This window comes from Sciurus vulgaris (genome assembly GCF_902686455.1).
Source record: "Sciurus vulgaris genome assembly, chromosome: 1".
Classification (NCBI taxonomy): domain Eukaryota; kingdom Metazoa; phylum Chordata; class Mammalia; order Rodentia; family Sciuridae; genus Sciurus; species Sciurus vulgaris.
The window spans coordinates 134,726,019-134,798,107 of record NC_136461.1 but is presented as its reverse complement, the minus strand read 5'-3'; the positions used below and the strand labels follow the sequence as shown (position 1 = coordinate 134,798,107).

The 72,089-nt window shown below is 37.4% G+C and overlaps 1 long non-coding RNA gene across 2 annotated transcripts; it reads right to left on the bottom strand.

Annotated features, from left to right (window-relative positions):
- Positions 1-17,444: 17,444 nt before the first annotated feature.
- On the bottom strand, positions 17,445-51,956 carry LOC306648047. Of its 2 annotated transcripts, XR_013760257.1 has the most exons (7): positions 51,128-51,956; positions 46,834-46,911; positions 45,225-45,375; positions 42,772-42,850; positions 40,911-41,059; positions 23,748-23,800; positions 17,445-19,256 (listed from the first exon to the last, which is right to left on the bottom strand). It is a non-coding gene; the product is annotated as an uncharacterized lncRNA (long non-coding RNA). The 2 variants fall into 2 exon arrangements; XR_013760258.1 differs by lacking the exons at positions 45,225-45,375; positions 46,834-46,911; positions 51,128-51,956 and having other exon boundaries at positions 42,772-42,863.
- Between the last annotated feature and the right edge of the window lie 20,133 nt (positions 51,957-72,089).

Below are 72,089 nucleotides of genomic sequence, written 5' to 3'. Positions count from 1 at the left end.
CTATATTTATGTATAATCTATCAAAATGTACAAATGCATTCTGCTGTCATGTACAACTAATTAGAACATATACAATAAAAAAATTAAGAAAAAAAAAAAAACCAGTACTGCATCTGTGTGCTTCACTCAGAGCAACTTGGACAGTTTTAGCACAGGTTGATGTCTAACTGAGTCCACAATTGTGCTCCAAAGCAAAATCTACGAAAGTTTGGATTATCCAATGCCCTGTCGAACCCTAGAAGATGGATGATGGTATACAGTGTTTAGAAAAGGTGGTAACAAATTTTGCTTGGAGTATGACAGATTGAGGAAAATGGTACTTCTCAAGGAAGTTCATTATTTCCCAGGGAAATTAAAAAAACATGTGAACCTCTCCTTTTGGAAAGAACCAAGAACTCTGTGTTCATGAGATTACTAGCCTGCCTGTTTGTGTGTGTGTGTGTGTGTGTGTGTGTGTGTGTGTGTGTGTGTGTGTGAGAGAGAGAGAGAGAGAGAGAGAGAGAGAGAGAGAGAGAGAGAGATAAAGGAGAAGGAGTTCTACCAGGGACACTCAAGGATACTCAAAGCTTAAACTAACTATAGAATGACCTAGGGCAAGTCCTGACTGCGTGCATTTCAAAGAGCCCAACAAGCTGTGTGCATGGTGTTGCATGCCTATGGTCCCAGTGGCTAGGGAGGCTAAGGCAGGAGGTTCAAGTTCAAAGTCAGCCTCAGTAACTTAGCAAGGTCCTAAGAGACTTATCGAGACCCTGCCTCAAAATAAAAAAAATAAATAAAAAGGGCTGGGGTTATGTCTCAGTGGCTAAGCACCCCTGTGTTTCAATCCCTGGTACCAAAATATATATATCAAAGGGTCAAACAGATTTTAACCCCTTTCCCGCATGTCAGTTTCTAAACTAGTGGAGATATTGGAGTCCAGGAGATAGAGTATAAGCTGTGTGAGTTCAATCACCTTGTTTAAATGAAGGCAGTAGTTTGAGGATGTACCCAGAGCTAGCTTCCAGATACATTCAGTTAATTTACCAGCTCAGGCAAATATAGAGCAGGACAGAGCACTAACCCCTATATGAAGAGAAGGGAAGGCACAAATGAGCTGTACATGCCCAGATCCTTTCTCCTAACACCTTATTCCAAGAATAAGAGATAAGGCAAGAGATTGGGAAAGTTCCTCATCATGGAAACTAAATGAGTGTGAAAAAATTGTTTCCCTCCAATATTTTACTTGCTAAATAAAAGGAAGTTCCTGGGAAATGAATGAGTCATTAATCAGGTTAAAGAAAATGTAGCACAAACACATACACTCCCTTGTGTATACTCTGTATGTTATTTAAACTGTGTTAATGTGACAGAGTGGTAGACTGGCCACCTGTCCAGAGTCAGCACCATTCTAAGCAGGTGCAAACTTATTTTCCCATCTCAAGTAAACCAGGCAGAAGAGGAGGAATGTCCTGAACCTTGGGTATTTGAAATCAAATTCTTTATTTGTGTATTTGATTACTCATTTGCAACCTGATCCCATCTGCAGAGGAAAAGCTATATGGGTGCAGGGACTCTTTGGTACTAAATCCCATTGCCTGGAACTGAGCCTGGTGGATATGGGTGCTCTGCAAATATTTATTGACTACACAGATACCAGGGCAACAGTCATGCCTCAAAAGAGCACTTCATTTACAAAATCTTGCCCTATATCATCAATAAATCTTTGATACAAAAACAATTCTTTCATTTAATTTTTAACAACCAAACTCCACCAGTATCACTCTTGACCTTATATGCTATCTGGTACCTAGTAAATATGCAACATGCCAACTTTTATTGTTTCCTTATTCTCTGAAATTTGGGGGAGGGGATTGTGGACCAGAGCTCATGAGGCCTCACTGCTCTGTCTACATTAGAATCATAATATCCGTCCTGGAGAATTTGACTAGCCTACCCTTTGAAGCAGAATGCTGACAACTAAGTCTTAACACATTTTTAAGGCAACAGATATCCACTTTTTGTACTGATAATGGAGACATTCAACACAGGTCCTGATTCCCAATATTTAAACTTACCTGTTAGGTCACCTTTAGAGCTTAAAATTTCAATATTTTTTCTTATACTCCATTTCCTAATAAAGTGTAAAATAATAGAGAAAGAAAATTTTAAAATTTTAAATTACAAAGTAAAAGGATGGCTAATCTTTTTAAAATGCTGCAATGTCATGTAATTTATTTACAAAGCAATGCTGACATTTTAAAAAGAGATAAAATTCAATAAACTCATTTTACTGTGTTATCTCTTAATATTTCCTGAGTTATTCATATTTCAAATGCCAAACACATTGGGTAAATTTCCCCAAAACAGGAGCTAATGCTCTTTTAACCTACCGAGGACTAGGTTTACATATTTTTCTTATTTTTGAGCAAATATTAACATTGCTTATTATTCCTTTGGTTTCACTCAAAGTTAGGTTGAAGTCAATAGTCTATTACATTCACAACATCTTTGCACACAGAAAAATTGTGCATATTCTGCAGACACAAAAGGTAATAATGACAGGCATAGGTGGAGTAAAATATATAACTTTTACAATCTCGTATTAGGAAAAAACATGGTTGCTGGTTTTCTAAATGATAATTCTTAATTTTTATGACATGGTAGAAACCTAGGGTAAAAGCAAGAAGAGACATCAACAAATATTCTTGTCTTCCTTTTTATACTGTTGTCAACAGTCCTCACCACACTGTGCCTAATGGGACCTGTCTGTCCAGGCACCTGTCAGTCATGGCATCTATCTTGTTCATTAGCTACCTTCCCTTGCCCCACAGGAGCAGACCCAGCACACTTGCACTCTCTCTGGAGAAGATTCTCCCATTTCCTCAGTTCACTGGGTGAGCAAGGAGTCGAGACTTGCCCCTCCTTAGTTAACAGAGCTGTTTTCATCCTGGTTCCACTTCTGTCTCTTATGACCCTTTCCCCTTTGATACTGCATTCACTTAAATCTCTTCATCTCATCTGCCTAAGACCTAACTCTCAGGGAAGATCAAGGCTAAGGCAAGATGTGATGGCTAACTCAGAAAGACAAACCCTCCTCAAGGGAGACCTCTTGGATAAGCACAGGGATAAGTCAGAGAAGCATATACAAATATTTTCTTTTCAGCATCAAATTCAAATTTAGTTAATAAATAAATTTGGGTTTTACCATTGATTCTTAAGAAGCAACACTTTAGAATCTGTAAGCACCATATATCATATATAGGCAAGTGATATTTTACCAAATTTTCTATTCTATTTCTCATTCCCTCTCTTTTTTTGCAATACTGGGGATTAAACCCAGAGGTAGGCAAGCACTCTACCTCTGAGCTATATTGCCAACCCTTTTTATTTTTTTCTTTTGTTTTCAGTCAGGGTCTCTCTGGGTTGCCTAGACTGAGCTTGAACTTTCAATCCTTATGCTTCATCCTTCCAAGTAGCTGGAAGTACAGGTATGTGCCACCATGCATGACTAAAACTCTCTCTAAATAATTGTTGAATTCATCTTTCTTAGACAAATGCTGATTTCTTTTATAACAATTTTAATGACAGAGAGATGACTCAACCACTCTAATATTTGAAGGGAAAAATGATCACAATGAGGTTAGCAAATTATAGGAGCATATTCACAATCTGCTAAAGATTTTTTTCTGTTATTCTTGTCTCTTTCAAAAATAAAAGAAAGCAAAAAGCAATATTATGTGCCAAAGGATCATTTTTCCACCTCCAACTATGTCATAGGGTGGAAATTCAGCAAACAGTATAAATAAGTAGTAACATCTGTCAAAGTGAGCATTATACACAAAGCAACATTGTCATGTACACTGCATGTAGTAAGAAAATCTGAGATGTTACTAGCTTTAAAGGATGTTATAATTCAGTTATATTTCAAAAACCCATTCACATATATAAAACAAGAAATAATGTGTTTCATTGCATGCTTAGTGACTTCTGTTATCAGCTTTAAAAAAAATACTAGTTCATTGATCTTCAGTGATGACATCTTAATTCAAATCAATTTAAATTTTACCACCAAAAATAAGTGACCTGTTGGCCATGATGATTTATACTTATGAATCATTTTTTCCTTACTCCAATTCCCATTCTTTACATTTTTTGTATAAATATATCTGCTGCTTTTTGAAAGAAAAAAGGTTATAATGATCAAAGGACTTGTGTTTATTAAAGAACCTTCACTCATCCATATGTAAGCTCTCACCAGATGATTTTATGCTTCTCAAGACCAGTTCTGGATTGGGGATGTAGCAGGGTGGTAGAGTGCTTACCTCACATGCGTAAGGCCCTAGGTTCAATCCCCAGCACAGCAAAACAGAACAGTTCTGTTTGTCCCCAAGTCTATTTATAAGTTACACTTATAATAACTAGGTACATAAATAATACATCAATAGTTCAAGGATTCTGAGAGTGAAAAGATAGATATTTCTAATGAAACTATGAATGCACTGGACAGACTAAACAAATTAAAGACACTGTAAACAATTTGGTGTGGAGAAAACCTTCTTGAAGTTTGGAGGGAAAAGATCATAAAAGAAACAAAAAAAATTCTCTTCTAAATTCAGCTTGTTTGCAAAAGTATATAAGTGATTATTCATCTTTAAAAATTGAAATTGAATGGAGATTCTTGTCACCCTGATTTGATTATTGCAAACACATCTATACATGTATTCATTCTATATGTGCATAAAACATACAAATACATTCTATACAGGTAAACCGTATACATGAATTGCCATAGCGTATCCCATAAAGATGTATAAATACATGTCTCAATAAAAAATGATAAAATTGAAATTGAGTGCTATAGAACCCTAAGTCTCTGCAAAAAGATCAGAAACTAAAACCATGAGTTTTTACCCTAAATATTGGCTTGACCATATATTCAAAGATTGGAAATAAGTTCCCTTTCTTTGTATAAAATTTAAATAAAATGTTAGAGATACATGTGTGCTTATTCTGTACAGGTCTTATTCTGTGAAAACAAAAAAGGACATCTCAGAGGGAGGGTTACAACATGTGCAGAAACAAGATGTGTGTAATGTCCTTAGATAAATGTGGATAGTAAAATATGGTATTGAATACTAAGGTAAAAGTTTTAGGAGCAGGAGTTCTATCAGAGAATACCACCTAAATTATGTAGAATTTGAATGTTTGCCTGAGGATATTTTTTGTTGTAAAAAAGAAAAAAAAAATTAAAGCAGCTAAAGCCAGACATGGTGGTGCACACCTGTAATGCCAGCAATTTTGGAGGCTGAGGCAGGAGGATCTTAAGGCTGAGGCAGGAAGATCTTAAGTTTAAGGCCACTCTCAGCAATTTAGCGAGATCCTCGACAACTTAGTGAGACCCTATCTCAAAATAAGAAATTTAAAAAAGGTAATGGGGATGTGACTCAGTGTTAAAACACTCCTGGGTTCAGCTCTCAGGTTTTTTTGTTTTTTAAGCAACTAAATAGTTTTAATAGTTTTGATATTTGTGGGGGAAAGGCTAGTGAAAGGGGAGAGAGGAGAGGCATCAGGAAATAAGAACAGAAAAGTTCTCATTGGCTAAGTAGCAATCATTGGAAGGAATGGAAAGAACAAGATAAAGTTAAAAGGTACATGGAAAAAAGACAAGGTTTACTGAATTGCTGAATATTAAAAGTTTGAGGATTAAAAAAAACATCATGTCTTCACTTTTAGAGAATGAATGTAGAACAAGTTAGGCTGTCAGATGTTGAAGTTGAATGCTGAGAGATTGAGTAACATGGGGACTAAAAATTGACCTCAGCATTCAGCAACATGAAAATATTGAAAAGTCCATGGAACCACAGGAAATAGAAGGAGCAGATGTCAACAATTCACTTGAGAAGCTCATCCATGAAGAACGTGGAGAGATACAACGGTAAGGAAAGAGGGATGCGGGGCCCTGGGAGAATGTTGTGTCACATCAGGGCGAGCTTGGTTCTCTATGAGAAGCTCAAGTTGAAAGTAGAAACTAAGATGCAAACTAGAGAGGATTGAAGATGACATGGGGGTCTGTGGAATGAAACCCAAAGCTTCTCAGAAGGACATTTTCTGCGTTGTGTCAGGAGAGGAAAAGGAGAAAATGAGAACAAGGAAGACTTTTGATCCTGTGTGGAATGCCATCTGAAAGCTTTGGTTTTCTCAGTAAAGTAAAGGACACTGTTGTCCTGGGAGAGTAGGGGGGAGAAGTATTGTAGGTTTGGAGAAAGTTAAGGAGCTGCATATATAAAAATCTAGACTTACAGGAATGGGGTCTCAACCAATGCTAGCAAATACTAGTTTATGTTACTAACAGCATGATTGGAGGATTTCCTCCAGCAACCAGCTGCTGCTTCTATACAGATGGATGGGTGCGGCCAGGTTCATTCAACATTAGAGTTTTACAGGTGGATAAGGGAGGGAAAGTGAAGCAAACAAGGTGGAAATATTTACAAGAAGGAGTTCATAAGAGTAGATTGCACAATGTAAGCTAGACAAAGAAGAATGCTAAGAGGAGGACTAATGGATAGAAAGTTGTGAAATTAAGGGATAGAATTAGTAATGAAGTTGAAAGGTTGTTGTTGTATCAGTATTTAATATGTGACTGGAAATGATAAGAAGCTTTGATCAGGATGATTCATGATTTCAGAGAGGGATTCTTTATAGTGATGACACAGCCTAAGACATGACTCCAGGAGGCTGGTAGACATAGTACAGGTCATTCAAAATGAGAAAGTCTAGAAAATGAGAATCTAGAGTGTGAAGGTGCCTTCATGGATTTTGAAATCCTCTGAGACGGTAGCAAGCAATTGAGTGGAAAAGAAGGGAAAAGACGGTTGAATTAATGAAGAAATGTGAACAGGATTTTGATTGTTACAAGGGAAAGGAAGCTTATGAAAATGAATGTGTGAACCTCAAAGAGACAGAATTCTCATAACTTAAATTATTTTCCAAGAGAAAAGGAATGTTTAATATCTGGAAATGACTCGGGGGTGGGACCGGAGCTGAGAGACAGTGTAAGGGAGGTAGGGGAACATCTAAGCACCCAGGATATAAGAAAAGAACAAAACAGCTCATCTTGAAAAGGTTTTAGGAGAAATGTTAGCAGAAAAGAGCTGATTTGCATGGGAAGGTACAGAGAGGACTAAGACAATGCTGGAACTCTTAAAGATGTAGAGACATTTGATGATGGAGGAGTGAAAGTTATTTATCCAAGACTATATAGCTAGTGAGTGTCTCTACCAAAATTCAAATCCAAGTGTGTCTGCTCCCAGAGCTGAGTCATACTGCTTATGAGAGAGAAAATTCATCCAAATCAGTGAATTGAAAGTTGGATGGGAGGAAACACATTTCCAAAATTCTTTCATTTATCTCCTTTATTCTTGACAATTTCAAGGGCATTAGGATTGTTATGGTGGCATTATATCCGAAAATGTAACAGAAAGAAAATAGCTATGCACTCCAAGAAAATGCAGTCTTTAAAAGCTCCACTTAACTTCAGAAACTCAGTGTGAACGTAACAATTCAGGTGAATCTTTTGGAACTGGCAGAGATGTTATATCAATTGAGGATGCAATGTTATTTTACAGCTTATGAGGCACTTTTTATAAACTGTGTTGTTGCACTAAAATGCCTCCCACAAGAAGCTATTTAGAATGAAAATGACAATGGGGAAGATCAAATTCTCATCAAAGTTGATTATTCTGGCTGAAAGAGTATGCAAAATATCTTGAAGGCATGTGCACTATGCTTAATGCATATCATTCAGTATTCATTATCTTAAATATTGCATATAATTGATGAAACACTTCCTGCATTGGAACATTCTATCCCTAAACTCCTCTGAACAAAATATCATTTCAGATCTAAAATTCCACCCAAATTTATACCTCTTCACTATGCAAAATGATACAGCACAAGGTCTAGGAATCTAAGAACTGGATACTGACTATAACTCTTTAAATCTTGGACCATAAAAATAACCTAAAAGTATTGAGGAATGAATCTTATATCCAGTGTAACCTGGTCAATTACAGAATGAAAAATTCTTATAGCATGAAAAGATTGGGCAGTTCTTAGAGCAATGGGCCACTGCAACTCTTCTTTTCCCCAATCTATTTTAGAAAAAAAAAAAAAGTGTAGTGATTATTCTTTCTGCCAGCATATATATATATATATATATATATATATATATATATATTTCTGATCCATAATCTACTTTTCCCAGTGATTCACATTACCTTTATTCCTCTAAACTTACATTCAAGAAAAATTATTTTCCCTGACCTTTTGTTTTATCTGCCCACCACTTTCATGACTTTTTTTAAAGCTCCACTTCTCCCTTGCACTTAAAGGAACAGTGCAAAGAAGAAAAAATCACATGTCCAAGTGATTACGGACATGATTGGTCAAGGGCTTGACATCTGACCTAAATCAGACCAATCAGTGCTCTAGGAATTTCTAGATCTGCTTGGGTGCTGGACTATATAAAACTTAAATCCTTTCATTATCGTATTTCCTGCTGGGGGAACTGAAGAAATGATGGAAGGTGATCTTTAAGGCAGGAATGTAGAATAAACCTTCATAAATGTGTTTTCAATTATGCTGTTGCTTAGGAAGCAGAGAGAAAGATGTCTTTATGCACCAATTATTCTTAAAATCCATCTCTATTCCTGTCCAAGATATTTGTGAGACACCCCGGTATGTTTGCATATGCCTTTCCTATTTTTCCAAAGCTCAGAGAAGTCACATGGGATGGATGGAGATCTACTACTTAGGTCCACCTTCAAGGAAAGACTCATCTTAGTTTTGGAGAGTGCTTTTCAACAGACAGTCTTCATCTGTTAGGCACATTAGGGACAGCCTCAGGTGTGTAGAGGATATTTTCCCTGAAGTTACACACCTCTAATTTTATAGCCTGTATCCAATGACTGAGTGACAGATATAAAGGTTCAACATGGGAAATCTGCAGAAACATTCCAATTCCATAACCTCTAATATGGTCTGTTGAAGTTAGAAGGTATACCTTTCTGCTCAGTTTCTCTGCTGTCCAACCCTTCTTCCTTTGTTTCCCTTCCACAGCTGTTTATCCCAATGGTTCTCCCTAGTAAAGACCTAAACCCTAACATCTGTCTCAGAGTCTGCATCCTAGGAAATTAAGCTGCAGCTTCAGTTGACTATTTTAAGTTCATCTAATCATCAAGGACAGTACTATAGCATATAAAGTCTCCCTGATCTCAAGTAAATGTACTTTTATTGTGTGCTTGCCATGGTATATATAATGCATCCCTACAAAATATTATTGTGATACCATAGTCATAACTATTTAGTTCAATAGTTTCATTGGCAGGGGATACAAAATCTTTTTAAAAATTATTCCATAGGTAGGAGTTCTTGAAATTTGTTAAAGAGAAAAAAAAAAAAAGAAAGAAAGAAAAGAAAAACCAAAATTGTTCTTTCCTTACTGTGAATACCTCTATAAATATATAAAATTCAAAATTAAAAAGTGAAAGATTAGTTCAGTAATAATTCCAATGGACTGCAAAGACAGAGTTATTCAATTTTGAAAATAAATGTTCTACATTTCCATTATTGCTGCAAAATACACTAATGGATGATATAATACAGTTTAATCTCAATTCCAAATAAAAAATTTTATAGTTTGTGATATTGCTTTATTAATGCAAAAAAATTCAGACGCTAAACTTGATTGGAAAAATAAAGCAGCAAAGCAGGTAAAAATTTCAGAATTTCCCACTTATAATCTTGATTATTTTCCTCTTCATAGGAAATTATTGTTCAGCTTTATAGAGCAAATAAATTCACAAACCACTCACTCAACCCATCTTCAGTCTTTAGGGGTTACTTAGAAAAGTTCTTTCTCTGTGTACAAAGATTATAGAAAGTCCTTCCTAATAATTTAACCCAGCTGGAAAACAAAATAAAATTGTTCAAAGACTCATTTGAGATTTTGACCACAAAGTGATGAACATTAAAGAGTTAATGGGTAGGCGGCTATTAATGAATCCCATTTCTTATTCCCTGAAGGACCTGGAGGGAACTAAGAGCTGGCACAAGAACAAAGGTGAATAAACACTGCTCTGAGTAATGGACCCCCTCCCCCCCCGCCTCCACTCTGGGGGCGGCCAGCTGGGAAGATTTTATCCCAATTAGGAAAATGTTTTTCTTCCGTAGTATGGATTAGACCATATCGCCCCTGAGAAGTACTGCTTGTTCTTAGATGCATGTGAGTTGTTTAATGTGATACTTACATCCTGGGTGACCCTGAAGGATGAGGCGACAAGCCTCCTTCAAAGGAGGCTGAACTGGATTGCAAAGGTCTAACCTGGAGCTATGTGCTAACTTGACCCTGTGTTGCTTCAGTCCCTCAGAAGCTTCCTGCTGAATGAACTCACTGACCTGCTCACCACCCAGCACCCACTGTGTTCTCTCATTCCTTTTTCTCCCCACACTGACTCCCAAGTGTCATCTCGTCAGAATGGTTCAGACCTCAGGATATCTAAGGCTGAGTGACAACCTACCTTTGTTGCTGAGGGATAGGGAGATGCAAAGGAAATGAAACTTAGGGAAGAAAGCACGAGACTTCCTGGAATAGGAGCCACGCTGGAGAAGGGGGATGGCTGAGATGGGAACAGATGGGACAGCAATGCCACCCCCTGGAGTAAAGCCGACTTTCTTATTATGTTTTCTCTTTGAAATGTGAAAGTATTTACATGACTATGTAGTTTTTAAAAAGAAGAAACTTTTCTAAATTCTAAATCCCTTTAGTTAACTTCTTGTCTCCTGTACAACTGGACATCACGGGGCTTTTGGTAGTGACAACGTGGAGGGCCTAGACAGAGAGGACAGAAGTGTGGGAGGCCGGCCTCCCACTGTCCCAGGCCACTGTCTCTGAAAATTAGCAGCATGCTCTTCAGGTTGCTCATCTCCAGGAGTTCTGGGTCATGGTTTCTGGGGAAAAAAAATGAGGACAGGATGAGAAGAAAAGTATCCAGGCAACATCTTAAAAACATTTCTGAGATAATCTTTCTTTTGCAAATAGATAACAAGAAGATGATCCTTCAAGGTTTGGGCAGTGAGCTGCTTCTCAGGGCTTCTTATTGTGGGGAACAGTTCAGCATATCAGCAAACATATCAAATGTTAAATTGTAGTATTTGATTTAGTGACTGTATCAGTGTGCTTTGTGGCCTGTTTTTATATTTAAAGTTTTTAATTTGTTGCTGACATTTAAAAATCAGATTTCAATAAAAATGCAATTTTCTAGCTTCTCTAAATCTAGCAACATCAAGTCCAAATTTTAGAATACCATAACCCAGTCAGACATGAAGAGCTATTTTGTCTGTAGAGGGAAAATCACTACAGTCCTACATGGTTTCTCTTTCATTGTGTGTGCCTTCCTAAACCAGGCGAAGTGCATGAGGGCGACATAAGGGAGAAGTTGAGTAATCTATACAAACTCTTTTATTTTTGCATTTTGCTTATTCATTTCTGTGATTTAAAGAAATGGACATTTGATTTGCCGTTTAGACCATAGATTTTAAATATTTGCTAAAAGAAAGAAAGAAAGAAAGAAAGAAAGAAAGAAAGAAAGAAAGAAAGAAAGAAAGAAAGAAAGAAAGAGAAAAGAAGAGAGAAAAATAAGCAAGGAGACACATTTTTTTACAATATAAACTAATGCAACTTTGAGTTGCAAAATTGGCAATATCAGTAAGAACTTCCATGGGAAAGCAATTTCTAACACATTGAAACAGCATCAGAATCCAAAGACTTTGAGGTAAATATCTTAAAGCCTTACCACTCAAGCCACAAATGTTCTTATTTATAAATATGGAAAGAGGAAAAAAAACTATTCCCCCAAATTTTTCTCCTATATATTGCTTTTCTGGTTGAGGCAAGATATCAGTAAGTTAAGTTATACAATCCAGAGCAGACCCATTTCATTCTACTAAACTTATCTCTCCCAGAACATTTAGATTGTACACAGTAACAAATTGAAATAAAATAATATTGCACATGTCCCTACTAACTGCAATTTAAAATACCCAAACCTACAGTTAATATGAATAAATTTTGATGATACATCTATAAACATATTTTAGAAAAGTGTCTTCATAGAGTATATTTTCTGCATAATTTCTTTAAATGCCTGCAAAAGGGAATTTATTCTGATTTTGGTTTACTTGGCAAATACATGAAATGCATTGCATTTTAATTATGTCAGTCTTTCCCATGAAATTATAAAACTATTTCCCAGACATCTTCCCAAGTTTGGTCTCCCCAGCAGTTCATAATAGAAAAAGTAGTTATTAACAGAGTAGCCAACCATAAATAAATCATTCTTATTTGAGGAAATCTGCATAACAAAAATGATCACATACATCCTATCTTAGTATCTGAGTATAATTATATCATAGTATAGGGACTTCTTAAGAAATTTCCTTACCTAGTTCAATTCTCAGATTCTAGAAGCTTAACAAACAAATTCTGAAAGGATGGATGACTCAAGCGGTGGTGCACGACTGTAATCCCAGTCGCTCCGGACGCTAAGGTAGGATGGAGAGTTCAAAGTCATTGCAAGTTCAAAGCCAGCCTCAGCAATGGCAAGGCGCTAAGCAACTCAGTGAGACCCTGTCTCTAAATAAAATACAAAATAGGGCTCGGGATGTGGTTTAGTGGTCAAATGCACCTGAGTTCAATCCCCAGTACGAAAACAAAACAAAACAAACATACAAACAAAAAAAGAAAACTAATGGATTAACTGAGCTTCATATTCCAGTTCGGTCATCGTGAGGATGCTGCTAGCATTGCACATAATTAAAAACAAAAAGTCTAACCTCAACAAGAACTGAGATGCATGCTGAAGAGACACTTGGCAAACCTGCCCACCCACATGCTACCCTTCACCCACTGCACACTCCCAGCTGGACCATTCTTCTCATTACTTCACCTTCTACTCTTTGGAGAATGCAATGGGCACATCTCTCACTGGTCTATGTGTTTTATACACCTGCCACTTGTTTTATGACTTTGACTCCTTTATTTTCCTAGTCTTCCATTTATCTGTCTTCAGTGAAAACTATTAATCCTGCAGTATTTTTCTGAGAATTCATTTATTCACCCAACACATATTATTGAGTCCATACTGAGTGCCAGAAATATGGCAGAGGATAAAAACAGTACACGTTCCTATGTTTATGTTGCTTATTTTCTAGGAAGAAAAGATAAGTAACATAATATGACATAATGCAATATAATGTTGTCATTTACTAAATATTATATAAGGCAGAAATAACTAACATTAAAAACATAAAGCAAAGTAAAAGGATAAAGAATAACAAACCAGTAGTCTATTTGCCATATTTTTATTAGTGCATTATAGCTATACATAATAGTGGCCAAGACCTTAAATCTAAGGGCAAAATTAGGATAGATCCTTACTAGTAAATCTTAAAAAATGTTTACACATAAACAAAGTTGTATGCTAGTATTTTTGAAAACTTTTATTCAGAAATAATTATGGACCTAAAGAAAAGTGGCAAACATGGCATAAGAGATTCCACACACACTTTATCCTCCTTCCTCTAATGCTATTGATCTTACATGATCACAGTGCAATTACCAATCCACAAAATCAACATCAGACAATACAAATAACTAAGCTTAAAACCAGACCTTGTTAAGACTTCACTATTTTCCCACAAATGTACGTTTCTATTACAGAATTCAATCCAAGAACACGGAATGCATTAAATGAGATCGTTTTAGTCTCCTTCAGTAGGAAAACAACTTTCTCCAATGCTCATTCTTTCTTTGAGTTTTATGCCAACACTTCTTTTGGTAAGTACTGGTCAGTTACTTTGTAGAATGTTCTTCAGTTTAAGTTCACCTGATGCTTCCTTACGATTAGATTGAGGACATGCATTTTATGTGAAGATGATACAGAAGCAATATTAGGCCATACTAATTGTATCATATCAATAATATATGATCTTGGTATGTCTTATTACTTGTCCTCATAAGCTTGATCAGTTGGTTAGTAGTGTGCACAGAGTTCCTTTATTGTTGAGTTACTATTTTCATTTATGATTAATTTCTATGAGAAATATTTTGGGGTTACATATGCTTTTTCTCCTAAAACACTAATTTTAGTATTCATTGGTCAATCTTTCCTATAGCAATTACCAATATGGTATTTGCCTAGTAATAATTTATTTCACTCATATTTTCTACACTTATTAATTAGAATTTCTGTGAAGAAAAGCTTGTATTTACACCCAAGTATTTATTTATTCAATTATTTATTTATATCAACAGAGATTCATGGACACCTGTCATATTCTATTAGTTATAATTCACACTAACATTATTTTGTTGCTCAACCTACACTTTGGTTTAGGTCCTGCATGGATCCTTCCAACAAACTCTCCTGCCCCTTTTTCTTTTAGAGCATATTCTTAATTTCACTACACCAAGGAACTATGATTCTTTTTAATGAATAATATGTACAGTGATTTAACACTGTTTGGAGGAATTAACAAAATACAGAGTTTCTACAATGTACTGTCCATAACATGTATAATAGATTAAAAAATTATTAGACTTGTAAGCAAGAACAGTATGATCCACAATCAAGAGAGAAAGAGAAAAAGAAGTTACTAGAAATAGTCTCATAAACAACCAGATATTTAAATTACTTAACAAAGATTTCATTTTAAAAACTTAAAAACATGTTAAAAAATCTAGGAAAAGAATGTTATAAGGTTAAAGAGATGGAAATTTCTAAGAGACATGAAAACTGAACTGAAAAATATCATATCTAAAAATATAAATGAGTTGTGAACCAGCATCTAGAAAATTTAATACATTTTGACATTTTTGCCATATTAGCTTTAAGTTTATATTAGAAATCTGTAAAAGTTTAATGATGCATTTTATTATGATTTAGATATGAGGTGTCCCCCAAAGCTCATGTGTGAGAAATGCAAGAATGTACAGAGATGAAATAATTGGGTTATGAGTGGTCTAACCTATCAATGACTTGATTCACTGATTGGCTTAACTGGGCAGTAACTGTAGGTAGGTGAGATATACCTAAAGGAGGGGGTCACTAGAGGCATGCCTTTGGGGATTTTGGGCCCTGGTGAATGGAGCTCTCTCTCTGCTTCCTGTTTGCCATATCCTGAGCTACTATCCTCAACCATGCCCTTCCACCATGATGTTTTGCCTAACCTTCAACCCAGAGCAATGAAGTTAGCGGACTATGGACTGAACCTCTGAAACTGTCAGCACCAAATAAACTTCCTCCTCTAAAATTTTTCTTGTTGGGTTTTTTTGGTCACAGTGGTGAAAAGGTTGACTAAAACACATTTCAGTGCTTCTCTACATTTTTCTTTGATCTGATTCCCATTCTTCCCCTCTGGAGCTTATCATCATCATTATGAATTTGGAATTTATCCTTAACATAGTGATTTTACATTATTCTACAAATGTATGTATATATAGACAGTATATAATAGCATATACTTTTAAGAAATGTGTTCTTCTAAAATTTGAATGTTTAAATTTAATGTCCTCTTTTTTTAATTTACCCATGTTGGTATTTATATTTCATGAATGTTTGTATAGTATTTCATTTCTGAATGAACCACAGTTCAGTTATGTATTATCTTTTGGTGTACATATTGTTTCCAGCTGTTAATATTAATACATAATGCTGCCACAAACATTCTTGGGTATTTCTATGTGAGCACATATGAGAGACTTTCTCTGTAATATATTCCTACAATTGAATTTCTGTATTTATGGTTTGGGTATTTTAAACCTAACATTATGTAGTTAAATTTTGCTCCAATGTGGTTGCCTGTATTTATGTGATCAAAATATTGTACGAGTGCTCATTTGTCTACATACTTACCAAAACTTGGCATTATTTACCTTTTGAAGTGTTGAGATGATGAGTGTCTGATTGTTCATGTTTTGATTTGCATTCACTTGGTGAGTGGTGAGATTGTTACAAAGTATTGCTGATTTAAAACACGTTTCCCTCTGTTAGTTACCTATTTACCACCTCTGCCCATTTTCTACTGGGTAATTTTTCTGTGTATAATTTCCATGTAAAATTCTTTATAATTTTTAAATTATAATATCTTAGCCAGTTATGAACTTTCCATCTATATTAAATTTTATCAAATATTTTCTTCTAGAATATTTGAGTCTTTAATACATCTTCAACTTACTTTTGTACCTAGAGCTCTGATTTCCTATATGTATGTGTTAGCTCACTTTTTATCATGGTGACAAAATATCCAGTATAAACTACTTAAAGAAGGAAAGATTTATTTCTGCTACCAGTTTTAGAGGTTTCAGTCCATGATTGGCTTCGTTGTAGGGACATCATGGTGGAAGGGTGTGGTAGAACAAAACTGCTCATCTCCTGGTGACCAGAAAACAGAGAGAGAGGAAGAGGCCAGAGATAAGGTAAAGACCCCAAGGGCACGTACCAAGGAACTACTCCCTCCAGTAGGTTCTACCTCCTACAATTTTCATGACCCCTCCAAAAGCCCAGATTATAACTTAATTAATGGATTAATCCACTGATGAGGTTAGCAACCTCATGATCCAATCACTTTCCCAAAACCCCAACTTTAAGCAATGCTGGACTGAAAAACAAGCCTTTGACATACTTTTAGGGACATTCCAGATACAAACCATAAGAATTGGTAAACAATCATTACACAACCATTGATCAAATATTTCTTCCTTTCCCCACCAATTCTTTTTTTTTTAATTGGCAAATTGTAATTTTACATAATGGTCAGATTCATTGTTGCATATTTGTACATACACAAAATATAACAATATAATTTGGTCAGTTTCATTTCCAGTACCTCCCATTTGCCTCCCCTACCCTCTCCTCCTGGTCTCCTGCCTTTTCTGGTCTCCTTTCTATTTTAGTAACACATTGTTTTTTCCACCCACATTATTTTTTCCTTTTATCTCTCTAGTTTCCACATATGAGTGAAAACATACAAACACAGAAAAACACAATGTTTGGTTTATTCTGCTTAATGCAATGCTCTCAAGTTCCATCCGTTTTTCTGCAAATTACATAAGTTTTTTCTTCTTCATGGCTCAATAAGACTCCGTTGTGTATATATACTACATTTTTTATCCATTGAACTGTTGATGGACACCTAGGATGATTCCATAATTTGGCTATTGTGAATTATGCTTCTATAAACATGAGTATGCACATATCACTATTGTATACTGACATTAATTCTTTAAGATAAATACCAAGGAGTGGTATAACTCCCACAATGATTATTTTATGTGTGTGTGTGTGTGTGTGTGTGTATATATATATTTAGTTGTAGATGGACACAATTTCTTTCTTTCTTTATTTTTTTGTGGTGCTTAGGATTGGATTCAATGCCTCACATGTGCAAGGCAAGCACCCTACCACTGAGCTACAGTCCCAACACCCTACATTGATTCTTAATGACACTGTGTTTTCACATAGCATGAGTCTGTTTCTGAACTCTTTCTGTTGTTTACCTATCTCCCTATTTGTCCCTATAGCTAATTGCTATAACTTTACAAATTAGTCTTATCTAAAATCTCTCTTAATTTGTTCTCCCATCTTAAAAATACTTTATTGATGTAAAATTGACATAAAAATATGTTAAAAAAAAAATACCTGGGCTAGAATTGTAGCTCAGTGGTAGAGTGCTTGCCTAGCATGTGTGAGGCTCTGGGTTTTATCCTCAGCACCACATAACAATAAAAATAAATAAATAAAATAAAGGTCCACTGACAACTAAAACATGTTTAAAAAATATGAACAAACTTAATGTATAAATCTCAATAAATTTAGGGTTAAGTATGCATTATACCCACTTTAGGTCTTGACTATATTCTTCTATGTGACTTTTAGTATCAACTTTTCAATTTTCACAAAAGAAATTTTATAAGACTTTTTAAAATAAATTTGCCTTGAGTTTATAAATTAATTTGGGAAAATCATTATTTTTGTTAGAGTCTTCTTAGCCACGAACATGTTATATTTCATCATTTATTCAAATTTCCTTTTATTTCCTTCTGTAATACTTTAATTTTTGATAGAGTTCTTATAAACCTTTTTATTAGACTGATTTCTAGAAACCATATGGCTTCTGCTGCTATTGAGGATATTATAATTTTTATTATATTTTTTAATTTGTTGTTACTTGTGTTATGCTATTGCTTTTTATGTGCTGTTGTAGAAATCTCTTAGCTCTCAGGGTTTGTTCTGACACTGATTTGGAATATAATAAGTACATGGATGGGTAAGCATATTCAATCAGACTCACATTCAGTGGGTGCATGAAATGGAGTATTAAGCACTTTCCTTGTAGCCATGCTTTTGCTGAGAAATTTGTCTGTACAGTTTAGAGATCTCTGGCCTACCTGCTGCCATTTTGGAAAGATTTAAATGGAAATAGTTTATGAACCATAAACAAGCTAGATCTGAGTGACTGGTTTGATTGGCAAGCCCTTTCTCTGACTTTGCATATAATTCAGGTTGTATTTGTCACCTGACCTTTTCATTAATAGATGACTTACTGACCTTGAAACACGGTGAATGCAAATTCAGGCATGGTATAATTGTGGTTAGACCCCAGATTCAACCCAGGATGAACTGCCACTCATGCTTTTCATGGAGGGACCTCATGAGGATAAATAAGCTAATCAGAAAGGAAATCAGGTCACTGTTTAGTTTTAGTTGTTGTTTTAATATGAAAGGAACTAGTAGTTAATTGGCACACAAGATCACTTAATTTTTGCACTTACATGATTTATAATTGCTACATTTTATAGATAAGAAAAATTTAGGATTTAAACAACCTTCAATGGAGGGCATGATATAAATTTTTTCTACTTAATTTCAATAACTCTGCTTCTCCCACTACCCCCAGTTAAGTATCATCATTGGTGTTTATTTGTATCAGTATTATATTTGCATTGTATTGCATTTTTATACCTAAAGATGAATTTTGTTATGAAAAAAACATTTGAGTGGCTCTGTTAATCAGTGATTTAATTGCTCCATGTCTGAGACCATTCCTCAGGGAGATGGGTGGGTGGAAAGTCTAGGAGTCCCATTGAATGACAGTGATAGATTTCAACACTGAGAAACCTTCACTGCACAGCTTCTCACTATGGCAATCAGCATTAATCCCTAAAGAAATGGAGTGGGAAGACTCTTAGTAAGGATGAGGAAGGAAAACCATCACATCTAACCAACAGCGACAAGAACCATCTAAGTTGTTATGCTAAAAACATCAACAAGTTCCCAGGAATCTTTTATGTGACCACAACAAAAGTAAATGCAAAAAATGTTTCTGAAAAGATATTGTGAGGAAGACATGAGAACTTACATTTGAAACCGTCAGTATTTGAAATTATACGCAGCAAAACTAACAATGTTAGCAATGAAGAATATAGCATTTTTGCGCTTATATGAGTTGACTAGACATTTTTACTCTTCATTTACTCCTTCTTCCCCTACAAAATCCGTTTTTGCATCTATTATCTGTAAAATGTAGAAGAAAAGAAGAATATATTGCCCAAATAATTTGGGGAAATATTTCTTTGCTAAAATATACCTTGTTAAAGGAATCATTAGATGATGACAACATCAAACTTAATTTTTGGTAATTTAAAAATTAAATACAGATTGGGGTTGTGGCTCAGTGGTAGAGCACTCACCTAGCATGTGTGAGGCACTGGGTTCAATCCTCAGCACCATATAAAAATAAATAAAATAAAGCTATTTTAAAGTCATTTAATTTAAAGAAATTAAATGTATCCATTGCAAATCTTCTATAGTGACAAAGAGGATAAACTTAAAACTTGCTCCTGGAACTTCCATTACAATTGTGATTTGGGTTATCTTTCTTTAAAAAGGACAATCATGTAAGAGAATCACAAATGTTTTCTTTCCCTCCAAATCCTCTTCAGTTTATAGAAAAAGAGATATGCTGCTTTCCTTGGCCCTTTGCATGAGATCTTCAGGGAACTGCAAATGTAATGGAAGTCTGATTGGAGATCATTTATGCTTTGTGTTCAATCTCAACACAGGACTCGAGAGACAAAAATTTCTATAGCAATTTCTCTCTCCCTCCCTTCCCTCCCCTCCCCTCCCCTCCCCTCCCCTTCCCTCTTCCTCCTCTTCCCCTCCCCCCTCCCCCTCTCTCTTTCTCACACACACACACACACACAAACCCAGCACCTAAACCAAAAGATCTCAGTCACGTGCAGTAATCACAGAAATACTTAGGAATGTCACTGTCTGCTGTGTTAAAATGTGAGCTAAGGGAAGGGAGGAAAAAAGCCCAACCATGAATACTGTTGTAGTACTCGGTTCAAATAGTTGTTCATACTCTGCATCCAGAGTAGCAACAGTTATACACCTGTAATTCTACCCAGTTGTCCCGGACAAATAAACCACTGCTAGGTCAGGATGAAAGTATTATATAAAACACTATTTAAAATCCTAACAATAAAATAATAAGTGCTACCATCTTTAAGGGTTCTCTTTGTACTGGGCATTGTTCTAATTTTTTAAAATTAATTCATTTCTTTTAATTATCACCAAATAAAGTATAATAATGAATGCTAACGTATCACGTAGTCTCCAGTGTGTGCCAACTGCAATCCTTTGTTATCATATTTTCATTGTCACAAGCATGTTCTATGAAGGCACTATCAATATTTCTGTCTTTAAAATTAGGAAAGTGAAGCAAATAGAGAGTAAGCGAAGGAGCAGTCTTTGACCTCAAACTTGAACTAGAGCCCATATCCTCAAGCATGATGTCACCTGCCTCTACATCCAGTTCCATAAGGCAGATTCATAAACCTGCATCTTACTGAAGCCCAGAGAGAGTGACTTACACGAGACCCCGCAGTGGAGGGGCAGCACTCTGAGCCCAGTGTTGAGAGCCAGGTTGCTGTTGGGAAAACACCCATCAGAGCCTCAGTGCTCTATCTGGAGGTGTCCCTGTAGGGCTGTCCAGAGTCCACAGCTTGTCGTGCAAACAGAAAGATCTGTTCTCTAATATTGTGCAGCATATGGTTAAAGACCACTGTGATCTGGCAGAAGGAGAAGGCTGGTGTGGAATGCACGATGCTGCTCTCTTCCTTCTGTTCAGAGCAGATGGATTGGTGAAGGTGACGGTCGTTCACATGAAGGGTGAATGGACACTGAGGGGAAGCAGGGCATGTTTAGGGTCTGGGCTCATGCTGATGGTTTTTTTTTTTTTTTTTTTTTTTTTTTTCCTCTAATTTAGCTCAACATGTGCAAATGTGAGAGATGAATTGATCTGTTGAAGGATAATTCAGTTGCCATAGCAAAAGGGAAGAGAATGTCATTGTGGGCATTTATGAATTGTATGCATTATGCCAAGTTTTTGAATCCAAATCCAAGCTTCCCTGAATTTATTGCCCTATTATAGTCCAAGTGATATAATTAAAAGCTATGGTTGGCACATAATTACTAATTACATGGTAACTACTGTTCTTCTTCTGGGTTTAATATTTAGTCATAATTTCCTCCACTAAATCAAATTAACCAACTTACATGGCTTTAGGCTAATTTTGTTGTTATTTTTGTTCTATAAGTAGACTTATTACATTCCACCTGCCAAAAGATGTTTGAAGAAAGAACTGACTCAGTCATGCTCATTTTGTACTTAATTAAATATGACACACGCAACTCTGGGGTAAATATTAAGTACCTAGATATAACAAGATTTTTAAAACTAGCACAGCATTTTAAGTTCAATAAATCATAGATTGATGAAGATTTATATATTCTTCATATAGTCTAAACTAGTGAGTGAGTTTGGTGAAATTTTTCTCGAATCAGTTGGAAAAAAGAGCAATAGAGACAGAGATGGCAGTTACTTAGAGATCTATGTTGATGGCCTTCTTCTACAAGATACTGAATTTCTCAAAGGTAAGGTTCTGCCTCACTTACTAATCTTCATGGACCAAGCACAGTACCTCAGATGTAGGGTATGCTTAATAAGTGTTTATTGGATCCATGAATGAATGAATGAATAAGGAGTTCATGGAGCAGAAGTGTCAAATTGGGTTATTAATTAGCTAAACGTGTTATCGGTTAGGGGAGGCATACTTAGACAACCAAATGTCTTTTAAGGGATATTCTGAAAAAAACTTTACGGAACATATGCAATTTTCACTAAACATTGACTTCCACATCTGTATCTATAGCTATCCATATTTGATATATTTTCTCACATTCATTTACATGTAACAACCTACAAGTAGCATTCAGTGAGGTTTCAGTGTTGACTTGCAATATCTCCTCATAAAAGGTGGGGATCCTTTGCCAATTGTGACCCTTCTTTGTGTTCTACCTGGACCTGCATCATTCTGTGTATTTACTGGTTTTCTGCTATCCCCTCTGCTACTCCAAGCTATGCCATCGTTATTTGAAAGAATGTTGACATTTTGCAATTATACTAATTGAAAGACATCTCAAAAGTTATGTTGCAAATTGAACCAGGCTCAATCTTACCTTCCTGGCTGTATTTTTCTAGCTCTAGTTAATTTGTTACTTCACAGAGATGTCTTTACTTTTTTAAACTATGCTTTGCAAAATATTACCAGCTACTTTCTTTCTTTCTTTCTCCTTAATGAAAACATTCTTTTGCTTGGATGGTGAGAAAGGATTATATAGGCTTTATTGGATTTTTAGCAGGTACAAAGTAATTCTCCAGAACAAGTCTATTCCACTGCATAGAAGCATTGAGTTTATGAAACTTATTTTGTTTTTATTTAAACTTCCTATCCAGTGTAATAATCTGTGCTTTTACTGCTCTTTAACACTTTCCCATTCACAAAGGAAAGGCAAAATACACACAAAACCAAAAACATTAGAGCAAAAACTATCATTCATTCATGTAGCTCTTCAAAATAAAAATTATTTCTGATTAGTTGCCTTATTTGCTTCCCTACAATATCTAGTTTAAAAACTAAGGCCAGGATTTTTTTCTGTAACCTACCTTGGATTACTTTATGAGTAAGTGGCAGGGCTTACTAACTCTTGAGTTGGGACTCTGTTTTATTATTCTATAGTCTTTGTGAAATATTTGAAAAGACTTCACTCAGTTTACCACCAGCACCTGCTGAATTGAGGTGATTTCATCAAATAACTACTCTTCAGGGCTTGAATTTCGTACTCTTAGCCTGTGTCTCTTGCAAACACGGTGACCTTCAGCAGTCATTTGGGACCTTTTTCTCCCTTTGCAGAAGAGTGCAGAGGAGGTATAAAGCATCATTGTTCCTGAAGCCTGTGCCTGGAGTCATTTCTGTTGCTCTCCATTGCACCCTTTCAATCTTTGAAATGTCTTTCTACAAAGAAGTGATCAGCATATCATCACCCAAGTTTTAAAATGGTTCTGAAGATTGATTGCTTATTTGCTATATAGAGTCATTATTTGCTCTTTTCTATTTCATTCCAGTCAACTTTGAATGATCCCTGGGCTGCTCACAGAGTTAGTGCATTATCCAGCCCATTTGCTTTGCCCCTTTTCCATGGGAAATACCTTGCCATTTCAGTGTGGGTGACTTTGTTTGCCAGTGTTCCAGAGCAGAATGCAAACAAGAAAATAAAATGAGCCCAGTTTGCTACTTGTGCACAGACCTGTGTATAGTTTATTTAATTTCTTGTTTCCTTGGTTTTGTGTTGTTGGAGTTCTGTAGGGTGAAGAAGGCGGGGGAGAGAAATTTAAAATATTGATTAAAATAGTTTCACTACTTTGTGATATTTTAAATTATTTATGTTCATTGTAATTCCGTACAAGGAAAGTCTAATCTCCCTTAGGATAATTGTTTCAGTTCTTTTCAGTTCTCTGCTAAGAATTATGGGTTCTTTTAAGATCCCATAATTAGAATATTGACATTATTAGCCATATGATAATGTTACAATTTTCTGTGCTAAATTCCATTAGTTACTACTTACCAAGAATATCCAATGAACTGAACTGACTGCCCCTAGCAATTTTGCATTTTATTAATAAGCTGAGAATTAAAGCACAGTCCAAGGACTTTCCTAGACATGTACATGGCTCCATCATAAATCTGGGCATGTGTGCCCGGGTTTATTTCTAGCCCAGAATAGAGGGTTAATGGGGAGAAGCCTCTTATCTGTAAAGACCAAAGCAGATGAGGAACAAAATGTATGTGACAGCTTTTGAGTCCTGGAAAACTGGCATTTACTCCTATAGTTTTCTTTGAATGACAGATTAATTTTAAACTAACAAACTACAAAATATTGTTTTTAAAATAATAGTGTCAAAATTTTATAAGCAAAATAATTTAATGTGAGCAGAAATATAAATTGGAACACCTTCTGGTTTACCAAGTCTTTGAAGAAATTTCAGAATGCTACCACATTTTGATCCATGACCCCACTTTTAAAACTATACTGGAAAAAAAAAATCCGAGACGATACAAAATCTAAGATGACATGGAGAGTGTTGTTTACAATAGCCAAAAGGTTAAAACCTAAATAATAAATAAGAAAAAAAATCTGTTGTGGTTAAAGGAATTTACACAGTGGACTACTAAACACTATTTTAACAATGTTTTTGAAGAACTATTAGTGTTGTGGGAACTTAAAAGCAGAACTGAATAAGGAGAAAAATAAAACTGTGTGAAAAGTATAATAACAATCATATCTACCACATATTAAATATATGCATACAGAGAATAGTTAGAAAAGTTATTGAGAGTATGACAACATATTGAACAGTGCTATGGTTTATTTTCACTTTCCTCTGTGTACTTTTCTACAATTTAAAATATGTTCAAACATAAGTGTACTAATTTCAGTATGAGAAAATATCATATGTAATTTTAAATGTGCATTTTAGTCAATAATGGCTTAAAACAAAGGCTATTGTCAGAAGTACTTGAGTTTGTGTCCTAGCACTACCACTCTAAAATAGGATCATTACTAAATCTCTTTAAAACTCAGAAAACAGGTTGAGTTAATAATTTTGCCACCTCCCACAAAGAAAAGCCAAGAACCAGGTAGCTTTTCTGGAAAACTATGCAACTATTTAAAGGAGAGTTAATGTCAGTTTTTCACAAATTATTCCAAAATGTAGACCTGAAGGAAACACTCTCTAACTCATTCTACAAGGCCAGCATTATCTTGATACCAAAACCTAAAGCATCACAAGAAAGCTAAAGACCAATATCCCTTATTATAAAGGCATTAAAAACCTCCAAAAATACTAACAAAGTCGATAGCATATAAAAAAGATTTTAGATTGCAACCAAGTAGGATTTATCCCAGGAATGCAACATTGTTTCAGCCTACAAAAATCAATCAATGTGACATATATTACATTAATAAAATAAAGGGAAATCCTACATGGTCATTTCAATAAAGAAAATTGTCAAAATCCAACGTCTTTTCATAGCAAAGAAAGAAGGAAAGAAAGAAACAAAAGAAAGAGGAAAGAAGAATATACAGGAACTTCCCCCAACATGATAAATAGTATTTTTGACAAATTAATAACTAAAATTATATTTAATAGTGAAAAGAAAGTTTCTTTCCTCCTAGAAACAGAAATAAGAATGCCCAATTTTGCTGGTTCTTTTCAACATTGTAGTGAAGAGTCTATTCAGGCAACTCGGCAAGAAAAGCAAATAAAAGACAAGAAGACTGGAGAATAAGGAGTAAAAACATCTTCATATGCCAATGACATGACCTTCTATGTGAAATATGCTAAAGAAATGCACACACATACACACACACACGCTGGAGATAATAAGCAAATTCACTAAGTTTGTGAAATACGAATTAATATACAAAAGTCCATTATATTTCTCCACACCAGAAACAACAATCTGAAAAATAATTTTTTTAAGGAAACAATTCTGCTTATAATAGAATAACAAGCAATAAAATACTCAGGAATAAATGCAGCCAAAATGGTGCAAGGGTTGTATATTGCAAATGAAAAAACTCTGGTGAAAGAAATGAAAGAAAATCTAAATAAATGGAAAGTCACACTGCTCATGGATTGTTGTTAGGGTGGTAATATTCACAAAAGTGAGGTACAGATTCAATACAAATCCTAAAACAATTTCAACTGCCTTATTTACAAAAATAATAAAACATTATATAGTTCACGTGAATTGCAAGGAACTCAGAATAGTAAAAATAATCTTGAGAAAAAATAAAGTTGGAAGATACACTTTCTAATTTCAAAACTACATTAGAAAATAAAATGTGGCAAGGGCATGAGGATAGACATGTAGGTCAATGACCCATACATCTGTAGTAAGTTAATCTTCATCAAGGATGTCAAGACCATTTGATGGAAAAATAATGGTCCTTTCAACAGGGTGCTGGGAGAACTGGATGTCCAGATTCAAAGGGATGAATTTTGGATCTCATTTCCACTCCACATAATGAAATTGCCTCTATGTTTGGAAGAAAAATAGGAATAAGTCTTTATAATCTTGCATTAAGAAGTAATTTCTTAGACATGACATCAAAATCACAAAGAAAATAGATTGATCATCCTTCATTAGAAGTAAAATTTGTAAGTGTCAAAGGACATTGTCAAGAAGATGAAGACATAGTTCACATAAATGAAGAATATATTAGATACTAAGACTCTTATCAGACATTTGATATATATGAAGAAAACTTAGGACAAATAACCAAAAATTTTAAGAACATATATAACTAAGAAGATACACAAAAGGTCACTATGCACATGAAAAATGTTCAGAACCATTATTCATTAGGAAAATGCACATCAAAACCACAATGAGATTGTGGAACCAACCTAGATGTCCTTCAATTGATGAAGGGATAGAGAAACTGTGGTATATATATATATATATATATATATATATATATATATACACACACACACACACACACAATGGAATATTACTCAGTTATAAATAATAACAAAATTATGGCATTTGCAGGCAAATGGATGAAATTGGAGAATATCATGCTAAGTGAGATAAGCCAATCTCAAAAAACCAAAGGACGAATGATCTTGCTGATAAGTGGATGATGACACATAAAGGGGAAGAGGAAGGAGGGACTGTATAGAGGGAAAAGAGGGGTGGGAGGGGTGGGGGGGAAGGAAAAAATAACAGAATGAATCAAACACCATTACCCTATGTAAATGTATGATTATGCAAATAGTATGCTGTTACTCCATGTACAAACAGAAACAACATGTATCCCATTTGTTTACAATAAAAATAAATTTTAAAAAAAGATTTAGAAAAAAAAAAAGAATTATTATAATGATTTTTACTAAGTTGCCTGGAATTGGGATAGGAATTAATGTCACAGTTAAACTACATTCAGAGTCATTGAATTGTAAGGTTTTCACTAAATAAAAATCATTTTACCCCCCCCCCAAAAAAAAACCCACAATGAGATACCACTGTATACCCTCAAGAAGGGCTATAATCAAAAACACAAAAAATAACCACTGTTGGTGAAGATGCAGAGCTAACGGAACCTTCCTACACTGCTGGTGGAACTCTAAAATGTTATAGACCCTGTGGAAAACAGCTTGACAGTTCATCAAAAATGTTATCTATAGATCCTCAAAAATGTTACCTAGAGAGCTACCATATGGTCCAGCAACATACTCTTAGTATGTATTCAAAAGAATTGAAAACGTGTACTTTGAAAAAACTCATACATCATTTTAATAATTTACCCATAATATCCAAAATTAGAAGTAATTCGACTCTCAATTCAACGGTTAAAAGTCTAAATGAAAATGTGGTATACTCCATCTATGACCATTTTGTATCATTATAACAGAATATCACTGACCAGGTTAATTTATAAAGAGGGGAAAAGTTCTAGGAGTTGGGAATTCCAGAATCCAGGGATAACATCTGTTGAAGGCCTTCGCAGTCATCATTCTACGGAAAAAGGCAAGTAGCAAATGGGTGTGTGGTAATGGCATTCACCCCTCATGAGAACCCTTGTGACCTAATCACCTCTCATAGGCCCCACCTCTCAACATACTGCATCGGAGATTAAGTTTCCAACACATGAGGTTTGGGAGACATGTCCATAGCATCAATACAATGAAATATTATTCAGTCTTTAAAAAAATGAAGCATTCATACACATAACATGGAAGAATCCCGAAAATATTATGCTAAGTGAAAGAAGCACATCATAGAATGTTTGATATGCATGAATGTTCATAACAACATTACTTTAAAAATTTACTTAGACTAACCAAAAACTGGAAGCAAGTCGACAGTCCCATAATTAATGAATGTCTAAACAAAACATGGTATACTCTGTCTTCATCAATTTTGTGTCGCTACAACAGAATATCACTGACAGGGCAATTTATAAAGAGAAAAATTTCTCACAGTTCACATTCCTATTGATTTTGTATGATTCCATTTATATGAAATATTAAAAACAGGCAAACCTGTAGAGGAAGAAAGTAGATTCTCGGTTGCCACCAAATGGGGTGAGGAGGTAATGAAGAAAGGTTGCTCATGGGCATAGGGTTTCTTTACCAGGTGATTAAAATGCTCTGGAATTAGACAGTGAAGATGGTTTCACAATCTTGGAAATATACTAAGAAGCACTAAACTTTGCACATTAAAAAAGATATATTTTATGGTATGTGAATGACATCTCAATTTTTAGCAAGTATTTTTTAAAGCATTTCTCAAGTCCACAGAGTTTTAACTGCTCCAAGGCCAGAGCAGAATCCATCTAAGCCAAACCCTCTTTTTTCCCTTGCCACTTTCTACCCCTGAAGGGGCCAGCAGTTGCTTTGGCTTGATGGGGGAGGGAGTACAGAAGCAGGAAGTGGGAAATGAGAAAGGACTCTGACCACATGGTGTTCAAATTGCAACAGGATCCAGCAGTGGGAGGGAGAAGACTCAATTTTAAATCAAGATTAAAATTTGACTCTTACTTGAGCTGGGCATTTAATTACCTAATTAAAACTGTGTTTATGACTTGAGATTTTTGTTATTTAGTATAGAAAAGTTCTGTTCTCTGCGGGACTTCCCACATAAGGACAAGGAAAGAGCCACGGAGTATTTAAGGTGCAAGTCACAGCGGGATAACAGTAGGTGTGAGGGGTGGTGGCAACATAAAGAACCACTGAGGTAAGGCTAGAGAGCAGGGACAACAATTACTGAAACAACCTACCCGAGGATCCAGGGCTTCACCTTTGAGAATATATCCTTCTCCATGAGGAGCTTGCATTTCACAACTGGAGATTTACTGTTCCAGGGGGAACCAGGCCCCCCTGAAAATACCAAGAGCTGAGAAATGGTGTGGTATTTACATATAACATACACACAGTCACCTGTAAACTTTAAATCCTCTTTGGATAATTTACAATGCCTAAAAACAATGCCACTACTATGTAAACAGTTGTTATACTATATTGTTTAGGAAATAATAACTAGGAAAAAATCTATACGTGATTATTATACATGCAATTTTTTTCTGAATATTTTTGGTTCATGGTTAGTCAAATCCATGGATGGAGAACCCTCACATATGGAGGGCTAGTGTATGTGTGTTTATATTCAGCATGTAAAGTGTTGAGAACAGGGTTGAAAGGGAAAAACTGAAATGTATGTCACCTCTCTCCTGGGTGTGACCCCAAAGGTCATTAAAGATATTTGTACTTCTCCTTGAGTTTGGATTCAAACTCAGGATCCTTCTCAACACAACTCTCCTCCAGGCAGTTGTGAACAAATGAACAAAATTGCGGTTGTGAGATGAAAACAATTTTTCCATTCCATGCCTTATATTAGTTAAGATAACATGAATACCTGAAAAAAAATGAAAAATGGAAGAATTACATGTCCATTTGGGTAATACACACTAGCTTTTGCTTCTTGGAGAAGGTCAAACTAACCCAGCCAGAGCAGGGGAGTAGCTGTGTTGGAAAGGATGCCACAGCTCTCCGTGGATTTTGAGGAGACCAAGATGCAGGGAGAAGAAACAGCCTTTAGCACAAATGACTGGAACTGAGATGGAGCTGAACTTGGGGATTCATTAAAAAACTGTCTCTAAAAGGAGGGAATGCATTCAGGATCTTTGTCCCCTTGCTGTAGTCAGTGACTCCGTGGTAGATGTGGAGACCAGCCCTAGGTTTCTATTCAAAGGATTTGCTGTAGCAACTTTACAGCTCAGCAGTGGAGAGCAGCCTTAGCCCAGGTCAGACTAAGGTCAAACAAAGGTCCAACTGCTTCAATCCAACAAGGGACACTGGACAGATCATGGTCTTTCCAGAGCTCCCCTCTGGGCTAGCATCTGCTCTTGATCTTTTCCCTCTGTCCAATTCTGCTTGCTCTTCTTCCACTCACAGTCATTCATGCTAACAAACATTTTGCTCCCTAAACTGTCTCAGCACCTGTGTCTGAAGAATCAGCTTACAATCCCCATATCCCATTCATACCAAATGTGAAATGCACCAAGACAATGACAAGGAGATCTCTGTTGCACCATCTAAACCAGGAACTGAATAACCAAGTCCCTTCATTTTGACATTTGCTATAAGTTTTTGCAATGTGAGGGAATATTTGCAGCATTATTGTTATGAGAGAATTTTATATTTTATTCTGGGCCAAATTTCTTTTTAACTAAAAAAAAAAAATTAGTTCTTGGACATATTGCATTTTCATTGAGCTACTGAAACTAGACTAGCAGGGTATTAAAACTTAAAAAAAGGTAGGGGAGCCATTGAGCGTCGACCAGAGGAAAGCAGTATCCCTACATTATTCATGTACTACTTTAAAAAAAACAATTCAACTGCAGCTGCCACTTCTGAGAAGCAGCAGCAGATCTTTGAAATTAGATATTCTGATGCAGTCAACATACAGAAGTATTCTGTGCACAGATTCCGTGAAGACCACCTGTCTGTGTGTAATGTCTGAGCTCAGAAGACTGCCAGATCTGCAGCAAATACTTCAAGCAGTAGTATGTGAAAGGGTTTCAGGCTACAGTTACCACTCTTGGTCACGAGGGGTCAGCCTTTGCACCTACTGAAATCAAATAAAAACCCAAGGGGGGGAAAAAATGAACCGTCCAGTACATATTTAAGAAAATGATTTTACTACAGTATTATTTGTCAAATAAAGATTAATCATGTTTTAATATAAAATAATTAATTCCCATATTCTCCAAAAACTAGTTTACTCTTCTTGAAATCAAATCATGGGTTCTGGTTAGAACTACAAGAGATTTTAGAGATTTGAAAAGTACATACTATCTTTGATGGACTATCTCTGTACTGAATACAAAAGGAACCAATCAATGGAGCACCTCAGTAATCCTCCCCACCACTATCTGAGTCAGGTGGTATCACCCTGTATCCCAGGGCAGGCAACTGAAGCTCAGGGAAACATTAATTCCCTTCAGTATGTATTAATTGAGCACAACAGAACTGATAGGGTCAGTGGGTAGGACAGCTTTATACTTAAGACTTCTGTCTGTATTTTGTCTTTAACAGGATTCTCTAATTCCTTTTCCATGGATGAGGAAATAGCATCAGAGAGGCTGTTATTATCCAAAGGAAGAGAGCTCCTTGGAGACTGGAAGTTAGATACCCTGGCCTTGGGTTAGGACTTTGTTCTTCGGCCAGATTGTTACCTCCCCAAATTGATGCTAGGTAGAGGTGACAACGATCCCTCAGGATGGAAGGTAAGCTAGGTAGAGTTGATTTCAAAGCTAATATTTTTTCACTGACATATATCAAAAGAGGTACTGTTTTCATGGAATATCTAATTTTCATTAAGTCAATAAGAAAACCAAATATTTTGAATAAATTATTTTATTTTAACTTTAGTATAATTTTTGCTTAACCACAATTTCCCCCTCAGAAATGTCACAGTGTTATTTCACAGTCTTCTGATTGCAGTTATTTATTGCTATTGCGAAAATCAGTGACAATCTAGCAGTTATTTATCTTTGGTCTGTTATTTATCTTTGGTTTCCTTCAAGACACACTTCTTTTGTCATTGACGTTCTGCAGTGATACTATAGTGTACCAGGTGTCACTGTATTTTTATATGTTGTGCCAAGGGGGTGATTTGTATTTTACTCCATTAATCTGAGTTAAACAGAACAACGCAGTCATTACTTTCTGAACATTACCTCTCCTTCATTCTGCTTTCCTCTCCCAGTATTTCTCATGTGTATTTATTCTTCTCCTTCTATATCCTTCTCCTTCATGTCTCCTAATGTTTCTTTTATAGTTTTTACTTATTACCCATTGGAACAGGATACTGTATCATTTCCGTTTATCTTTAAGCTCATTGATTCTTTAAAGCTATATTTAATTTGCTATTTAATCAACCCAAATTTTCAATTTTTAAGACTGTATTTTTCATTTCTGTAAATTCTTTTATTTCAAAATTTCTGCTTGTTTGTTTTTCATAGAATGTCAATCTTCTCAAAAGGTGCCAATTCATTTACCTCCTTAATCATATTCAATAAGCTATGTTGTGCTTTACTTTGGATTACTATTCTACTCTTCCATACTTTTTGCAGTTTTGACATTCACGGTAGATAACTGCCTCATTTGCCATATGTTTTATAAATAGAAGTGAAAATTAGAGTATGTTTCAAATTGCAAGACAACGATTTCAAATTCTACAGGGAGGGCCCTCCATCCCACCCACTCCCAACACACATCTAAAACTTTAGAAAAACACTGATGACTTCTTTCCACCTCCCTGTGTCACTGGGTAGAGTTTTTATCCCTACTTCATTTGAAAATGTATATATTAAGGGTCTTTTGCTTTTTGTGAGTAATTTTCCCCCAAACCCTAATTTTTTTTTCATTCAGTTATTCCTTTACTAAGTTTCATATTGCATTTCCACTTAAGTTACTGAACATTTTGGGGGGATCATAATACTATCGGTGAATATAGATACTTAAAACTGTGGCATAACCCCAGCGAGGTCATTTCCACTACTTCATAAAGTGGAAGTAAATTAAGACTTGAGGCATATGAAAGAGACAGCGTGAATCAAATAAATCCCAATTACAGCATAACTGTGAGAATTCTGTTTAGAAGTTTAAAGGGTTACATAAATGTTTGTTCAATGACACATACAGCTAACTCAAATCTTCTATAACTTTAAGTTCTGAAGAAGGCAAACTAATCTCATCCTCCATAACCAAAAGTGATTCCTTGCACAATAATTTTTCCTGATTATTTTTAATAATAAAAAAATAAGGTGGGTGCAGTGGTGCACGCCTATAGTCCCAGTGGCTCAGGAGGCTGAGGTAGAAGGATCACAAGTTCAAAACCAGCCTTAGCAATTCAGGAAGGCCCTAAGCAACTTAGAAAGACTCTGTCTCAAAAAATAAAAAAGGCTGGGGATGTGTCTCAGGGGTTAAGTGCTCCTGGGTTCAAACACCAATACTGAAACCAAAAAACAAGAAACAACCACACAAAAATGTCAAGGAACACTTTAGTCTTAATTTGATCACCTCTCTCCCCACCATTATTGATAATATCTTCCTAAAGCATCATATGGTAAGATTTTCTTAAAACTTAGAGAGACAATGGGTAGAAATCATGCCTGTGTCCTTATAAGACAATGAAATTCAATCCCCCTCCTCCTCTTTTTTTCTTTCTCCTTCTCCTCCTTCTTCCTTCCTTCTTCTTTCTTTTTAGTGGTACTGATGATCAGATTAAGGCCCTTGCTCGTGCTAGACAGTTATTCTACCACTGAGCTGCACCCCAGCCCTCTGTTCTTATTCTAGTATGTACCTAACATGCATGAACATTTGAAGAGGAGCTCAAAGAATAACCAGTCAACATCAGCACAAAGTATGCATAAAAACTTCTTTGTGTAACTGACTCTACTTTTAACAGGAAAACTAGGCTGGTGCTGTAATGGGAAAACCTGGGCTGAAGAAGGCAGACATGTGCCAGCTCTAACAGATTAATCAGCTCCATGATGTTGGTAGAGGAACATATTCCCTCTGAGATTCATTATTTTCTTTTTTATCAAGGCCTCCCAACTATCAGGAATCTTAAAATGGAACAATTTATAGTGAGTGTCTAAGAGCAAGCCTGGCATACAGATTTTTATCTTCCAGCTCAGCTCCTAAAACTTTGCCCCAAATTAATATTTTGCTTTTGATGGCTGCATATCAAGTTGGCCAACATCTCTTTTTGGGGGGAGGGGTACCATGGATTGAATTTTGGAGAGCTTGACCACTGAGCCACATCCCCAGCCCTATTTTGTATTATATTTAGAGACAGAGTCTCACTGAGTTGCTTAGCATCTCACTTTTGCTGAGGCTGGCTTTGCACTCGCAATCCTCCTGCCTTAGCCTCCCAGGCTGCTAGGATTACAGGTGTCCATCACTGTGCCCAAGCCAACAAATATCTTGACCAACATCTACAGTCACTAGTTGACTCATGGCTGAGAATATCATTACCATTTCACATTAATGTGGTTTATTAGCAGTTAAGTGTGGATAAGGTTTGGCAGTCAGAGGCAGAGATCAGTTTGAAGGTGGCCTCCTTCTGAAGATGTTCGTCTGGGCCTGGCCCAGGTGTCCGGTATGCAGAATTTCAAGATGTGTGTCCCTGCTGTACACGCTCTGTAGAATCCCTCCTCTTGAGTGTGGGCAGAACCAGTAACCATGATGGGATATCAGTGACATGATTGAGTAACTAACCACTTGAATTTGAGTTCATCCAAAGAATTATGATTCTCATGGAAGGGACATAATGGAATAAGTTTCTAAAAGAAGGGAAAATATCAAAGACATGTTCTTCCACTTGCCTCAGGGAAGAACATGAACAGCTACGGTGTGACACATCTATGGAGGGTTGTCTACGCTGAAACACTAACTTGTACATCTGCAAGGAACTGAACTTGGGAGAAGACCCTGAGCTCCAGAAAATAGCTATGGTATGACTGACAGCTTGACCCAGCACTGGGGAGAGCCTGAGCAGAGCACACAGTTAAAGCTGAACCAAAACTTCAACCCACAGAAACAGGGACCAAATATATGTTCATTTAAGCCACTCCTTTTATGAATACTTGTTATTCACCGTAGAAACCATTACAGTGCCCAACCTGTGAAATCCACCTTCTGCCTCAGTAGTAACAAAGGCTCATGACTTCTCTCAGTGTTGATTTCTTATGCCTTTTATATCAAAGTGCTATAGACACACTGAGCAGCACAAGGAGAGTGCTTAGCCCCTCTTAACTCTCTATTGCCCCCAAATTAATATTTGGTTGCAGCAAGTGTTGATTTGGTACTGTAGTTAAGTACACATCAGTAAATTTATGTAGGAAAAATAAACCAGTATTTTCAGAACTGAACTAATAAGTTCCTTATCTCACTTATGCTAACTCCTTAATCCCCACAAAACCCTCTAAGAAAACTTTCACTGTTCCTGCTGCCCAGGTGAAGTCATTCAACCTTAAACAAGTTATCCCATCATGAACCAGTAGGTACTAGAACTAGTTTTTGAATACTGAGATGCCCTAGATAGAATATATTGTATTATTTGGCTTATTTTATTAACAGTGTGCTATGACAAATAGCTGCCAAACAGCATCTTCTGAAGGATTAGCTCTGAATTGAAGAAGTTATCCGTTAGAGAAGTATGTTGTGTAACCTCCTTGAGAACCAATGAAGCTCACCTGGTTTCCCTTGGACATTTCCTGGTTGATGTCAAGGGGACTTTAGGATATGGCACAATGATATGTCAGCTGAGTGCTATTTCCTATTGAAATGCTAATTACAAACATCTTTCTTTCTTGACAAATTTTCCAAAAGCCAAAAGAGGTTGTTTTTATTTTTTTAAGAGCCTATTCAAATTTTATCATGACATGTTGATTCCTGTGGTATATGTTACTCATCATTTTATTCCCCCAACGTATCATAAAAATATTGATTCCATACGGGAACACTTTTCGAGCAATATAATAGACACATCCAATCTTAAAACTCCCTTCAAACTTCATACTGTAGTATTATGCTTGATATCCCCTAAATGGCAGTCTGTGGCATTATGAAATTGGCACTATGTGTGGGAACTTATTAAAGTCATCAATCAAGGGACAAGAAGGAAAAATGTGCTTTGAGGAATGAGTTTATGCACAAGGACACTGACACTCTTGCTACTTTCCTGCCATATTGAGTTGACCCTAAATATTGGTAGGGAGCATGGGGCATGTCCCATTTTACCTTTAGAATTTCAAGTACTCTATCATTAAAATTATTTAAGCGATGAACCAGTAAATTATAGAAAGAATTGTATGTTTGAAAACAGTAATATTTTATTGTACTTGTGAAATTTGTTCATAATTATTTTCAAGTCTGCAAACTTTGTTCATCCTGTCAACTCCACCTACTCATCCTTTAGAGCCTCAGGGGGTATCCATTTACCTTAATCATAAAAGAAGTCCCAAGAAGTTTTGGTTAAAAGAAATTAAAATGTCAGGGTGATTTTAAATTTTATTTAATTGTCTTATGTTTTTATCTATTTTTCCCTGAAGCAAAATTTAATTGAAAGATTTGATGACTTTAGTCATGTTCTTTTCTTCTTGAGTTTTGGAAATAATGTTGACTGGTGGTGTCCTGGAGTCTTGCTCCTCCCTCACACCTACAACCACAATGCCAAGACAGGACTTGGTCTCCAGCAGAGCAGAACTTGAGTGTCTGGTTTTAGGAATGTGGAAAATGTTAATTTGTTCTCAATGAGAAGGGAAGGAAGGAAAGGAGGGAGGAAAGAAAGGAGAGAGGGAGAAAAACAAATCAGTCTCAGGAGAAATAACACCTTCTGCTATGATCTGGAGAAACTTTAAATGTGAGTGAGTTTCCCAGTGATTAAAACTCTGAAAACCTAAATAGGGAGGACAGGGAAGTAAGCGGGGAAGTATAACACAAAGGTCTGGATCTGGGAACTTTGTAGTTAGGACTAGAAGGAAAAGTGCCTTTGAACAAGAGTACTTTGAGGAAGATCAAAGTATTGTGATGGAGATTGGAAGAAAATAATGTATGACAAAAAAGAAGGAAAGGGCTTCCTCTTTAGGCCAGAGAATTGCATCTTATCTGATGAGTAATAGGACCATGAAAAGTGAAGTAGCTGAGGAAGAATCATTTGGAAACGAAAGCATAGTTAGGGCACTGTTTTGCACTCAGCAGCCTCTAGATTGAGGCCATGTCTCTCTCAATGCTCCTTCTAATCTCACCACAGGACCTGGACCAACATGGAAATGAAATAAGTATTTATTGAGTGAGAAAGTGGAGGAGAGAAAGAGAGAGAGTGTGCAGAAAGATGCCTGATGGAAATGAATAACCCCATGCTGGAAAATCCACTGAACTCGGTGAGAGATCAGGGTTACAAGTTTTAGAGAAGGCACAAAGGAACGCTCGTTCTGAGCTTTGGAACTGCAAATAAGGAAAATCATGAGTAAGTGAGTGAAATGGCCGTAGGAATGGATGAAGGTGGTGCTAACAACTGTGACTGAAGAACTTCTAAATCTCAAAAGCCTAACAAAAGTGTAATTCTCAATAAATGTTAACAAAATAACAATCAATAAGGGTTGTGTGGAGAGGGTGCTAAAGGGATTTCCCGTTGCACGCAGCTATGCAGAAACCCAGACTGACAGTGTATCTGCTGTCTCCAACATGTGGATACCAGGAGCTCCCTCAGCCTCCATTGGCAAAGGAAGAAAGATCAAGAGGGGCAGATCCTAGGTGGTCTCAGGAGCCAGGCATATCGTTCTACATCCCATCATCTCATCTATAACTTGGTCATTTCACATCTACCTGTAAAGAAGATTGGTAACCATGGTTTAGCTGAATGGTTAACTGAATAGAAAATGGTTTGGGGAATAGCTCTCCCCTCTCTCACACAGCAGCTGAGGAGACCAGTAGGTTTTCCCTATATGAAATACATGGGAGTTTTCTAGTTTATAAAATAAAAGGACACTAGAAGGAACTCAATGCTATAAGAAAAAAGAACAGAGGTAAAAGTAATTACCTAGGTGAATATAAGAGCCACTATCATATTTTTTATTTGGAACTGCCCTTTTATTCCTAAGTGATATAAAGGGAAAACATATAAAACAATAATTATAAATTCACAGAATAGTTGCACAATATATAGGATATTTTCTATGATGGTAACATAAAGGGGGAAGGGATGGTCAGGAGCATAGTGATCATACGCAGTTGAAAGTTATCTGGTCATACATGGTTTGCACACTGTTAATACCAGATTGTTGTTAGTTTAAGATATTAATTACTGTCCCCAAGGTACCATTAAGAAAATATATAGGCCAGGTGTGGTGGTGCACACCTGTAATCCCAAAAGCTCTGGAGGCTGAGGCAGGAAGATGGAGAATTCAAAGTCAGCCTCAGCAAAAAGTGAGGCCCTAAGCAACTTAGTGAGACCTTGTCTCTAATAACATACGAAATAGGGCTGGGGACGTGGCTCAGTGATTGAATGCCCCTGAGTGCAATTCCGAGTGATCCACCCCCACCCCTCCAAAAAAAAAACATATATTATACACAGAAAAGAAGAAGAGATTGAATTGATGCTCTTTAAAAAAATCAATTAAATACAATGAAAGGAAAAGTAATGAAGGAATTAAGGAACAGTAAAAAAATTAAGACATACAGAAGCAAATAACCAAATGAAAAACTTAAGACTTTCTTTATCAGTAATTACGTGCAATATAGCTAGATTAAATTTTCTTGTTTAAAAAGCAGAATGGACCACAAATTTTTCATCTATAACATAAAACAATTATTTTCACAAAAGAATTATTTTAGATACACAGAAAAATATTGAAAGAAAGAACAGACAAAAGATATTTCATGCATATAGCAATCAAAAGAGAGCTGGGGTGATATTATTATCAGACAAAAAAGACCTCAAGTTATAAGGTTTCCAAGAGTCAAAGGAGGACATTACATGTGATAAGGTTACAATATAACAAGAATACAGTTAAAAATATGTGCATACCTAACAAAGCCTCCAAAATTTATAAGCAAAGGAGACTGATCAAACTATGTTACATGTATGTGTAAATATGGCATAATTAACCAAAAAAAATTTTTAAGAATTGAAGAAATAGATGGTTATGGTTCTACAATACTTAAAGACTTTAATATCTTGCTTTCAATAGTGCATATAACAACCAGACACTAAATTAATAAGGAAATAGTGGAGTTTAACAACACTGTAGACCAATTGGGCCTAACAGTCATCTATAGAATACTCCACCCAACAATAAGAAGGATGCACATTTTCCTTATCCATGGAACATTCTCCAGGGTAGGTCTAAATGTAAATTTAAATGTGCGTGTGTATATGGATATACACATATATATGTGTATCTATATATATGTATATCGGAAGGAAAATTGAAAAAAATCACAAATATGTAGAAATTAAAGATACACTTTTAAAAATCAAAGACAAAAATTATCAAAATACCTTGAGATGAATGAAAGTAAAAGCACAAATCATCATCTACTCACGAAAAAACTGAAAATCAGAGTAGACCTAAAATATGATATTTAATAAATGATGGAAAAGCTCCTGAGAAAGAAAAGTTCAGGACCAAATGGTTTCACTGGTTAATTATACTAAATGTTTAAGGAAGAATTAACATCAATACATCAAAGGAAAACAGAGGGAAAACTACAACCCACGTAATGAAAGAAAATATTTTTCAACCATATGTCTGATTTAGGGGCTAATATCCAAGATAGGTATAAGAACCCACAACTCAACAAAAGAAAGACAAAAATGTCTTTAAATAGCAAAGAGGTGGCCCATAAGCACATTATTGTTCAAAACCTTTAGTTATAGGGTTGGGGACGTGGCTTAGTAACAGAGTGCTTGCCTAACATGCACAGCATGCATAGGGTCCTGGGTTCAACCCCCAGCTCTGCAAAACAAAACAAAACAAACAAATAAACAAACAAATAAAAACTGTAGTTAAGAGGGAAGTGGAAACCAGACACACAAGATACCACTTCACACCTACTGGTATGACTATAATAAAAAATGGAAAATAAGTAATGTTGGCAAAGATATGAAGAAATTAGAATGCTTGTACACGCTGGTAGGATTATAAAGTGGTACGGTCACTATGGAAAACCATTCAGTGACTCCTGTAACAGTTTAACATAGAATTGTTATGTATTCAATTACCCACTCCCAGATATACCCAACAGAATTATAAACAGGGACCAATCAAATACTTACATGCCAATCATAGCAGCATTATTCACAATAGCCACAAAGGTGAAAATAACATGCATTCATCAACAGGTGAATAGACAAAATGTGGTGTGTACACAAAATAGAATATTATCGACTCATAAAAAGAATGAAGTTTTAATGAATGCAGCAGCACAGATGAACCTTGGAAACAATATTCTATATTAAATAAGTAAAACAGAAGGACAAATATTTAATAATTCCATTTCTACTAAATACCTAAAACAGGCAAAATCAAGAGACAGAAAGCAGATCACAAGTTACCAGGGGTTGAGGAAAGGAAAAAAGGGGAAGTTGGGGCTTTCTGTTCAGGGTGATGAGAATGTTCCATAGATAAACAGTGGTGAAAGTCGCATAACACTGTAACTATACTTAATGTCCCCGAATTGTACATTGAAAAATGGCTAAAATGATAAATTCTGTGTATATTTTGCCAAAATTTTAAAAAGACATACAAATGCAAACTTTTTTTTTAGTATTCAACAGTCATAAATATACTATGTAAAATTGATGTAAAGTTTCCAATACTTACTTATGAAGCAGTGATAATTCATGAACCGTATCACTTTGTAGATCACTTTGGGTGCACTAATCTGGAGCAATATATTTCACCTCAGTAGACCTCAGTTTCCTCATAGATGAACATGGAGAGTAATCATACTGCCCACTTCCTCTGATTTTCTTGGAATTAGATAATGCAATAGAAGTTACTCAACATCATGCCTGGCACAATGATTCTTAGCTCTTATTTAATGATATTTTTCCTTACTTCCACATTGCATTTGAAGTTTTCAGTTGTTGATTAGATTTTCACTTAATTCTTTATAACATTTTTAAGCTCAAAACCTACTTCAGCCATTCTTTTTGCTGTTTGCACTGTACCCTACATTTTATTTCTGGTTAGTACATAGTATACCGCATGCATTTATTTACATATACTGTTGTCTATTGGTGTCTATGGATTTTCTTCCCAGAAGGCACCAAAATCTGCAAACTATCAAGTTCCTCATATAAAATGTCTTAGTAATAATCTACTCCTATCCTCCAGTATCCTTTAAATCATCTCTAGATTACTTATAATACCCAATGCAATATAAACGTTGTGTAAATAGTTATCAGACTGCATTGTCTGGGGAAAAAAATGACAAGATAAGAAAGTCTATACATGTTCAGCACAGACACTATTTTTTAAAAATATGTCCAATCCTTAGCTGGTGGAATCTGTGGTTGCAGAACAGATGGATATGGAGGGTTATGAGGACATTATATCTGCACATAGCACATATTTATTGAAAGCAAGGACCATGCTCTTTTGGCTAAATCAGCAGAGATCTGCAAAGTTTCTGCCCTTGATCAGTGCTTACTACATACAGTTTAGAGGACCCACCCCTTCATCAGCACTCAACAGCGCTGAATATAATCTTTTACTCTGAAGAAGCCCCGAGCAAGCGTAGATGAGCTAACCAAAACCTCAGTCTGGGATGGTTATGTTTCTACAACATTTTGGTATTATGTAAACTGTGGCATTAAAAAGCAGTCATTTAGAATGTGAGTCATCCATGAAAAAAAGTGCCTGGTAGCATATTATATTCAAGTTCCCTTTGTTCCCATTACTAAATAACAGAGAACATTAACCACCTACACTCAACTTCCCACCACAGTAACGAAGCTTGTCACAGCCCTCCATATGACTCCTGAAGAATCCTACAGACCACCACAAAATCAGACCAAGCTGTGCCACTGTGTGGTTTCAAAGTTTCCCTTTAATAGAGGCTGGAGCATAAGACTGAAAAAATACATATTTTTTTATTTTATTTTATCTGTCTCTATTTATATTCCAACCTTGTCCCCCCCCACACACGTGTACATAAAACAATAAATATAATAATAATAAAAAATCATTCATAGACCCTTTGCCCTGGAAAGTTCTGTTTCAGGGAATATAAGTGGTACAGATGGGATTAAACTCAACAAAATTAATTTGCACATATGGAATGTAGACAAAACTGAGTGATTCACAAAATTGAATATGGCAAATTAAAGTTAACAAAAACCTAAATTAACTGTCCCTAAGACAAATTAATAAAGTGCTCCCAATATTATTTGGGTGGGAGAGTGATGACATCGAGTGCCACCTTTTAAAATTGTAAACATTTAGAAATCATAGACAGAATTAATGTCGTCTTTGACACTTGTCCCCTTTGACATTTACACAGATATGTTCTATTTAAATATGAATTAAAAAATAATGCCGGAGGTTTCTAATAGCATTTTCATTGAAGTGAGGTATAGAGAGTTTCAGCCCAAAGTAATACATTCCCAAAATTATATTCATGGTGCAGACACAGATCTAGGGGCTGGTGGGGTAATGGCCTTACTTGGTACTGTCTTACCTGTTAATGGATGTTACACAACCTCCTCCAATTACTCCTCAGACGTTCACAGTAAACTCATTCAGGTGTTTATCAGTGGCTAAAGAGGTTTGTAAATAATATAAATAAAATGAGAGAGCTGTATTATTCCACAATTTCCTTTAACTTATGTTAAAGTTTGGACTTATATGGTATGCAGGTATATTTTAACTCAAGGTATTATTATAAACAATTTGTACCTTTAATTCTATTTTTTTGGTCTTTTTTTATTTTTCCATATTTTTATTGGTACCTTATAGTTGTACATAATAGTGGCATTTGTTGTTATATATACACACATACACACGATATAACAAAATAATTTGGCCACTATCATTCCCAGTCCCTTTCCCTGCACTCCTCCCACACCTTAGTCCCTTTCCTCTGTTTTACTGATCTCCTTTGATTTCATGAGACCCACCCTCACTTTTCTTTTCCTTTTTACTCTCTAGCTTCCAGATATGTGAGAAAACATACGACCCTGGACTTTGTAAGTTTGGCTTATTTCATTTAACATAATGTTCTCAAGTTCAATTTGTTTTTCCACAAATGACATAATTTTATTTTCTTTGTAGCTGAATAAAACTACATTGTGTATATTTGGCACATTTTCCTTATCCATTCATCTGTTGATGTACACCTCACTAGTTCCATGGCTGTTGTGAATCACGCTGCTGTAAACATAGATGTGCATGCATCGCTATAGTATGGGAAAAAAACCGACACTATTTTCTTTTCCCCTAATTCTTAGCTTTTATTCATAATTGAATTTACTATTGATACTTCCTTTTCCTAGATACCAGGTCCAGAAGCAATTAAATTAAAAATAAAAATGTACTATAAATTATCCAATGAAAATATTGTCCCAAAGTTCTAATTCTGGCTATTGCTGGACATAGAATGTGAAGAAGAACATGTTTTTAATTTCAAAGATCAAATAGGTCACAGCCACATACACTAAAGCTACATGCAGTGTATAAAACATTTAAAAATTTCAGTTGTTTTAAGCATTCTGTTTCTGCTTTAGAGAGAAGGCAAGGGCCTTCATATTTTTTGCTAGATTTCTTAATTTCATGACAATATATCAATAAAGTTTTTTTATTGTAAACAAATGGGATACATGTTGTATCTCCATTTGTACATGGAGTCAAGGCATACCATTTGTGTAATCATAAATTTACATAGGGTAATGTTGTTTGATTCATTCTGTTATTTTTTTTCCTTCCCCCCATCCCTCCCAGCCCTCTTTTCCCTCTATACAGTCCTTCCTTCCTCCATTCTTGCCGCCCTCCTTAACCCTAACCCTAAACCTAACCCTAACCCTAACGCTAACCTCTCCTACCCCCCATTATATGTCCTCATCCGCTTATTAGCGAGATCATTCGTCCTTTAGTTTTTTGAGATTGGCTTATCTCACTTAGCATGATATTCTCCAATTTCATCCATTTGCCTGCAAATGCCATAATTTTATCATTCTTTATGGCTGAGTAATATTCCATTGTATATATATATATGCCACAGTTTCTTTATCCATTCATCAATTGAAGGTCATCTAGGTTGGTTCCACAATCTGGCTATGGTGAATTAAGCAGCAATGAACATTGATGTGGCTGTATCTCTGTAGTATGCTGATTTTAAGTCTTTGGGGAATAGGCCAAGGAGTGGGATAGCTGGGTCAAATGGTGGTTCCATTCTAAGCTCTCTGAGGAATCTCCATACTGCTTTCCAGAGTGGCTGCACTAATTTGCAACCCCACCAGCAATGTACGAGTGTATCTTTTTCCCCACATCCTTGCCAACACCTATTGTTACTTGTGTTCTTGATAATCAAAACTCAACTCAAAATGGATCAAGGACCTTGGAATCAGACCAGAGACCCTGCACCTTATAGAAGAAAAAGTAGGTCCAAATCTTCAGCTTGTTGGCTTAGGATCAGACTTCCTTAACAGGACTCCCATAGCCCAAGAAATAAAAGCAAGAATCAACAACTGGGATAGATTCAAACTAAAAAGCTTTCTCTCAGCAAAGGAAACTATCAGTAATGTGAAGAGAGAGCCTACAGAGTGGGAGAAAATCTTTGCCACACATACTTCAGATAGAGCACTAATTTCCAGGATATATAAAGAACTGAAAAAACTCTACACCAAGAATACAAATAATCCAATCAACAAATGGGCTAAGGAAATGAACAGACACTTCACAGAAGAAGATGTACAAGCAATCAACAGATATATGAAAGAATGTTCAACATCTCTAGTAATAAGAGAAATGCAAATCAAAACTACTCCAAGATTCCATCTCACCTCAATAAAGTTTTAGAAATATATAAGTGAAGCCACATTAACAGGACTAGTGAATAAAAAACACTTTTCTGTTTTTCAGGAAACAAAACAGTCAAACTTCCAGGCTTTATCAACACTTCATCTGTTAACTTACTTGAAGGTTGAAATAGAATTGTCCCTGCTGTGTTTTTGCTCACCAGTGGTCCCTGGAGACCGGGTCATGGTGAGCAGCACTGGAAAGCCATGGAAGACACCACCCCAATTCAGCCATCTGATGCCCAGCATCTTCCAGCCCACATGACTTCCTAGTCAGGTGAAAGTTTTGGGTTAATTCTTTTTCTTTTCTGTATTTTGCAATGTTTTGACATCTTAAAACCCTTGCTAGCTGGGAGGAGACTGTTTCTGGGCTGGTTAATCACTAGAGACAGTAAAGGACCTGACCTTGAACACATACCTTTCATGTTCAAACCACCCAATTCCAGGTCCACACACTCAGCCACCACTTACTCGGCTCTCCCAGCATATCAATATTCTCCCTGCCCTAAGTCTACCAGGACTACGTACCCAGCAAGCAGAGACTGCCAGTGACCACCTGGATAGCACAGAGCTAACCGAAATTACTTAGACTGCTGGTCTAGATCTATCTCTTGCTCCTGCTTCTCTGTCTGGACCAAGCCTGGTGAGCCTCCTGTGGCCCTGCATGGTGTGGTGTGTGTCCCCTTCTCTTGGGAAATGTAAATAATTCTTCCTTAAGTGACCTTAAAGAAGTCATCACCCATCACCTTCACAATTTTTTTTTAATTCGAGACAGGTATCAGAAGGGATGCATATGAAAACATATTCTTCTGGGCTCTTTCTTCAACATTCTGTCAGAAGATGAGCCACACATTGAGATTAATTGAAAAGGACAAACACATACACAAATGTTTTTTTTATTTTTCCAGGGGTGAGGGGGTTTACCATCATACGTACAAACTGACAATCTTCTTCATGGGAAATAAATGGAAGCCTAATAGTTTTGCTTTTCTTTGATCTTCCAAAAACATTTATCCAACAATTTTATTTCAAGGGCCTTTCCCTGAAACTTGTCTGAATTGCCAGATAAAATGGTTTTCAAAATGAAAATGTACAGTTTCTCAGTGAAATGATCATACTAGCCAGCTCTTGAGGGTGATGCTCTGATAAGTGGCTTCTGAGAGCTTCCTGATTAGAATGCAGCAGGGGCCTGGCTGCCCTCCTTTAACTAAGGACATAGGGTTTAAAAGAGGCTGGGCTTTTAAATTACTCGCACATTCTTTAAGCTTTTGTGTAAGACATAGCAGGCCCTCTGCTGGTGGCAATAATCTTTGTACTGTAGTTCGGAATATATCCTTTACTAAGCAAAGATGCTGTCTATGGCAATGGTTCTTAACCTTCAGTGAGCAACAGAATCTTCCAGGGAGGGTTGGAGAAACACAGATATTCAGTCCATGTTCTGCAAGATGATTGATTTCAATCGGTTGGAAGTTCAAACACGGAATTTTTTTTCATAAATGGATGATTATAATGTTTAACCAGAGCTAAGAAGAGTCATGGGTATGCTGTGGACCTCTAGTCCTGACACCCTTCAATGAATACCACAAGATTTGGAACTCTCCCCTATTTAGCTAGTGAATTTCACAAAAGGCTATATGTCTATTAGTAAAAATTTAAAAATAAAAGAAAGGAAGGAAAGGAAAGAAAATTTGATTTGATTTAGAGAACAGGGTATAGGTATCGTTCACCTGTTATGAGATCCTGGGTTAGTCACTGCAATCATCCATCTGCATGAGACTCCCTCAATAGGATCTAGTGTTTGAGGCCTCCAAATGATCAGGTTTTGAACGAAATAAAATTGGAAATAAAAAGAAAAATATTGGTGGGATTTTGTTAATTAAGGTACAGTCAAGCATTGCTATTGTTGAAGTAAGGTTTAGAATTTTGTAAAAATTGTCTCAAATTAGAGAAAACAGCATGAAAAAATATATCAATGTTTATGGACAAAAGAAACAGGTATGTGACTGTATCTTCATTTAATCATAATTATTTAAATCATTGTACTTGCTCTTTAACACCATATATCGCAACTTAAGAAGCTGTTTTAAGCAAACTGTGGCCTAATAATCACATAGAAAAATATCCTTCTCATTCTACTTATTGTTTTGAATTAAAAATATTTGAAGAGCTTTGGAATTCTTAAAATTTTTCTTGATAGGGAAGAGAATGACTCTTTGAATGGTTAATTTGTTTTTTCTCTACCTTTTTAAACAGATTATTTGAATTCTCTAACTCACTAACACTTCATTATCTTCCATAAATTTAGAATATCTTCTCCTTGCATAGCATCTGCAAATTTGATTACTTTCTATTTGTTTTTTTAAATAAAGTACTGGGGATTGAACAAAGGGGTGCTTTACCCGTGAGCTACATCTCTAGTCCTTTGTACTTGTTTTTATTATTATTTTGAGACAGGGTCTTGCGAAATTGACAAGGCTGACCTTGAACTTGCAATCCTCCTTCCTCAGTCTCCTGAGTCATTGGGATTACAGGAGTGTGCCACTGCTCCCAGCTTAGCTACTTTCTCTTTAGATCATTAATAAGGATGTAATCTAAAATTTAAAAAATGAGATGGTGGGGTCCAGCTGTTCATCATTATGCTTTTGGTTATGTCTGTAAGAGGTTAGTTTTTTTTTTTTTTTTTCTTTTTTTTTGGTCAAGGGGCACTTGACCACTGAGTCACATCCCCAGCCCTATTTTCTATTTTATTTAGAGACAGGGTCTCACTGAGTTATTTAATGCCTCGCTATTGCTCAGGCTGGCTTTGAACTCTCCATCCTCCTGCCTCAGTCTCCCAAGCCACTGGGATGATGTGTGCGTGCCACCACACCTGGCAAGAGGTTAGTTCTTATAGACCACATCTTTCCCATGAACTCTTGTTACCAGACTCTCAGATTTTTAATGGAATCTGTTTTTTAAAAAAGAGCTAGGTAAGAGGTATATGTATAGAAATCTAAGAAGCATGAGCATTTTATAGTCTGATTTCATTGATGGCTGTAACTATCTACAATTTAAAGATTAATTTCTAAATAAAACATCATTCATAAAACATCAAACAATAAATAGGGAAGAACAAAGAAAACTACTTAGTTCAAAGCAATAGTAAATGTTTATGGAGCATTTACCTCATACTGAGAAGTGGGTTAAAAATGAGAAAATTTATCTCATTTAATAAAAGTTACAACAGGCAATTGTTAACATATCTATTGAAATATTTAATTTTGGTTCTTTCTGCTTTGACCTGATATATACAACTTTATTGAGTGGAGGTCAAAGTTTTCTTTTTAAATTCTTAATTATCCATGAGTTGTTATAATTTAGGGTCACTGTTCTTCACTCAAGTGTCTTGAATTAATCTGCATATTTTTTTAAACTAAAAGTTATTGTGTACCCTTAATGTACACAGTATGATGTTATGGATGCATGTAGACAGTAAAAGAGATTACTATAGTGAAGCAAATTAACACATCCATCATCGCACAGTTACTCTTTTGGTTTATTTGTTTTTAAGACAAAAGCTAAAATCTACTCATTTAGCATGAATCCCAAATAAAATGTAATTTTATTTCTTATAACTCTCATGTGATATATTAGATCTCTAGGCCTTGATAAAGAAGAGATCTGTCTGCTACTTTGTGTCCTCTGATCTACCTCTTCTTTGTTCTGTTAATAATCTGATATAGCCAACACCTGGCAGAGCAGGTTCCTGCAAGGAGGAGTGAGCTGCCTGGGAAGATAAAAAATCTAAAATAATCGCTCAGAAATAAAGACAAAGCCAGAGGTTAGATTTGGAAAAGGGGGGTGGGGTGGGGGGAGTCTGATGGGTCTTCCAGCCCTGATAGGAACTACAAAACTGAAAAGGGCCCTAATTCTTTATTTAAGGGGAAGTATATGGAAGGCAGAGATAAGGTTTCAGAGTAGGAGGGGTCTTGTGTGGCAGGATCTTGCAGTAAATAGATTGTTTTGTGCTTGACAGTTTCCAACCATCTCCAGGTGTAGGCAGTATTTGATCTAAGGCAAGGCTGTGAGCTAAGGCAGGCGTGGGCTTTCTCAAATGGGGGAATTTCATCCAGAGTTCCCAAAAAGTAGCTTCCCTGCCTTATTTTGGCTCAAACAAACCCATAATCCATATACGGCTTCTAACAATAATCTTACATCAATTTAAGCTCTCCCCTGGGTAAACCATAATATGCTCAGTTCCATCTCTTTTTTTGCTGCGACAGCTTTGTCTTTTACTCAGTGTGTGCCTTATCACTGCCTCAAATATATGCTGTAATAACATAGGATAGATTGAACTAGAAATGTATACATAAGTCAATTTAGGACTCTTATTGAAGACTTACTCATTCCTTTAGAAATTTACTGTATTACTACTATTTACATTGATAGATATTGCTGAGCTTTTATTTGAAAGTATATTAATCTCTAACTTTAATCTTCCATACAGTGGACTACACCTAATACTAACTTAAAAAAAATGAGTCATTAGCAAAATCGGTTAGTAAATATTACTTCTAAATTGCTGGTTTAGGTTACAAGAAAATAATAGGAAATGTGAAGGAAAAGATTATTCTAGTGTATGCTGAACACAGAGGTGAGAAAAACTTAAACATTCATGTTTAGAACAGTAACATATTTATAAATGAATAACGAATCAAACAAAAATTGAACAGACTGCATTTTTTAAGTCTTGGTGGCACACACCTGGAACCCTAGCTATTTGGGGCTTCTTGGGAGGCTGACTGAGCAAGAGGATTGTAAGTCTGAGGCCAGTTTGAGCAACTTAGCAAGATCCTGTCTCAAAACAAAATATAAAGGACTGAGGATGTAGTGGAAGAACCTGTAGCATGTACAAGGACCTGGTAATGAGAGTTTGGTGGGGTTAGGGGGACTGACTCTTCATTGTCTGCCCAGTCAATTCCACAGAAAGGAGGATGAACAAGTCTAGAATAGAGGTTATTGAAGAAAGAGAATAGTTGAGAGAAACATGGATTTTTGTGAACAGTTTTTTTCTTTGCAATCTTTTGACTTATGCCTGGCATTTTTCTGGTTTAACCTTACTATCAAGATGACATTTGTAGCCCATACTGTATTATAATTAGGAAAACAATGTTGTCTGAAGCAAAAATGATCACTTGCTCTTTGTTAGTCAACTCTATAGTTTTCCTAAATGTTTGAAGCCACCTGATTGTATTGAGTGGAGAGAGTAAGATTAACAGATAAAAGTTTATCAAACAAATACAACTGCTAACTAGGTAAATACAGCATCTATAACTAGGTTTGCATAAGATATATCCCATGCTTGTATAATTTTATCAAGATGGATTCTACTGTCATGTATAATTTAAAAGAACCAATAAAATTTTTTTTAAAAATGTGAAACATTTTATTTTATTTTATTTTATTTTATTTTTTTATTGTAAACAAATGGGATACATGTTGTTTCTCTGTTTGTACATGGCATAAAGGCATACCATTTGTGTAATCATAAATTTACATAGAGTAATGTTGCCTGATTCATTGTTATTTTTTTCCCTTCCCCCCACCCCTCCCACCCCTCTTTACCCTCTATACAGTACTTCCTTCCTCCATACTTGCCCCCCTCCCTAACCCTAACTCTAACCCTAACACTAACCCTTCCCTCCCCCCCCTTATGTGTCATCCTCCACTTATCAGCGATATCATTCGTCCTTTGGCTTTTTGAGATTGGCTTATCTCACTTAGCATGATATTCTCCAATTTCATCCATTTGCCTGCAAATGTCATAATTTTATCATTCTTTATGGCTGAGTAATATTCCATTGTATATATATACCACAGTTTCTTTATCCACTCATCAATTGAAGGGCATCTAGGTTGGTTCCACAGTCTGGCTATTGTGAATTGAGCAGATTTTATAATGCTATAATCAGAATACACAAGAGCAAAGAAATAACACCATGGCTTTAAAGAAGGCAAGTACCTTCTTTACTTTGTCATTACCTGGGAGTTTGTCAGATAGTCAGATGTGCTGAATTCAAATATGCATCTTAACAGGATCCCCAGGTGATTGTTATCCATGCTAAAGTCTGAGAATGAATGAATTAACAATTAACAATTCTCTTTTAAGTTCTCTGTGGCACATGCAACCTTAGAGAGAAACTAACAGGTTATCTGAGCCGCCCAGTTTTGTAGTATTATATTGCAGCCCTAGCAGACTAACCCAGTCAGAGAATTCTACAGTCAAGATACTTCCTTTGTGTAGTGTGTAGTGTGAAGACTTGTCCCAGAGTTGTGAAGAACTTGGTTGTAAGTAAAGTAGTTGCTCCTTTGTAAGTCAGTCATCTTTTCTTTCTGATTGCTTTGAATTGTTTTTCTTGTTATGCAATAATTTCACCATATTCTAGGTGTGAATATTTTAAAATCTTATGTAGGACTTCTGTATGGATTATCTTTCAATAATTTTTTTGCAAAATTACTTGTTTGGCATTCTATCTTCAAAGAAATCTTTTCCTCAATTATGTCTAGTCCCATCTGGGACTCTACTTACACATATATTAGATTGACTTTCTTATTCTCTCTGCATTGCCTCCACCTTTTAGTCATATTTTGATTTGAATAAATGTTGAACTATAATTTTGATAATTACCCAAATTTTATGACCTATTCCACTAATGATAAATTCATATAATTTTTATTTTACCAGCTATATGTTTACTCCTAGCATTCCTTTTCTCTTGCTTTTACATGTATTCTTTTTCTTATGTCTCAAATCCTTCTATTCCTTTCAATTATTTTCAACATTGTTTTTGAAGTCTTCTTTTCAATTTCTTTGTGTAATAAGTTCTTGAGATGTTAAACCTGCTGACTGTTGTTGTGGTGACTACTTCCTCAAGTGTTTTGTAGTTTTTGTTTTTTTATTTATTTATTTTTTTGATAACTCTTTTTTTTTATTGTAAACAAATGGGATACATGTTGTTTCTCTGCTTGTACATGGCGTAAAAGCATACCATTTGTGTAATCATAAATTTACATAGAGTAATGTTGCCTGATTCATTCTGTTATTTTTTCCCTTCCCCCCACCCCTCCCACCCCTCTTTACCCTCTATACAGTACTTCCTTCCTCCATACTTGCCCCCCTCCCTAACCCTAACTCTAACCCTAACACTAACCCTTCCCTCCCTCCCATTATGTGTCATCCTCCACTTATTAGCGATATCATTCATCCTTTGGCTTTTTGAGATTGGCTTATCTCACATAGCATGATATTCTCCAATTTCATCCATTTGCCTGCAAATGCCATAATTTTATCATTCTTTATGGCTGAGTAATATTCCATTGTATATATATACCACAGCTTCTTTATCCACTCATCAATTGAAGGGCATCTAGGTTGGTTCCACAGTCTGGCCATTGTGAATTGAGCAGCTATGAACATTGATGTGGCTGTATCTCTGTAGTATGCTGATTTTAAGTCCTTTGGGTATAGGCCAAGGAGTGGGATAGCTGGGTCAAATGGAGGGTCCATTCCAAGTTTTCTAAGGAATCTCCACACTGCTTTCCAGAGTGGCTGCACTAATTTGCAGCCCCACCAGCAACGTATGAGTGTACCTTTCTCCCCACATCCTCGCCAACACCTGTTGGTTGTATTTTTGATAATCGTCATTCTAATTGGGGTGAGATGGAATCTTAGGGTGGTTTTGATTTGCATTTCTCTTATTACTAGAGATGTTGAACATTTTTTCATATGTTTATTGATTGCTTGTACATCTTCTTCTGTGAAGTGTCTGTTCATTTCCTTAGCCCATTTGTCGATTGGATTATTTGTATTGTTGGTGTAGAGTTTTTTGAGTTCTTTATAGATTCTGGAGATTAGTGCTCTATCTGAAGTATGATTGGCAAAGATATTCTCCCATTCTGTAGGCTCTTTCTTCACATTAGTGATAGTTTCCTTTGCTGAGAGAAAGCTTTTTAGTTTGAATCTATCCCAGTTATTGATTCTTGCTTTTATTTCTTGTGCTATGGGAGTCCTGTTGAGGAAGTCTGGTCCTAGGCCGACATGTTGAAGATCGGGACCTACTTTTTCTTCTATAATCTGCAGAGTCTCTGGTCTGATTCCAAGGTCCTTAATCCAATTTGAGTTGAGTTTTGTGCAGGGTGAGAGATATGGGTTTAGTTTCATTCTGTTGCATATGGATTTCCAATTCTCCCAGCACCATTTGTTGAAGAGGCTATCATTTCTCCATTGCATATTTTTGGCGCCTTTGTCTAGTATTAGAAAGTTGTATTTATTTGGGTTTGTGTCCGTGTCCTCTATTCTGTACCATTGATCTACCTGTGTATTTTGGTACCAGTACCATGCCGTCTTTGTTACTATTGCTTTGTAATAAAGTTGAAGTTCGGGTATCGCGATACCCCCTGCTTCATTTTTCCTGCGAAGGATTGCTTTAGATATTCTGGGTTTCTTATTCTTCCAGATGAATTTCATGATTGCTTGCTCTATTTCTGTAAGGTACGTCATTGGGATTTTAATTGGGATTGCATTGAATCTGTATAGCACTTTTGGTAGTATGGCCATTTTGACAATATTAATTCGGCCTATCCAAGTACATGGGAGATCTTTCCATCTTCTAAGATTTTCTTTAATAACTTTCTTTAGTGTTCTGTAGTTCTCATTGTAGAGGTCTTTCACCTCTTTTGTGAGATTGATTCCCAAGTATTTTATTTTTTTTGATGCTATGGTGAATGGGGTAGTTTTCATAATTTCTCTTTCTGAGGATTCATCACTTATGTATAAAAATGCATTGGATTTATGAGCATTGATCTTGTAACCTGCCACTTTACTGAATTCACTTATGAGTTCTAACAGTTTTCTGGTGGAATTTCCTGGTTCCTCTAAGTATATAATCATATCATCCGCAAATAGGGATAGTTTGAGTTCTTCTTTTCCTATTCGTATTCCTTTAATTTCCTTGGTCTGTCTAATTGCTCTGGCTAGAGTCTCAAGAACGATATTGAATAGGAGTGGTGAAAGAGGGCATCCCTGTCTTGTTCCAGTTTTTAGGGGGAATGCTTTCAGTTTTTCACCGTTTAGAATGATATTAGCCATGGGCTTAGCATAGATGGCCTTTACAATGTTAAGGAATGTTCTCACTATCCCTATTTTTTCTAGTGTTTTGAGCATGAAGGGGTGTTGTATTTTATCAAATGCTTTTTCTGCATCTATTGAAATAATCATGTGATTCTTGACTTTAAGTCTATTGATATGGTGAATTACATTTATTGATTTCTGGATGTTGAACCAACCTTGCAACCCTGGGATAAAACCCACTTGATCGTGGTGCACTATCTTTTTAATATATTTTTGTATGCGATTTGCTAAAATTTTTATTGAGAATTTTTGCGTCAATGTTCATTAATGATATCAGTCTGAAATTTTCTTTCCTCGATTTGTCTCTGTCTGGCTTGGGTATCAGGGTAATATTGGTTTCATAGAATGAGTTTGGGAGGGTACCCTCCTCTTCTATTTCATGGAATACTTTGAGAAGTATTGGAATGAGCTCTTCTTTAAAGGTTTTGTAGAACTCTGCTGAGAACCCATCTGGTCCTGGACTTTTCTTTGTTGGTAGGCTTTTGATGATCTCTTCTACTTCATTACTTGAAATTGTTCTATTTAAATTGTGTATGTCCTCCTGGTTCAATTTAGGCAATTCATATGTCTCTAGAAACCTGTTGATGTCTTCGAAATTTTCTATTTGGTTAGAATATAGATTTTCAAAATAGCTTCTAATTATGTTTTGTATTTCAATCGTGTCTGTTGTGATATTTCCTTGTTCATTCCGAATTTTGGTGATTTGGGTTTTCTCTCGTCTTCTCTTTGTTAGAGTGGCTAAGGGTTTATCAATTTTGTTTATTTTTCAAAGAACCAACTATTTATTTTGTCAATTTTTTGTATTGTTTCTTTTGTTTCAATTTCGTTGATTTCAGCTCTGAGTTTAACTATTTCCTGTCTTCTACTACTTTTGGTGCTGGTCTGTTCTTCTTTTTCTAGGGCTTTGAGCTGTAGTGTTAGGTCGTTTATTTGTTCATTTTTACTTCTTTTATTGAATGCGCTCCATGAAATAAATTTTCCTCTAAGTACTGCTTTTATAGTGTCCCAAAGATTTTGATATGATGTTTCTTTGTTCTCATTTACCTCTAAGAATTTTTTAATTTCCTTCCTAATATCTTCTGTTATCCGTTCATCATGTAATAGCATATTGTTTAATCTTCAGGTGTTGGAGTAGCTTCTGTTTTTTACTCTTTCATTTATTTCTAACTTCAATCCATTATGATCTGATAGAATACAAGGTAGTGTCTCTATCTTCTTGTATTTGCTTACATTAGCTTTGTGGCATAATATATGGTCTATTTTAGAGAAGGATCCATGTGCTGCTGAGAAGAAAGTGTATTCGCTCTTGGTTGGATTGTATATTCTATAAATGTCCGTTAAGTCTAAATTATTGATTGTGTTATTGAGATCTATGGTTTCTTTGTTCAATTTTTGTTTGGAAGATCTGTCCAGTGGTGAGAGAGGCGTGTTAAAATCACCTAGTATTATTGTGTTATGGTCTATTTGGTTTCTGGAATTGAGAAGGATTTGTTTGACATACATGGATGAGCCACTGTTTGGGGCATAGATGTTTATGATTGTTATGTCTTGCTGATTTATGGTTCCCTTAAGCAGTATGTAATGTCCTTCTTTATGCCTTCTGACTAGTTTTGACTTGAAGTCCACATTGTCTGAAATGAGGATGGATACCCCAGCTTTTTTGCTGAGTCCATGTGCATGGTATGTTTTCCCCCATCCTTTCACCTTTAGTCTATGGGTATCTCTTTCTACGAGGTGAGTCTCTTGCAGACAACATATTGTTGGATCTTTCTTTTTGATCCAATCTGCCAGTCTATGTCTTTTGATTGATGAGTTCAGGCCATTAATATTCAGGGTTATTATTGAGATATGATTAGTATTCCCAGTCATTTGGTTCATTTTATTTATTTATTTATTTATTTATTTGGAGACGACTTGGTTCTTCCATTATTTGACAATTCCTTTAGGATAGTTCCTCCCATTGCTGATTTGTTTCTTTGTTTTTCATCTCTTCCTCATGGAATATTTTGCTGAGAATGTTCTGTAATGCTGGCTTTCTTTTTGTAAATTCTTTCAGCTTTTGTTTATCATGGAAGGATTTTATTTCATCATCAAATTTGAAGGTAAGTTTTGCTGGGTATAAAATTCTTGGTTGGCACCCATTTTCTTTCAGGGCTTGAAAAATGTTGTTCCAGGCCCTTCTAGCTTTTAGGGTCTGGATTGAAAAATCTGCTGATATCCGTATTGGTTTCCCCCTGAATGTAATTTGATTCCTCTCTCTTACGGCCTTTAAAATTCTGTCTTTATTTTGTATGTTGGGCATTTTCATTATAATGTGCCTTGGTGTGGGTCTGTTGTAATTTTGTATATTTGGAGTCCTATAAGCCTCTTGTACTTGATCTTCCATTTCTTCTTCAGATTTGGGAAATTTTCTGATAGTATTTCATTGAACAGATTGTTCATTCCTTTGGTCTGTTTCTCTAAGCCTTCCTCAATTCCAATAATTCTTAAATTTGGCCTCTTCATGATATCCCATAGTTCTTGTAGATTCTGTTCATGATTTCTTACCATCTTCTCTGTTTGTTCAACTTTGTTTTCAAGGTTAAATATTTTATCTTCAATGTCTGGGGTTCTGTCTTCCAGGTGTTCTATTCTATTGGTTATGCATTCTATGGAGTTCTTAATTTGGTTTATTGTTTCCTTCATTTCAAAGATTTCTGTTTGGTTTTTTTTCAATATCTCTATCTCTTTATTGAAATGATCTTTTGCTTCCTGTATTTGCTCTTTTAACTGTCGATTGGTGCGATCATTCAGTGCCTGCATTTGCTCTTGCATCTCGTCATTTGCTTCCCTGAGCATTTTAATTATGTACATTCTGAACTCCCTTTCTGTCATTTCTTCTGCCATGCTGTCGTTGGGTTTCATTGATGTAACATCTAGATTTGTTTGCAGCATTTTCTTTCCTTGTTTTCTCATATTGTTCAGGTATCAGTTGACCGCTGTGATATTGCGGATTTCCTCTATTGTCTTATAATCTCCCTGAAGATTTCTATTATATCCCCTCTTAGTCTTCAGTAGCCTGAAGTCTTAGAGGAAGTTGATAATGCAGTGCTCCACAAGGGAGCTGACTCCCTAGGGGTGGTGGCCTTCAGGTGGGGTATATTACCTGCTAGTGGGCAGAGGTACCTTCACTTGCTGATGAATGGTCATCCAAAAGGGAAGTAGGATGTGGGCTGATGCAAGACCAGTTTGGGCCTGTGTCTCTGATTTTACAGTCCTTTTGGGAGAACCTCACCCGACAGGGAGGAGTCACCCAGTGGGGAGGTCTCGCTGGTCGGTTTTCCTCCCAGAGGTTCCGTTCAATTCACAACTACCGCCTGGGCTGGGCAGCCTTCTTCTGCAATGTTCCCAGCGACCCGGACCTACCTCCTGGGCCTGGAAGCCTCACCCTTCGCAAACGAATCTCCTTAGGCTGCCTCTCCTCAGAGAAGCTGCCTGCAGTCCTGGAGCCTTCGCTCCGCCCCTCAGTTTGTCTGTGGGGCTCTTCCACCAAGAAGCCGTCTAGGACCCTGCTCTGCACTATGCGGCCCCTCCTCTGAGCAGCCACCTGGAGCCCCTTACAATCGCTCCGAGTCCCAGTGACCTGCCACACGCCTTTTCCTCCGGCAGCCACCTGTTGTTCCGTGCGGTCGCTCTAAGTCCAAGTGACCCACCACGCACCACTTTCTCCACCAGGCAGTCACCCAGAGGTCTGGTGCGTCACGAGTCCCAAGAACTCACTGTGCACCTTCTTGTCCCGACTGCCTCCCGTAGCCCTGGTGCAGTCACTTCGAGCCCAAGCACCCCGCCACGCTCCTCCTCCTTCTCCAGACAACCCCCCTGTGTTCAGGAGCGGATGCTCTGGGACCAAACCACTCACCACGCTGTTCCACTGGATAGCCGCCCAGAGCCCTGGCGCAGCTGCTCCAATTCCAAGTGACGTGCCGAGCCCGTATTTCTCCTTCTCCTCTGGGCAGCCCCCTGTGTTCAGGGGTGGTCGCTTTCATTCCAAACAGCTCACCAAGCACCTTCTCCTTTGGGCAGCCTCCCAGAGCCCGGGTGGGTTGCGCCGAGTCCAAGCGCTGTGGTGAACAGCCACCTCTCCAATGCTCACAGTTGTCTGTGATCACTGCTCTGGCGGGGGGAGGGGCGTCTCGCCGGCAGCTCTACTTCAGAAAGTTCCCTGCTTTCGGGGCTACAGCCCCTTCCGGGACGCCTGCCCAGTGGGAAACACTCACCCGGCTGCTTTGAGTTGGTCCCAAGTCTTTCAATATCTCCTCTTCTTGTGTCCTGAGTCCACGCTGCTCCTCCGGATAGCCGCCCGGAGCCTGGCACAGCTGCTCCAAGTCCAAGCGACGTGCCGAGCCCGTATTTCTCCTTCTCCTCTGGGCAGCCCCCTGTGTTCAGGGGTGGTCGCTTTCAGTCCAAACAGTTCACCAAGCACCTACTCCTTTGGGCAGCCTCCCAGAGCCCGGATGGGTTGCGCCGAGTCCAAACGCTATGGTGAACAGCCACTTCTCCAATGCTCACAGTTGTCTGTGATCACTGCTCCGGCGGGGGGAGGGGCACCTCGCCAGCAGCTCTACTTCGCAAAGATCCCTGCTTTCGGGGCTACCGCCCCGTCCGGGACTCCTGCCCCGTCTGGGACGCCTGCCCAGTGGGAGGCACTCACCCGGCTGCTTTGAGTTGGTCCCAAGTCTCTCTATATCTCCTCTTCTTGAGTCCTGAGTCCTGGAGCAACACGAAACGCAGCCACCCTCTAGTCCGCCATCTTGAATCCCCCCGTTTTGTAGTTTTTAAATCACAGATATCTGCTGGACTCTCATGCAGTCTAGACTGAAAGCACCCAGAAACCACTTCAGAATGGGACCTCACACAAGAGATTTTGTTAGCAGATGAACAAAGTGTCTGCCCTTAAGTGTGAAAGAAAATGGAAGAGCAAGAGAGTGAGATGGAGTGGAAGTGAGAGTGAAAGAAAAGAGAGCAAATATCAGGGAAATTACCCTTAAATAGTCAAAGTCCATGGGCTTATTGGACCAATGACTGACAAGAAAATTAACAATCTGGATTTAAAAATGGTGTGTGGGCAGGGGACAGTATCAGGGGAGGAATAGCTACAGCCCTTTTCCTTATATTTCCCCATTTTTGTTTATATAAGAAGATCCCTTTTGAGCATCTGGGTGAAGATCCATCTTCAATGACTGCTTCCTGCTGGACATGGGCATAGAACTGATTTGGGGAAGGAGATGTCATTGCAGTAGGCAGGGGTTGAGGACTAGATAGTTCCCCTAGGGAGTGCACTTATAGCCAGGCTTCAATTTATCCTTTATAAGGTCCTGATAGTCCTGTAATACAAACTGAACAGATCTACTAGGAAAAAAATCTAATAGTTAGAAAAACAGGGTGAATGGCAAGAAAGGCAAGAATGTAGCTGCAGTCCAGCCCTCATGGCTGGGTATAGTTGTCTGGTCCCTCCATATTCTCAACCTTGGCCTCTGGAATGGGAAGAAGGATAGAGGGCTTGATGGCCTTCAGCCTGAGGTGGAGCGGTCCCATTGGGGTGGCCAAGTATTGGTTGGAAGAGACCTGAGGGCTAAAAACTGGAGAGGAGTTTGTGGATTGAGAGTAGAGCTTAACCAGAGAAATGTGTAGCCATCCTGGTAAACCTCGCCCTTTGACAGCCATTGGCATAGCCAGAATCAGTGTATGGGATCCCTGCCATTTGACAGATAGAGGGACTATAGCCTCCTGAGGAGGACAGATAAAAACTTTGTCTCCTATTTGAAGAGGTTGGGTCAGGAGGCCAAACAAGGGTGTAGGCAGGGAGAAATTGAAGTATTCCCATTGATTGCCCAAATGTGGTTTAGGAGAGAAATAAACATGAAAAGGAAGAAGGGAAGGAAGGGGCATTATCCCAGGGGGAACAATGGGACCACTGTACATCAGCTCAAAAGGGGAAATATTAGTAGGATTCTTTGGGAGCAAGCAAAGATGCAGAAGAGCAAGAGGCAGGAATTTAACCTCATTAAGGTGAAGTTCTAAAGAAATTTTGGTTAAAACATTTAAAGAATTTAGTTTATTCATTCTATTTTACCCAATGACCTTGGGTGAAAGAGAATATGGAAATGCCAAGGGACTCCAAGAGACTTGACAAGTTATTGGGAAACTTGGAAAATGAATTCAGGCCCATTATGTGACTGAAAGGAGGTAGGAACTCCAAAGCAAGGGATGATTTCATGAAGGATGAAGGTAGAGACAGTTGGTGCCCTTTTGTTGGAGGTGAGGATGGCTTCAACCCATCTCAAATAGGTGTCTACCATGACCAAAAAGGTATTTAAATTTTCTTACTGTGGGCATATGTGTGAAATCAAGTTGCCAGTCTACCCTGGCCTGGCACCAAGGGCCTGGGGAGTTGGAAAATTGGAGGGTCTGACGACTGTAAAATTGGTTCATAGACAAACTTCACATGTGGAGGAGAGTTCTTTCAGAAATGAAATGTTACAGGAGGATAGTTGCAAATGAGTTTTAGCAAATTTTGAGTGTGAAGAAAGGTTGGGGTGAATTAGACAACGTAGGAAAGAAAGTATCTCCCTGTTGGGGTGCAGTGGAGGTAACCGATGATGGAGCGTCATGATGGGGGCTGTGTGGGTGAAAGGGCCGCTCTTCTAGCCTCCTCATCTGCCTTGTTGTTGCCTGAAGAGATGAATGATTGGTCTGTCTGATGAGATTGGCAATGTACAGGCCTATGGTTACTGAGAGGCGAAGAGCCTCAAGAAGGTTTAGGATATAGCTAAAGTTGGTGATGGAGTTCCCTTTTGTGGTAAGAAGGCCCCTCTCTTTCCAAATAGCAGCATGGAAAAGGATAATGTAAAAAAATATTTAGAGTCAGTATAGATTGTGAAGGATTCTCCCTTTGTGAGGGTAAATGCACAAGTGAAGGCAAGTAATTCTGCCTGCTGGTTGGTGGTGTTGTTAGGTAGTGGTCCTGACTCTACAACTTTTTCCAGGGATACAATGGCATATCCAGCCCATCAGAACCCCTCATGGAGAAAAGAGTTTCCATCAGTGAACCATATAAAAGTAGGGTTGTGTAAGGCCCTCCTGAACATTGGAGGGTCAGGGAAGTAAACCTTCCAGAATCTCAAGACAGCTATGGGTTGCTGAAGCATGTATATTGGAAGACAGAGATAAGAGGGTGTTTGGACTTAAAGGAGGGTATGTCTTAAAGGAAATGGAAGAATCCTCAATAAGAGCAGTTTGCACAGCTAACACTTGATAGGGTGGTAGAGTTTGCAGACTCATATAAGTAAGAAACTCAGACAGATGATGAGGTGAGAGCACTTCAGTGGGAGCCCCAAAGGAAAGTTTTTTTTGATTCTGGGTTAAGATAAATGCTGTGGCCAATACCCTAAGACATGGTACCCAGCCTCTTACAGTGGGGTCTAGACTTTTTGATAGGTATGTCACTGGGGCAAAGGTAGGACCAAACATGTGTCCTAAGACCCCCAAAGTGAACCCACTTTTCCCAGAGACAAACAGGTAGAATAATCTGGTGATGTCAGGAAGGTGTAGGGCTGGGGCTTGACGAAGGGCTTTCCTTAGGATCTGGAAAGGGGCTTCCACTGAATTGAGAAGAGGTTTGGTGGGAATGCCCTTTGAAGCCTCATACAAGGGGGCTGCCAGGATGGAAAAATTTGAGATCCAGGATCATAAATATCCTGCTAGCCCTAAAAAGAAAAGGATTTCTTCCTTGGTAGATGGAGTGGGCATGTTCTGCAACAATGTTTTTCTCTCTATAGTGTGGCCTTGAATTCAGTTGAGAGGCTGACTCCTAAGTAACCTGAGGTTGGGAAAGCTGTACCTTTGCTGGAGAGGTCCTATACCTTCTGTCAGCCAGAAAATTTAGAAGCTTAGCAGTGTCTCCTTGAGAGTCTTGTCCTGTATTACTTCCTGAAGTTTATCATAGTTGATAGGTTTAATGGCAGCCTTATAGACCTGCAAGGACACAAGTTTAGAACTTGTCTTGCTGCAGACGCCAGAGTCCCACGTTATAATCCCATTGGTGCTCCCTATCTGGTACTGCTTCAGCCTCAATTGAATGGGTCGGGGTTGGTTGGTGAACCTCATCTGCATAATTGTGCACCTGTTCCCAGACTCTCCTGAGCTCCCAGGGGTCAAGGTGTTGGACATGATCATGTAAATATCATACCAAGTAAGATTGTAAGACTGAGTAAGATACTGAAATTCCTCGATAAAGTTTGCAGAGTTGGAAGTAAAGGAGCCTAACCACTTCTCTATCTGCAAAAGATCAGAATGCAAAAAAGGAACATGGACTCTGATCACTCCTTCCACACCAGCCACTTCTGTAGAGGGGCTAGAACATGTGTGCAAGGGCTAGGCAGCCTGGGGGTGGGGGGACAGAAGCAGAAACAGAGCAGGGCAAAAAAGATGGAAGAGCGGGGGCAGAAAAGTCTCTGCGGTAGGAGACCAGTATGGGGATGTTTGGTTAGCTGGGTGGAAGTTGGAGAAGGAGGAGGGATTAGGAGGGAAGAAGAAGCCAAAAGGAAGTGTTTGGGTTTGCAGGAAGAGCAAAAATAAAGTTTAGTGACCAAGAAAGTGAAAGCTTGAAGATAAAGAATTTCTTTCCACTTGCCAGCTCATTCACAGAAGTTGTAGAAGTCCCTCAAAATGTTAGTATCCAAAGTGACATTAACTGGCCACCTAGATTGATTATCCAAAGGATACTGTGGCCAAATATCATTACACAAGCAAATAAGTTTTAATGGCTCTAGGTCAGAGATCAGGTGAAAGGATTTAAGATTTTCTAGTAAATGTCCCAAGGGTGAATCTGTTGGAATGGAAGACCTAGATCCCATGGTGGAAACTGAGAAACAGCCAAGTCACTGTCCAAGGCGTCCTGAGGTTCACAGACTAATTGGCTGGAGACAAAAAGGCAGCACAATAATGGGAGTCATCACCCCCATCAGCATGTGCTGGGCAAAAGCTAAGAAAGTTGAGGACCTGACATCAGGATTTTTGAAAGGAAAAGTGAAGAGGAGCCTCAACCCTGAGAGAGAATCTTCACCATAAAGATCAGGGACCCACCTGTGAGATAAGGTCAACTAAGGGGGCCAACCATAACTGTAAAAGTTGTGGATGGGGGAACCCCCACACCTCAACTGCCTCAAGGGCACCCGACAATCAATGGTCAATGGTCACATCTCAGGTCAGCAGAGGAGTGTTTAAGTTGACCCAGGGGAAAACTCAACAATCTGAAGACTGGTGGTGGATGGAACTGAGCGTCTGGGCAAGTAGAAAGTGAGACCAGCGTTGGGGGATCTGGGGAATCAGGTGGGATTCCACTCCCTTAAGTGGTGGTAGAAGAGCCCATCCAAGTTACAGCACCAATGAAATCACCCAGAAACCACCCCAGACTTGAGAACTCACACAAGAAATTTTATTAGCAAATGAACAAAGTGTCTGCCCTTAAAGGTAAAAGAAAAGAGAGTGAGAGAGTGAGAAAGAGAAAAGAGAGCAAATAGCAGGGGAATTACCCTTAAATAGTCAAAGCCCATGGGCTAATTGGACCAACAACTGACAAGAAAGTTAACAATCTGGATTACAAAATTGTGTGTGGGGAGGGGCAAAATCAGGGGAGAAATAGCTGTAGCCTTATGTCTTACATAGTCTGTAGGAGCAGTTTTCCATTTTCTTCTGCCAGGTTCTACAAGGGTGTCACCAATAAAAGAATATTTTAAGGTTGATTTCTCAGCTTGGAGTTTCTCACTTTTATGCAGAGGGCACAAGTACCTGTTTCTGGAATTTGCAGAGATAAAATCTTTTTTATTCTATCTTGGAGAGAAAACACTTTTCTTGGGTCTTCTTATGGTTTGGGTCTGGAATGTTCCCTCAAAAGTTCACATTAAGCAATGCATCAATATTCAGAGGTGAAAAATTGAATTATGGAAATTGTAACCTCATCAGTGTATTAATCCACTTGATGGATTAATCATTTGAATGGACTTCTTGGGGGTAACTGTAGGCAAGTTGAGCATAACTAGAGGAAGTAGGTCACAAGGGGCATGGCTTTGAGGAATGAATCTGTCCCTGGTTCCTGCATGCATGCTCTCTCTTTCTATCTCTCTACCCGTCTCTCTCCTCCCTACCTCCCACCTGGCTGTTATGAGCAATTTTCCTCCACCATGCCCTTCCACCATGATGTTCTGCCTCACCTCAGGTCCAGAGCAATAGAGTCAACCAAACATGGACTGATCTTCTGAAACAGCCCCAAATAAACTTTACTCCTCTAGGTTGTTTAGTCAAGGTATTTGGTCACAGCAACAGAAAGTTGAGTAACATATTTAGTGATCAAATTTTTTTGAACTATTGAAATGCAACCCTCAGTAAGAGTACAAAAGGCCACATGTATGCATGTGAAGATTGATGCCCGTGCATTTGCTAATCAACTGATCTTCAAAGGATCTCTGAAGCATTAGCTTTAATGCTAACTGTTCATGATCCTGCTTCATATTGTGAATATTTTGCTTTATTTCTTTAGGTATCACTCCCAGTGAGTTTATGGGGAAAGGAGGCAAGGAGTTCCATGAATCAAGAGTCAAGTTTGTGCACTCCCATTTGTGGACACTCTACTGATAATATTAAAAGAAAAAAGATTGAGGTTTTGATTCACTCTCCCTGGGGATTTGGAGAGAGATCGGATAAGTAAAAACCTGAGGTGACTGGCCTTCAATTCTGGGGCTTTGACTGCCCTGGTATTACTCTCTGAACATCAATAGACTGAACTATAATTTATTCCTAGAAAGGGGGACACAGGTATTGCCCAACTGAACTAAAGATTACCTGAAACTTTCCTCGGAACTTTTCTCTCACTGTAGCCTCTAGCAGTCCTTACCCCAGGATGAGCCACCCAATCTCCATCCCCACACAAGTTCAGACCCACCTCAGTTTTCCTAATTTTTTTTTTTTTTTTACAATTCCTCAAATCCTCCTCTTCTTCCTTTTCCCCTCTATTGTATTTTTAAGTTTGATTTTGGAAGAAAAAGCCAAAAGTCCTTATTTGTTCAAAATCTTGATAGAAATCAGTAAACTACTTTATTAGTCTTCATTTCTTGAATCTCAATGTTTCCCTTGACTTTTACTATCTCAGATGTACATTTAAGTCCTATTATATTTTATGGAACATTTTAAGTGTTTAAAGATATAAGGGTTTGTGGATTGGCATACTATTGGAAATTATGGGAATCAAAAATCACTTCGACATTTTCAAATCTTTCACACACATCCTTATGTATTTAACTGGCTGCTCCTTTTTTATTTATTGTCAATTTTTGCTACCTGGGACTATGGCCAGAGGTTTAACTCTGGGAGTTCCATCTGGAGTAGGAGATCAAACAATGTAAAGGAAAAATAAATTGATTCATGGCTTGATCAGACTGGGAAGACAGTTAATCTACCTTCCCCAAACTCACAGAAGTTTAAGGATTAAATAGGGAAGAACAAAAGCAGGGTAGTCATAGGTGTGTGTGTATGTGTGTGTGTGTGTGTGTGTGTGTGTGTGTGTGTGTGTGTGTGTGTGTGTGTGCTTGTGGTGTGAGATATGTGTATACACCAGGCTGCATGGGGCTGCAAATCTAGTTTTTATGAATCCTGTTGGCATCTTCCTGGTTTCCAGGCCAGTATTTTGGGTGCAGTTTCTGTTCAGCTTCCATTCACAGGTTTTCAACATGACATGATTACCAACTGGAAGCCGAGATGGAACAATACCCTAAAGAACAGATCAGCAGGACAATAGCTGGGTCTTCCTCACATATTTCAACTTCAAAAGAATAGATGTTACCATTTTCAATGAGATAGTATTTAAAGTCAATTTTCTTTGGGTAATATCATAAGTTTTACAATAAGTTTAGTGATAATTGAAATAAAGAGGAATATGGCAAGAAAAAGAACCTTTGTCTTAACATGATGAGGATATAAACAGGCTTTTCTTTTTCTTTCTTTTTTTTATTTGGTGAGGCAGTGGTATAATTATGGTTAAGAATTTAAATTGGAAATACAAGTTGGGTCATGTGCAGGCTCAGTCAGTTATTAAATACATAAACTTGAGGTTGGGCTCTTAATCTCTCTAAGCTTCAGTTTTGAACATCTTTAAAAGTGGCTAATATAGTACCTACCACATACATCAATGTCAGAATTAAATTTTATAATAGGTACTTAGCAAAAAGCTAATCATAAATAAGTACCTAATGAAAATATATCATTATACTTACTGTGTTTATTATATCTTCTGACTTAGAAATATTGAAAAAGATGAATCAAGGAGATAGGCAACTCTTATTTTGGTTCTCTTTATAAAGTTCATCTACTTCCATGCTCTGAATTTATATTTATATTTGAAAAATGACAAACATGGTAGACTAGCAGATGCTCAAATATTGTTTGAATGTAAACTCTCTGTTTACTCCTTTAATCTAACTGCTCTTTCCTATTATTTGCAGTTTCTGCAATATGTACTAATTTGCATGAACCAAAAAGACTACGGACCCATTTAAATACATTGCATTTGTGTAGTCTGATAATGTTTGAAATTAAGACATTTATCTTCTAGGTCTAGTTGATAGCCTGTCTAATTTCACAGGTTTAATGTTATGATAACAAGAAATTACATGAAAATGTATTGAAACTATGAATGAATGTATAATATTAGCTATTATCTTCATGATATCTATATTGTCATAAAATTGCTAAAATTTTGTCTGCTTAATTTTGTTACATGAAAGATTTAAGATATAAGTTCATACATTACAGAATGGAGACAAGATTGAAGAACTTCTTTAATGATTGAATTTTCATTGAGTTTTAAATTTCTTTTTGCAGGTTTTATTTTTTAATGTTATTTGACAAATCTTTGAGTCATTCACATAGATTTTTTATGATAGAGTTTAGAGGACTTTCACTCTGTCCAAGATGAAATAGCAGGGACTGATTCACACTCCTGCCTTAAACAACAAAAAACAAAACAAATGAAAACAATACATTTCAGACTTTACACAACAGGGGGCTTAATTCACTGACCTTCACAAGAAGGGAAGTGAGGAGAAGGCTAACAACTGTTCAGGCTTTCTGCTGGAGGCAGTCAGTGTATCTTGGAGTATGGAGGGATAAAGAAGGAAGAGCCCCATAAGAGAAGCAGAAGGTACAAAGCTCAGGGAAGTGCTCACTTTCAGGACCATGCAGATAGAAAGTTGGCCCACAGCAATAAGAATGTGGAGGTCTTGGGGGTGGTTTGAGATGGCAGAACAGAGTAGGTTTCTCTTTTGGCTCCTCCGTGGTATGAAACCAAGAAAGCAAAGAGGCAGCTTCTCAGCAAAGTGGGTGAAGAAAAAAAGAAGGAGACTTTAATGAAATTTAATACTGGACACCCAAAGTAGATCAGGGACTCAGGAGGTTAGATATAATAAAATAAGGATGATATCTCCAGGGCTACAGCCAATACTGCCACCAGAAGCACAAGCCAGAGACATCCCTCCTGGAGCACAGTGGAGAGATATGGAATTAAAGGAACCTACATTTTTAGGACTGAGGAGTGACTGCGTACAGAGAGTTTAGAGATCAAAGACACTGCCTGACTAAACTGAAAGGCATAATGCACAATAGCCTTGTATAGGAAAGAAATCACAACTCTCCTGGAGGCATGCAGAGGACAGAAGAAAAAAATCATTTATCTGCTATGACAGGGGACCAGCAGCTGAAGGAGTCAAGTCTTGACAAACCCAAGTCTGACCCAAAATACAGGCCTGGCAAACCCACACTGTGTTGGGGGCTGTGCCATGTTGACCGCGCCAGGGCGGTGCCAGGTCACATTGGCAGCGAGGAGGTTAATTGACATAAACACACTCAGGTGATTTATCGTCACGCACACAGTGTATGCGCATGTGTTCTCAAGCACTCCTAATTGTGCCTGCTCAGACTTCTAGGTCTGGCCTAACCTTGTGTAAGAGGCGTGGCCCTGCTCTCGGCCTCCTGGAGGTGACATAAGCGTAGGCGGAGTGAGACAGCGTGACACACAGAGCAGCAGCTAGTAGAAAAACCCACGAAGCAGCAGCCAGAAGAAAGGAAGCAGACGCAGCAGCTAGAAGGAAGAAGGAGCACAGCAGCTAGTAGAAAGAAGCACAGCAGCAGCTAGCAGAAGACACAGCAGCTAGTAGAAAGAAAAGACAGCAGAATGGCAGCTAGGAAGAAGCGGCTAGCTGATAGAAGCAGCGAGTAGGGGCAGCGGCGGAAGGCAGATCGCAGAACGGAGAACTGAGACACATCACTAAAGCACCTTAGGTAGACGTACCCTTAGTTCACAGGATGCAGGATGCACCAGTAAGAAGCAGCAGACCTTAAGTGAGGCATAGCAAGTCTCCTTCCTCTAAGCTCTAAGCAAAGTCTGTCCTTCTCTCAAGGTCCCTTTCTCTCTTAAGCAAAGTCTTTCTTTCTCTCTGATAAGCAAAGTCTCTCTCTCCTCTCAAAGCAAGTAAACCTCATTTCCTCTATCCTCTATAAACAAACAAGAAAGCAGCGCACTAAAGAGAAAGATAGAAGTAGCTCAGTTTCCAGTCCACCACCCATAAGACCCATGCAAATTGTTGCTGCAAGCAGTGACAAATATCCACGGATTTTGTACCGCAAAGAGCCAGCGACAACACTGCATGACAGAGAGTGCCTAAGTGACCAGGAGAAAATTAAACACAGAGACAACAGGGACAACTGGTCAAGGAAACACACCCAACTCTTCCCCTCCACCTTGCAAGATCAGCTGGGAAAGATGCACCTGATTGGGAATTTGAAAGGGCCAGGTGAGAGACTGAATTCTGAGACTGAAACCTAGATGAGAAAACTTGGGGTCTGCAGGTGAAATAGTGAACTAAGAATTGGCTTACCCACCACGTGAGGGAGATCCTGGATGCAGTCCTATAGCATGGACCAGCAATTGCTGGGTCCTGGAGGTGGCTGATTTAGAATCTCCAGACCGAATGACATCAAGCAAAGAGCCTGGGTCTGCCTGGGCCTACCTAAGCCTAAATATTCCTTCAGGAGTTCCACCAGTGGGTTTACCTCTTTCACCTTAGCAACCCCACCCTGAGGGCAGAGCAAGCATCATAGTCCAGACAATCCCACCTGATTGCTGATGAAGGGAAACTGAAAATCTTTCAAACTCCAGCAGAGACAATTCTTTAATTTTTCATTGAGATCTTTCTTCTTCTTCTTCTTCTTTTTTCCATTTCTCCACTTCATTGTTACGTTTACAGTTCATGGAAATATTCATATTCAGTTTTTTTCTCTTTTTTCATTTCTAGCATTTTTGAAAGCAGTTATTTTTATGGACCAGTTTCTTTGTTTTGTTTTAATTTATTTTTATTGCAAATGGGATACATGTTGTTTCTGTTTGTACATGGAGTAACAGCATACCGATTGCATAATCATACATTTGCATAGAGTAATGATGTTTGATTCATTCTTTATTTTTCCATTCCCCCCCACCCCTCCACCTCTCTTTTCCCTCTAAACAGTCCCTCCATTCTCCATTCTTGCCCCTCTCCCACCCCCCATTATGTGTCATCATCGGCTTATCAGTGAGATCATTAGTCCTTTGGATTTTTGAGATTCGCTTATCTCACTTAGCATGATATTCTCCAATTTCATCCATTTGCCTGCAACTGCCATAATTTTATATTCTTTATAGCGGAGTAATATTCCATTGTGTGTGTGTGTGTGTGTGTGTGTGTGTGTGTGTGTATCACAGTTTCTTTATCCATTCATCAATTGAAGGACATCAAGGTTGGTTCCACAGTCTGGCTATTGTGAATTGAGCAGCTATGAACATTGATGTGGCTGTATCTCTGTAGTATGCTGATTTTAAGTCCTTTGGGTATAGGCCAAGGAGTGGGATAGCTGGGTCAAATGGTGGTTCCATTCCAAGTTTTCTAAGGAATCTCCACACTGCTTTCCAGGGTGGCTGCACTAATTTGCAGCCCCACCAGCAATGTATGAGTGTACCTTTCTCCCCACATCCTCGCCAACACCTCTTGTTGCTTGTATTCTTGATAATCACCATTCTAATTGGGGTGAGATGGAATCTTAGGGTAGTTTTGATTTGCATTTCTCTTATTACTAAAGATGGTGAACATTTTTTCATATGTTTGTTGATTGCTTGTAGATCTTCTTCTGTGAAGCGTCTGTTCGTATCCTTATCCCATTTGTTGATTGGGTTATTTGTATTCTTGGTGCAGACTTTTTTCAGTTCTTTTTTTTTTCTTTTCAGTTCTTTATATATTCTGGAAATGAAGTACGAGTGGCAAAGATATTCTCCCACTCTGTAGACTGTCTCTTTGCATTGCTGATGGTTTCCTTTGCTGAGAGAAACCTACTTAGTTTGAATCTATCCCAGTTATTGATTCTTGCTTTTATTTCTTCTATGGGAGTCCTGTTGAGGAAGTCTGATCCTAAGCCAACAAGATGAAGATTTGAACCTACTTTTTCTTCTATAAGATGCAGGGTCTCTGGTCTGATTTCAAGGTCCTTGATCCATTTTGAGTTGAGTTTTGTGCAGGGTGAGAGATAGGGTTTTAGATTCATTCTGTTGCATATGGATTTCCACTTTTCCCAGCACCATTTGTTGAAGAGGCTATCTTTTCTCCATTGCATATTTTTGGCACCTTTGTCTAGTATGAGAAAATTGTATTTATTTGGATTTGTGTCTGTGTCCTCTATTCTGTACCATTGATCTACCTGTCTATTTTGGTGCCGATACCATGCCGTTTTTGTTACTATTGCTTTGTAATATAGTTGAAGTACTGGTATTGTGACACCACCTGTTTCATTCTTCCTGCTAAGGATTGCTTTAGCTATTCTGGGTTTCTTATTCTTCCAGATGAATTTCATGATTGCTCGCTCTATTTCTGTAAGGTATGTCATTGGGATTTTAATTGGAATTGCATTGAATCTGTATAGCACTTTTGGTAGTATGGCCATTTTGTCAATATTAATTCTGCCTATCCAAGAACATGGGAGATCTTTCCATCTTCTAAGGTCTTCCTCAATTTCTTTCTTCAATGTTTTGTAGTTTTCATTGTAGAGATCTTTCACCTCTTTGGTTAGATTGATTTCCAAATATGTTATTTTTTTTTTTTTGAGGCTATTGCAAATGAAGTTGTTTTCCTCATTTCCCTTTCAGCTGTTTTGTCGCATGCATATAAAAATGCTTTAGATTTATGCGTGTTGATTTTATAGCCTGCTATTTTCCTGAATTCATTGATGAGGTCTAGAAATTTTCTGGAGGAGGTTTTTGGATCCTCTAAATATAGAATCATGTCATCCGCAAATAGTGACAGCTTAAGTTTCTCTTTTCCTATTCATATCCATTTAATTTCTTTGGTCTGCCTAATTGCTCTGGCTAGAGTTTCAAGGACAATGTTGAATAGAAGTGGTGAAAGAGGACATCCCTGTCTTGTTCCCTTTTTTAAAGGGAATGCTCTCAGTTTTTCTCCATTAAGAATGATGTTGGCCATGGGCTTAGCATAAATAGCCTTTACAATGTTCAGGTATGTTCCTACTATCCCAATTTTTTCTAGTATTTTGAGCATGAAGGGGTGTTGTATTTTATCAAACGCTTTTTCTGTGTCAATTGAAATAACCATATGATTCTTATCCTTAAGTCTATTGACATGATGGATTACGTTTATTGATTTATGGATATTAAACCATCCTTGCATTCCAGGGATGAACCCCACT